This window comes from Podarcis erhardii (genome assembly GCF_964252035.2).
Source record: "Podarcis erhardii genome assembly, chromosome: 5".
Classification (NCBI taxonomy): Eukaryota; Metazoa; Chordata; class Lepidosauria; order Squamata; family Lacertidae; genus Podarcis; species Podarcis erhardii.
Genome location: NC_138509.1, coordinates 48,537,628 through 48,609,716, shown reverse-complemented (window position 1 = coordinate 48,609,716; position 72,089 = coordinate 48,537,628). Strand labels below are relative to the sequence as shown.

General features: G+C 40.4%; 1 protein-coding gene and 1 long non-coding RNA gene across 3 annotated transcripts; one reads left to right on the top strand and one right to left on the bottom strand.

Moving 5' to 3' along the window:
- Positions 1 to 31,792: 31,792 nt before the first annotated feature.
- Positions 31,793 to 55,524, bottom strand: FAM204A (family with sequence similarity 204 member A). 2 transcript variants are annotated; one of them, XM_081863781.1, is made up of 8 exons: positions 55,376 to 55,524; positions 52,161 to 52,426; positions 50,644 to 50,734; positions 47,862 to 47,898; positions 47,373 to 47,472; positions 45,364 to 45,453; positions 32,469 to 32,575; positions 31,793 to 32,142 (listed from the first exon to the last, which is right to left on the bottom strand). In XM_081863781.1, the coding sequence occupies exons 2-8, from the start codon at positions 52,422 to 52,424 to the stop codon at positions 32,091 to 32,093; spliced, it is 741 nt and encodes a 246-aa protein (XP_081719907.1). In that variant the 5' UTR covers positions 52,425 to 52,426; positions 55,376 to 55,524; the 3' UTR covers positions 31,793 to 32,090. The 2 variants fall into 2 exon arrangements, with proteins under 2 accessions (XP_081719907.1, XP_081719906.1); XM_081863780.1 differs by lacking the exon at positions 55,376 to 55,524 and adding an exon at positions 54,971 to 55,106.
- Positions 55,525 to 55,685: 161 nt separating this feature from the next.
- Positions 55,686 to 65,561, top strand: LOC309342869. The gene is made up of 3 exons (XR_014157027.1): positions 55,686 to 56,042; positions 64,168 to 64,220; positions 65,437 to 65,561. It is a non-coding gene; the product is annotated as an uncharacterized lncRNA (long non-coding RNA).
- Positions 65,562 to 72,089: the final 6,528 nt, after the last annotated feature.

The following is a 72,089-nucleotide window of genomic DNA, read 5'->3' as shown; positions in this document are numbered from 1 at the left end:
AAAACAAAGAATTAAAAATGACAATGTTCACATGGTGCGGGCTTGGTGGTGGGAGTCGATCATCCCTGACTGTTGGCCATACTGACTGGGACTGATGGGACTTAAGAGTCCATCACATTGGCTTCCCCAGGAAAGGCTATGCCATCTAGTCTTTTACAGACTTGATGCAGCATCCCCTCAGGCCACAGATTAGGAAAAGAAAACAGGTCAGCTTCATTGTTGAACCATTGTTTACAACTACTGGATCATGGGTGCAATTGGGACAAAAGAGTCAAGTGAGCAATATCGTATCCAAGTTAATAGCAGCACTGAGTTTAGTTTTTCATTCCCTTCCTATATATTTATTTAGACCACTTTTCTACCCCATTCCAAGAGGTTCTTATTGAAAACAAACACAATAAAGCCATTGTTTAACCCTCTGCCCTTTAAAGGAAAATAAGGCAAGTAGCTGAGATCATACAATTTTTGATTTGATTTGTCTGATTTCTACCCAACCCACACCCTCAATTTGGGAGTATCCTCAAGGGAACTTTTATATAATAATAAAATACAATTACATTGAAGCTATTTCTATGCACTCTGACATTTAGCATTGTTCTGCGGGCATTTCTCCTCCATAAACACTCTCCCCCCCCCAATTCATGTTAGAATTTCTATGAAATATGATAAAACTGACCTTTCTTGTTTGATTAGGGAAGGAAGGGAGCACCACTCTAAAATCAAAACATTTTACTTAAACTGGATTCACTTCAAATGGAAGTTTTAAAACTTGAATGTTGCTGTGGAAGGTTTAATGATATTAAATGAAGCAGCAGTATTCATATGTCAAGACTCATAATTGATTACTACCAGTATGCTATTGAAACTATGTATTAATTCAATATAATTAACTATAAGTTCAATATTTTTTTTTGCTGTGGGGTGTGTGGGGTGTTAGGGACAGAGCAGTACCTTTGGGCGGAAGACACATTGTTCTCCTCCTGGGGTTGTTTGTCCACCTTTGGTCCCCACCCTGCACTCAGCTCTCACCTTTGGCTCATAGAAGCTGTAAGCATGTGACAGCAGTCATACCAGGAACAGCTTTGACTGGCTGGCTAAACCTGGTGGCAGTTCCTCCCAAAGGCGGCCAGCTATACTTAGCGGTCTAGCATATTACGTCGGACTCAATATGCTTGGTCCATGTACGGATTGTTAAGTCCATTTTGTGGACTTAATCCAAAATGGCTTGTGCTGACTGCTAGGTGCTCTATGTGATGGTTTGGGTATCTTCACAGAAAGCTGATATATAAACACAGAAATAAATAAGAATAGACAATTGTACTTAGCAGCCACATTGAGCACTTTGAGGAAAGGGCCTTTTGCTCGTTTGTAAAGCAACCGTTCTGCATGCAGAAGGTTCCAGGTTCCATTTTTGGCATCTCCCGCTAGGGCTGGGAAAGACTCCCTGCCTGAAACCTTGGAAAGCCCCTTCCAGTCAAAACTGAGCTGAGTGGACCAATGGTCTGACTCAATATAAGATCTCTTCCTATGTTCCTAGGAGTGATTGAGCCCTTCATGTCAAATACATTGTCTCAACAGTCCTCATATTTGAGATTGGGGGCTCAGGCTGAGAGAATTGTGGCTTGCTTAAAGCCACCTACAGAATTCAAGGCTGGAGGCCATTTTGCACCCAGCACTTGCCAGTTCCTGGCTCATTTTCTTAGGTGCTCCACTCCTTCTCTTTTTAAATAATGACCTTGTGTACCCTCATTTTACAGCTTGTGCAAAATCCTCGCCTTTCGGATCAAATCCATCGTAACAACTCCAGTGGCCTCCCATGCCATGTATATCAATAGGATCACACAAAATGTCAAAAGGAATTACCTCAGCTGAGGTATCACACAAGGGAGAACCTGGGAGACTTACTTGGATTTGATACAGCTATTTGCTTTAGGATGTCATTGTAGCTGCTTGTTCTGTGCTGAATGCGTGTAAAGAAGCCCGTGACAAGCTTTTGAAGTTTACATCTTCTTTTAAAACTCTGGGGAAGAGAGGGGAGGGTGACACATAACCGAAGAAGCACCACAAGCTTAGTCACCAAAATAGGTTTAGACATGGCGTTCTGTATGTCATCCTGACAAGCAGCTGGTTCACAGAGGAAACTCAGAGCAGTGTCTCCAAAGAGGCCTTTAACAAATCAAGGCACTGCATTCCTGGCCCCCAAGTATTTCAGAAAGCCCAGCCTCTGCAAGCAGACAACAGCTGGCAGGGGCAGGAATGGTGGTGGGAGGGTGGGATGCCCGTCTGAGTAAATCAAACTGTCAAACTGCAACAACGGATGTTTCAGCAATCAAGCCCGCCTGTAAGCAAATAATTGTGGGCCAACACCTGGTTTTCCTACTGCCTAAGATGCCTGCCACAGGCACTTTAGACACAGAGCCCCATGTTATAAAGCGAAGCAAATATTTATTTTAAAAATATCACTCACACACACCTCAAAATGAATTTTCTTCTCCCCCTCCCACACCTTGTCTCAAGGGCCGGGGAAGCCTGAATGCAGATATTTATTTTGCCAGCATCAAATACTTTGCCACAGGAGAGAATGAGAAAGAGTCAGGTAGTCCCATAAGACAAGAATCCACAAAGCCTCATTTTGGGTAATTAATTGGAGACTGAGAATATAAAGATGGCTTATAGTCCATCCACAGTATTGGCATGCGGTCTCTCTCTCTCTCTCTCTCTCTCTCTCTCTCTCTCTCTCTCTCTCACACACACACACACACACACAGAGAGAGAGAGAGAGAGAGAGAGAGAGAGAGAGAGGAATACAAGTACCAGCACCCTGTCATCTAGGAAATCTTGTCCCATTTCTATGGAATGAGGAATGATCAACATTCTAATATTTTCTAATTGTTGCAAAAGAGTGTTGCACAAGCAGCTGACAAGGGAAAATTTCAAATGAGCATGCTCAGCCTCCTTTGTAAAAGCCCTTTTCTTTTGTGTTTGTAAATTACTCTTTGGGTTTACTGTGTTGACATTGAAGGCCTTTCCAGATTATCTATGTTGTGCAGGAGGGGTAAGATCCAGATTCGGTTTTCAGTAATAAAATTACTGTGGTGGTGGAAGAAGGACCTGCTGAAGAAAACTTACATATTATTATTTAACACATTTGGGGATGCATGTGTGAAGGTGGGGTTTGTGTGCAGTTAGTGTCTCCCAAATGTGCTGCTGACATAGCTTTCAGGCATTTTTTTAATCTCTGCTCAAAAGTGCTTCTTTGCTGCATGGTACCAGCTGATTCAGAATCATATATCAAACATGATAGCATCATGGTGCCCCACAGCTAGTTGGATTTGATTACATTAGTGATTACATTGCCCTGACTTTGGATGGGGGGGGGCAGGGAGAAAAGGGAATACATCCCTATTGCCCAAACAATTAAAGCAATGTTCACTGGCACTGTTATTTCATTGCCCACCAAAGCCACAACGATCCTTTAAAATTTGCACGTCTCTTAATTTTAAGAGTTCTCTCACAAAAAACTGTGTACACAACTGCATATCTTAGGGGAAAGTGTACATAAACATGCATATTTTGGTGGCGTCACAAAAATAAATTACATTAGTGGGAAATTGCTTGCCAAAATGCCATTAGACAAAATTGCATACGAAGTGTACACATTAGAAAAATGTGCACTAAAGTGCTAATGAATTTTCGTGCAGACTTTAGAATACCGGTAATTATAATTACAAACTCATGCAGAAATGTTGCAAACTGAACTTAAGATTGTCTTTCCGTTTCGTATTTTTCCAAACAGATTGCAAATGATTTTCATAATTGACAGATCTAGCCATCCCTTACCACAGCCCACACTAAGGAAATGCGTGAAACTCATTTGCAATCTGTCTTTTGTATTATTTAAAACTAATTGATGATAACATATCTTCAAAATAGTTAACTTGTGCTCAAGCAATACTAGTTTGACCAGTGGGGAAAAACTTTAATGACCTTCACGTAATATGAGACAATTGGTACAGAAGTTATCAGATTCCATCTGGATATATTTATGTGATCTTTCTTGTTCTTTGTAATACACAGGTAAAAAACAAATCCGTTTGAGACTCCCCACCCCCTGATATATTCTTCTTGGGACTTAGAAGCAGCATTGCTCTAGTTGGGTAAGTTATCTCTGTGATTCTGTTTTGAATGACGTGCATAATTAGACAGGGAAGATGTACGGTTAATCCATTTAAAGGTGTAAAGAAGTCCATTTAATGAACATTATAGTCCTATTAGACTTAGAAACATCGAACTCTTTTATTGAATAAAAAGTTCAATGAGATTAACTTCTCTTAGTTGGTTTTAAAGAATAATCAAACATGTCCTACTCTGATAGTGTACTACTATTTCTTAGTGCATGAATTCTGCATACCAATGTCTTCAATGCAGGAGCGTAAGAATGAAACTGGGTGACATTATATTTCAGTTAAATAATTACAAATTAAAGAGGATCACTTCTACATTCTATACTTACTATAGTATGATAAGACGCTGAACTCCTTGAACTTGTAATTATATAACCGAAATGTTAATCTCCCGGTTTGGTATTCCGTTTGACTGCATTAACTATATTCTTACAATTATCAAGTTTACTCTCTGACACACAGACTCTTCTATGGGGGGACCTATTATTTGATCATATCAGATTCTGACCATAAATACTATAATGGAATTCTGTTGTCCAATCTTGCACTGCCACATAGCATTTAATGGCGTTTGCCTATTATTTGCCATTTGTTAACTGAAGAAGCAGTGTGGGGGACTGGGTGCAAATTACTGATTTTTTTTTCAATTTGAAATGCTAAATAAGCTCTCATTATTTCAGCAGCTTTACCCTGTTTGAAAAAGATGGGGGGAAATTATAGCTGTCAATGTTTAAGTTGAGCATTGTCTAAGTCTCTGGGAATTTAATTTTAAATAGATGTGTTTTAGGCAGTTTTCGTCTGAGTAGAAAGTCATTAGCTCCGACCACAAACTCTTAAGCCTATCTTCTTTTTCCAGAATATTATAATATTAGCTCTTGACTTCAGTAAGTTGGAAATACAATGTATGTGCTTTTCTCTTCTTTAAAACATGAGGCTTTTTATGGTTGGCCTCTACAAGTTCCAATAAATTCAAAGTGTGCATAGGATTGGAGTCCCAGTCTCAGGTTAGATGACTTTTCCCAACAGTCATTCTGATATATACAAAGACATGATCCATTCTGCCAAGACACTACCTGCTTATTGCAAAAAAAGAGGATGTGCCTTAATCTCCAACCCTCTAGCTAGATAGATGGGGATGGGCTTCAACTTGATAAGTAAGAAATAAACAAAGCAAGCATTTGACTTGGATTGTGATCATCTACCTCCAAGGGAAAATGTGTTTTGACACTTTCAGGTAGAGATGCCTTCTTCTTCAGTACTGAAAACCTTCATTCCTGACGGTTAAACTATTTTGCTGTTCAGATTGGGGGGGGGGCTTTACTACTAATTTCTGTGCTCTGTTCAATATGACTTGCTCAACTTAAATACATCAGACTTTGTCATTTTGTGGTTTGTAAAGCAAGCACTAGAAGATAAAGAATCAATGGAATCCTGTCTAAGGTACTGCATTACCCAAAGGGATTTAGAACATAACAAGGCTTTGGGCTCATCCACACTTAACTTTGCTCTGTATTTCTAGGTCTTTGTTGGAGCACTTCCCACCCTTGGCATTTTCTCCATGAAAATCTGCTCTTTACTGCTGAATTGGAGCAAACTGCAAAAAGCTTGAATTGCCATTGGTTCCGATCCAGCATACACACACACACACACACTGTATGTTCTTTCAAAATTTAGCTAGAATCTTTGGATAACTAAGTACTGTCATGTGCAGTAGAGTACATTTTCCTTTGCACTTTTTTCATTTGAGGTTGTGAGGACTAAGTTTGGATAATTTGAATGTTTGAGAACTGGGAAAGTTCTGGTCCTCATTTCAAGTATAGGCTAAAGTGCTTTTTTAAAAAAAAAAAAAAAAAAAGCAAACAGAAAGGACCAGATATTTGTAAATTAAATCAATCCCTTGGAAGGGACAAAAGGCTCCACTGATAATTCTGAGCATTCATAAATGAATGTACCTAGTGAGTCTACTTAAAAACAACATCCTTCTAATCTCGGCTATCTTGTAAAACACACATTCACACACAACCTGCCATCCTCCTTAAATTTGTAGCAGCACTTGAAGATCAATATATCTTGATTCGGTTTATGGAGCCTGCTTAGATACAGTATCATAAGAGAGCAGATTGGGAAAGGCTGCTTCTTAACCATTAGAGATAAAGCTATGGGGGGAACAGGCTTAAACTCTGTCAGTAGAATATACAGCTGTAAGATTAGGGGGAGATAAATTCTTATTGCTTAAGAGCATACACTGCTCTCATGCTCCTGGAGGAGGACGGAAAAGTTATTAGATATGAAATTAATTCCGTAGCACCTGGAATTTCACCAGGCTAAGCTAATCACTTTATCTTCACCCCCTAACACATTTATCCACCTACTAATTCTTTGCCTAATTAAAGAGAAATTTTGGAGCAATGCTGGTCAGGAAGGTAAGGATTAGGGTTAAGAAAACACTTGTATTTGAAACCCACCACCTCCCCTGGTCAGTGTGAAAGATCCTTTAAGAAACTCCCACCCTAGCTAATCCATGACCCACAGCAGGGAGGAGTGTTAACAATTTAGTTTAAAACTCACACTCCCAGACAAATGCATCAAAACCAGCTTTTCTTCTTTGATTTATAGGTATTAGTTGTTTTTCCAAGGCCCATTAAAGACTCTTCATCATGTACTTGCAAGGGGCATTAAGCACAAAAAAGTTGTTCCCAGCTCTATATTATTCAAAGGCAATTTACACTAATTATTGGAATCCATGGTGTTACCCATATTAGCAGAATGAGCCATCCCAGCAGGCTAAGAGTACTTTTAAAATGCTAATTTATTGGGGAGGTACAAAAAAAATGGGCTTGGAAGAAAGTGTGATTTCCCCCCTCCCCCAGTTAAATCCCAAATGTTTGTCACACTGAAATAAAACATGCTTGTTTGAAGAGAGAGTTACATTTCTTGATGACAGAGTGAGCCACCTATAAAAAGAGTTAGCAGAAATATAGCAATGTGACCTTCCTATATTAGAAAAAAAACACTTGTGAAACATGTTTGCAGTAAAATATATACTCTGCATCGCTGACTTATAAGTCTGTAAGCACAAAAACAATAATGGCTCTCTATCCCTTGATTTGCCAAATAGATATATATCTATAAAAATGCGAAGTGGAAGCAATATTGGAGCTATTCTCCAATAGGGAACAAGGTAGAGAACGGCTGCATGGGTCGAGATTGCAATTTTCCCTGCATGGGCAAGTAACACTACTTGACACAGGAGCTTTTACATATGTTATGGTATAACTTGTTAATAGAAATCAGTGTGTATCAACCTTTCCTACACTGGGGGTTGTTCTGTCTTTTTTGCTGACTCTATTCTTTCCAGAAGCAACATTGCTCTCAAATGCAAATTGGATTGTTAAAATTGAATGTTAAGAATTTAAATTAAGAAATAGTTATACATTTTTAATCATTAAAAAAATCTTTAAAAACACAGATGTGAAGTTTTGTAGCTTTGCAAATAACCAGATTTTTTTAAAAAAACAAAAACAAAACAGTTTTGTATAGATTTTAAAAGTAGGTTGATAATTAGTACCTGTGATCATCAGAATATGTAGATAAATCTTATTCATTCTTGACAATCAATTAAGACTTCTGAGGAGGGTGAGTCAGCAATGTTTGAGTCCCATTTTCGAAACATAACTACTGTATATTGTAAGCAATATGAACAAACAACAATTTTCTGATGCAAGATAATTCAAAATATGCAACAATAAAAGTGAAACTCATATTTTACTTGTTTGTTATGGTTAAGATCAGCCTCTTGCTCTCCTTATGCCTGGTAGCATCTGAGAAATCTCAACAGATGGTGTCATTGCAAACAGCAGTCAATGAAGTAGAATGGGAATATTCTCATTGACATGACATCATGCCACACACTGAGATATGCTAGACCTGAATTACGTCACACCGTGAGGAAAGGGCACAGGTGCTGTAGCAAACTGAATCAAATATATAAAAGGATATGGGGTAAAATGGCACCCATTTAGCTAAGAACTAAAAGCCTGAGCCTATGATCCTAGGCAAGGTTTTTTTTTTCAGCTGGAACTCACCAGGACCCAGTTCTGGCATCTCTCAGGTGTGTGCCATCGCCAATACAGTCAAACCTCGTCTCCCAACCACCTCTGTTATCGTATATTTCGGCTCCCAAACACCGAAAGCCCAGAAGTAAATGCTCCAGTTTTCGAACGTTTTTTGGAACCCGAACATCCACTTGAGTGCAAGAAGCTCTTGCAACCAATCAGAAACCACGCCTTGGTTGTCAAACGTTTCAGAAGTAAACGGTCTTCCGGAATGGATTGCGTTTGACAACTGAGGTTTGACTGTGTAAGAGAATGAGGCAGGTGTTCACGGTGAGTTCCGGCACCTCTTTTTCTAGAAAAATAGCACTGATTCTAGGAGGAACCAAGTTTAAACCAATAAATCTCTTTTTGGTTTAGTCTAGGGCCTCTTGCATATTTCAGGTCATCTGACTTTCAGCCCTCATTTTCATCATGTTCATGGTACTCCTGTGTGTGTGTGTGTGTGTGTGTGTGTGTGTGTGTGTGTGGTTCACCTCTGGTAAATCTGGAAGTTTTCCCCATCTCCCAACATCAGATGTCTGAGTGTGGCTTTTGGATTAAAAAAATTATTGCAGTGGCAGTGTTTTAGCTGATGAAGCCAGTGGTGCAGCCCAAGACATTTAGCAGCCTATGATGAACACCAGTGATGGAAAAGCATTCTCCGCAGTTCCATGATTTTCCACGAACCCTTCCAGACATCTTTTTTCTTGAGCAATCATTATGATTTGTGCTATCAGTGTAGGCGCACACAACCCCACTTTCAATACCGTTTGCACCTGCAAACTTTGGGGCCAGTTACACTGTTTCATTTCCAGTCAGTGTATATCCCATAACTTTCTGCTGAAATCTAGTAACTTTTTTTTTTTTATCTTGCAAATGTTCTAGTTTATTTATTTGTCTCACTTTCATTATGCTACAGCCCATCTGGACAGCACTGGGGGAAGCATTGTGGAACAAACTAAAGTGGAATAAATCTGCCACTAATGCACTATTGTTGTGTCAGGTACATGTTGCAGGATGCACACACACAAAGAAACAACAGACTGAAGGGGCCATAAGACCAAGAAGAACAAATCTATAAAGGATGCAAATTTTACTAGGTGTTAGAGGTTAGGAGTTAGTACAGAAAATGCCCAATGGTCTATGAAGAGACATCATTTTTTTACCGCATGTTTCCATGCTAAACCTTAGCATTGCAATAGTTTGTAGTAACGAGTTCAAATTAAGGTTGCAAACCTATGTATCTGGAAGCCCTATTTTACTTCTGAGTAAACATGCATAGGCTTGGGCTGCAAGTCCTATAATGCAGACTTATAGCAATTTCTCTCTTTCTGCATCTGTCTCAGAACCTTCAGTAGAAGAAGGGTGGGGGGATAGAGAAATATATATAGAAATATATAGAGAAATATATAGAGAAATATATAGAGAAATATATAGAGAAATATATATATATCCTTCCTGACCTCTAGGGATGAAGAAACAAATTACTCATGTATTGTGCAAATCAGTTTCTGAATCTATTCATCATTTATTTTTATAAAAACATAAAGGGGAAAAAAGAATGAGCACTGCTGGATTTATCAATGAAAGCTTATGGACCACTATGTGCTACAGCAACATCAAGCCAATCTTTGTATTTGAGCAGAGAGATGGGGGACTTCAGAATATTGTTTTGCTGCCATTGGGATCACACAGCAGCTGTGCATTATGTATGCGATGCTATTGGCACCAGGCTGCTCTCGTTCTAATTAATACAAGTCAGGCTTAATCAGTGGGAGGAGGAAAAAACAGGAAAACACACACACACACACACACACACAATCCCCACCCACCCAATCCTGAATGAGAAAAATCCAGATCTTCTCACAATTGCCTATTGCAATGCACAGTGCCAGCTCATCTGCATAATATTAGAGGTACCAAATATGCAAACAGATGTTTCTCTCATTAAATGGTATATGCAAATAATATGGGTAGGAGTGGTAATGTTGTTTTAGGGTTGAGAGGTCACCGGGGGTAATTAAAGGTTAATCCAGTTTTCAGTTCACAGAATGTAAGACATGAGTGGCTGTGAAGAGAAATTGTCACTTAACCTTCAATTCATTACCAACAGGCACATGGATCTTCGACTGAAATAACATAAACATATATGCATTTATCCATTATCCACTGTCTAGGCAGGGTGCATCTCGCCGGCGATAGCTCAAAATGATTTGTTGTTATGAATCTAGTTAAGTAGGTGCTGGAATGCATTAATTAGGCAAACTGGAATTTGATCAGAAATTCTCAGACCCCAATCTAATGTTGTAATCTCATTAAACATATTTCAATTGCTTTGAGATCTTGTCAAACGTTAATAGAAAACCGTCTGAAGTGGTTGCAGAACCATCCCCTTCCCTAAGATGATTAAAATTCTACCATTTCAGGTGCCGGGCTGTGGCAACTGCCTGAAAGTTGGAGGCAAACGGGAGCCAGCAGGCTGCCAATCAGCACTTCTCCTCTGAGTGCCCTGCCAGGCAGATTGAAAGCAGTAAACATTTTAGCACTTAGAACGAGGTTCAGCTCGCCAGATGAAGTTTTTCCCACTTCTTCCTCCTAGGAGAAAATAAAGTGATAAGTGTTTTGCACGGCAGTCGGCTCCACTTCTGCCTCAGTGCGGGCAGCGAGGGGGAAAAGGTGGGATCAAGAGCACTGTAAACACCATCAGATACAGGTGGGAAGAGTTTCTGCAACACACAGGGGGAAAGGTTGATGGCTTTCCTGGAAAACATATCTATATGTTCCTGTCAGACACCTCCTTAGCACCGTTTGGTCAGAGTCATTTTCTTTGAATCTCAGGTAAGAAGCCAAAAACAGATCCATTCGCCAACACACCATGCACAACATCTATTTATTCTGTGGCCTATGTGCCAAAATTTAAACCAGCCTTCACCAAACTGCTGCTCTCCACAAGTTTTAGGCTACAACCCATGACAGCCCCAGCTAGAGTCTTGCTGGAGTTGTCTTCCCAAACATCTGGAGGGCATCCAAGCTCTAAAAAGCACATGAGATAAAATCTGGAATGGTTAACATGCCTTAGGCAGGGAAGCCATGATGATTATGCTTTGTCCCCCATGGTTAGAGGCAAGAATGCTTCTGTATACCAGTTGATGGAAGCTGCAGGAGAGAGGAGGGCTTTTGTTCTCTTGTCCTGCTTGCTGGTTTCCCACATGTATTTGGTTGGCCACTGTCAATACAGAATGCTGGACTACATGGGCCATTGGCTTGATCCAGTAAGCTCTTCTCACATTCTTATGAAGGAATGGACTGCAAATGGTAGGGGTATCTTAATTATTCTTGTTTTTAGTATTTGGCCAAAATCTCAACCAAATTGCACCCCTGTATCATGATACCTCTAGTCCTGTATTCTTTGTTGTATGGTGAAGAATGTACTGTGCAGTCAGTGGAACATTGTTATCTTACCATCTGGGGAGGGGCTTCTGTCATTACACACACACACACACACACACACGTATATTTCTATGTATCAACATGGGACATCACCCCTGATGAGTGCAGGTTGCATCGGCCATTCCTGGTATATTCTGGAACATCTTGTAGGGAAAATGGCTGGCGAGAAGACACACAAAGTGTATCGCAGTGGCTACTTCTTTTAGCTTTTGAGTCTTTCTTATTTACAACTTGATTTTTTCAGGTATGGGGATAGGTCTCGCTCCTAAGGGAACAATTGTGAGCTAATATATATAATTCAGGTGCAATTTTTTTAAAAGTCATCTTTAATCTTCAGGCTACCTTGAAGATCTTTGGCTTTCAAATTAACAGTGTTCATGCTACTACATCTAAGGAGAGTGGAACAGGTATAAAAATAATAAGACCTGGAGTTTTGCACATCTAATTGCTGCAATTTATTAGGGAAACAAAACAGAGAAGAGATCTTCCCTGGCTTCAGCCATATCCGAGGGGATTAATTTGTCACTCTTCAAAAACAACTCATTGGAGGAATACCCTCTTTGATTCTTTATTCTCACATTAATTAGGAGTAATAAGAACACTAGATACACTTGGTGCTTAAAAATTAGGAGCAATAAATCTGCCATACATCTCAAGAGGGGGAAAAACAACAAAGATATGAGAGAGAGAGAGAGAGAGAGAGAGAGAGAGAGAGAGAGAGAGAGAGAGAGAGAAATGAACCTGGCAATCTCAAATGTACATGGTTGTTTTAAAAAGTTATAGCATTTATAAATAGACAGGATGGTTTCAAAATGAATCTGGTGCCCTTAAATTAATAATATTGCCTTAAAACGATCTAGTGTCAGGAACAAAGAAAGTTGGAGGCGGAGCAACTGAGGTTTTAATAGAATGGAAGAGGCAGAAATCTCATATTCCTGGTGCACACGTACAAACATTATGGTACTGACTGTGGAGTGCTACCTTGCAGGAACAGTTTTCATTGGCATTCACATGAAAACTATAACCTATGACTGTGGAAATACACTGAATCATTGTGTATGAGCCCAAGGAAGCCAATAGTAGCATCAGGGCTTTGAATTATTATTGTGGTGTCTTAGGCGGCAAGGTCCACAGTGCAGTGGAAGGGCATCTCTTTGGCATGCACAAAGGTACCAGGCTCAGTCTCCAGCATCTCCAGGTAGGGCTCAGAGAGATCCGCCTGAAATCCTGAAGAGCTACTGCAATACTGAACAAAATGAATTAGTTGTCTGACTCAGTTGCTGTTTTGAAGGGGAGGGTAAACATAATCAGTTCACTTCGTTCGTGTGACATCCATTCGCTCCATTCCCACAGGTCACTGGGTCTCTGTGATTATGAGGCTCGTTGTTGATTCAAAGCACTGAGTTATGCAACTCAATGGATGGTATGAATCTAATAAGGCAACCCATGGTCAAGATCCTCCATACCTGCCCATTGACCATGATGGCTGAAGCTGATGAAAGTTGGAGTCCAGCAACAACTGAAGGGCCAGAGGCTCCTCATGTACACTGACTGGAAGCAGCTTTGCAGGCTTTCTGGCTTTCCCAGGCATATATGGAGATGCTGGCCCTTGAACTTCATGCAGACCAGGTATGTACTCTATCCTTTCTTGGTTGCCAGTATAAAACTATCAGCAAACATTGGCCAATAGCAGGAATGTCCATCATCTCCTCATACCTCAGGTGTCATGGCCACTGGTAAGCTCCAGTTTGGAGGGTCCGTTTTGGGGGAATATACTCTGTTCCCACTACTTCCATTACTTTTGCCGATTGTAAGACGAAGCTGTGACTTGTCCGTTTCCCTGCTCCAAAGCACAGTTGTGCATCTTCTACACTATTTCACCATCTGAACAAAATCTTATAAGATGTATTTGGAAACTTGTTGGTTATTCTGAATGTGGAAAGATAGTAAACGGTTCACAAGAACAGCATTATGCTGACTTAATGGCAACAGCATGAAAGTGGGCATATAATATTCATTACGCTTTAGACCCCTGCTCCATCCCATCAGCATGCTGCTACACCTGCTAACAGGTACAGACGAGTAGCAAGGCTGAGGCTCTTTACTCTCTGTGCAACTGGGTCAGCTGGTGAGTAGAGGAAGGAGACTTGCTGATCAACAGTGCCACACAGACAGTGGTGGAAAAGGAGATTGCAGCTTGACAGTCAAGCTGAGTCAACTGACTTGCAGAGCCAATAATGGCTCTGCTGGCTTTACATAACATTGCTCCAGGCATAGCTCTGTGGTCAAAGCAGCTCCTCCTGGTGCCTTGCATACTTCCAGAACCAGATCTTTGATGTCTCTTGAATTCCACTACCTGCCGCTGACCCCTTTGTATCCCTTTGAACTGACCCCCGCCTGCCCCGCCCCAGCTGACTGCTTGCAGCTCTGAACCTACCAGGCAGTTCTTCAGCCTGGCTGTGGCCCTGAGCGCTTGTTTTAGAATAAGTTCTTCCCCTCCTTGGGTTATTAGTACCTTCCTACTTCTCAGTTCTTGGGAATCCCAGTATAACCTAGAGGATTCTAGAGGACAGAACCGAGAAAAGTCGTTTGCAGAGCCAGCATCATGCCCATCTTGTGACACTGGTTGGGGAAAGCACTTCCCCACACAGAAGACATTGGCATGGTGAGAGCTCCCCCTTGTGTTTGAAAACAAATTCTTGTCACACTGGAAGCATATTGTTTCGTTCCTGCATGAAGCATAGTGTACCCAGCCTCTCATGGCAAAAGTCTTTGGGCCACACTTCTTGGTGGGGAAACAGGCTTCCTTAAAGAAATGAAAGCAGCTACACATTTCCATGGTAAAAGCATACGCACGGCAAACACAAGGTTCCAGGTTGAATCCCTGGCATCTCCAGGCAGGCATTGGAAACATTTGTCTGGAACCTAGGGAAGCCACTGCCAGCCACATTACTGAGCTAGAGAGACCAATGGCTTTACCTGGGCTGTATTCAGATGTGGGGTTTATTGTGCTAGTTTTACTGGTGATAATGCTAAAGCTTCTGTCTTGATTCCTAACATTCCTTTTACACCGCAGTGCCCTGTTGCATTATGGAACGGTGGCTCTTACTGATATACTAGCATGTTGTGCTAAATTTTAAACAGCAGGAAAGAATTGTGTGCTGTTATACTACCCTGAATTTTGTCAACACAGAACTCCCGTGATTTCTCAGGTTAAGAGGGCTACAAATTGTTGTTGTTGGAAATGGAACCAACCGCCATGTGAATGCAGCTCTGGTATAAGGCAGGGTCATTTCGTTCTATGATAATATATCGCTTGGCTTCACTCAACCTAGAGTTTGTACATTGAGGAGACCAGAATGCAGCACAGCAGCCTAATCCTCTCTCTCCCACATCTTGTAGGAATTTTGTTCCTCTATAGCTGACATTAATAGGGTCTGATGTGCGAGAGACCTTGATACTGGATTGGATCATTTTATTTTATCCATTGCATATCCTCAAACGATACCTATTACATATTTTTTCAAGCTTCTTCATTGCTTGATGCATACTCATTGCTTAATTACTGTAATAGGATTTGATGGTTTGTTTGTGTGAATCAGCAGAAGCACAATCTCCCTTCCCCCCAATCACTTTAAACCACCTCAAATGTTCAGTAAGGTCAGTTTAAATATTCAGTTTCTAGTAAGTTAGCATATAGTAAGCAATAGTAAGCAAATTCATACATAATTGATGTATGAATCAACCTTTGCTATATGCACAACCAGTGCTTTTTTCCTGGGAGTACGCGGGGAGTACATGCCCCTAATATTTTGTGAATCTAAGTTTGGCCTCATTGAGGGGCAGTATTTCAATAGGAGTAGGAAAATGAGAAAACCCCTAAACATTTTTTTAAGGAAAAAAAGTACTGCGCACAACATATTGGAATATGTTGTTTTACCTGTAGCTCACTGTGCCACTTCAGCCAGCATTATTTGGGAATTCAGTTTAATAGTTTTGCTAATGTGATCCAAATTTATGAACATGAGGTGTTTTAAGCAATATAGATTCAGATTTATGACACCTAAATACGAAACTGCTTTTTAGAATGTTGGTAAATATATGACACCTCAGCTGGCACATTTGGCTTTCTGATGACCATATTGCATACATACTGCCTTTTTGCTCCTCATAGAAAAGGAGAGACAGGGCTTAGCTTCTTCCTAATATTTTAAGTTTGTAGTATCACAGTTAGAGGATGGCAGTTAACGAGGCCAAAAGAACCACCTTTGTCATTACATGTGGGAAGGTTAAACCACATATTTTCTGGAGTTAAAAAGCAACAACAATCCATTAAACTGTAGAACCCTAGAGCAAGGCTAAACTCAGACTAGTGGTTTTGGTAGGCTTTCCTTCACAAAAGTGGGCTGCAAAACAGACAGACGGAACAATTGGCACCTCCAAATTATTGGGAATCCTAATAAGGCTGGGATGCCGTGAACACGGAATGTGGGAGCATGGGATGCCAAGGCCTCTTTCCACATTTTGTCAAGCCCTGAAGAAACTACTCTCTTCATGAGGACGTCTCCTTTATGGACTGCTTGCTTTTAAGTTAATTATAAGGTATAGTTCTACCCTGCAGGCTCTTCTGAAGCAGAAAATTTGTCGCCCTTTTACTTCACTGTTATGAAAGGAAAGCAGGCGGAGAATGACACCATGTTGCATGTTACTTTCAAAGGCAGATGGAAGGGTGAAGCATGCGGCAAAATAAACTTAACTTGTCAATCTGGTAAGTGGCTGAAGTGAAGATCCTCCTTTAGAGGGGAGCTCAGCGCTGATGGAAGTGGAGAGACCTCTTTGCCCCTCTGTTGATAAACAGTTCTCTATTTGCATACAGTTGCTCCCTCCTTTTACTTCCCCCTTTCCCAGAATTTTTTTTTAAAAGAAATACTGTTTCATTTCTTCCTGTTATGAGAAGGGGAGGCAGTGGCTGAGAATCTAAAAAGAGATTTAGTCCTAATTAAATCTATGCTGCCTAGAGAGATATGTCAAAATCCATGCCACTGGGTTTCAAAGGGGGATGGAGTTGATCTGATTAACAAACCACTTAACATGTAAACATAGGGCTTTAAGTTCCACAATCAGTAGTTGATACTTCAGAATTGCAGGAAAAGACCTTTTTTTGTTTTTGTCTTGTGATACAAGGGGCAGAAAATTCAAAAAGAGAAAGAGAAGTGCATGTGCAAAAACAACAACCCCAATGTATGTGCATGTTTAAAAAGCAGGGGGGAAACCCCTCAACGTAATAATTTTGTCTTCCCCGCAGAAAGGCCCCTTGTATAAATAATACCAAAATGTCCTATTCAAAAACTACTTAGAAGTTGCTTCGGAATACATTGATGTTCTAACTCTTTCCCTCTTCTCCTAATAAAGGACTGCATCCAATTTGTATGTTATTCTGATGAAATGGTTTAAGCAAGAGAAAATGAGGAGTTTGAAAAATAAAGAAACGTTCCAGAGACGAAATGAAGTGCTATCACTGAAATCTTTATTTATGTGAAAAGAAAGGGCTAAAACATTACCTCAGAATTCAAGATTACAACATCAGTGGGACATAATGTAAATCCATTCTAGTGGCTAAACATCAGAAGCCATAATCCTTTTTCAAAGACCTTTTGTTATTTTAATGTCTGACAAATTATGCTTTTTTAAAAAAATAAAAAGGAGAGAGAGAGAAAGTAGAAAAACACTTACATTTAAGAGGTTTCTTTTACTTCAGCAAAAGTAGTTTCCCTGTTTAAAAAGTTTTAATTTTCCACAACCAATAGTATATCTACCAGGCTGGCTAAGTATTAACACAAGAGCAGCATAGTTATGTAGTTTCAATAGGTTTCAGTACAAAGTTAACCACCAAAGATTTTTTTGCATCAAGTTGTTATGGCAACTCCACTTCTAAAAAGCACTTAAAATTTAGCAAAGCCTTTTGTTTTGCAAATGATAATTTGGTAACTGGTCCTTCATATTTAAATTGCTATTATTAAAATGTATTTACAAGCTTACAATTTCAATATTTACATCTGAGGAAACCAGACATAATGTTAAAAATGACCACAATTGTGCAGTATGAAATAGCAGGTTCCTCCCACACACTGCGAAGTAAGTTCATCTTGACTACTCTCTCATTAAACGTGGAGCAACTGTGGTATGTGCTATTGCGGTTGAAGAGGTCTGCTCAAGCTATCTTTATGGCAAGCAAAATGGAATGAGTGGGATCCATTCACATTTCTAGTCAGCGTTTGCCAGTAATCTATCAGGAAAGTAATACTTTCGCAGACTTCACAACTAGCTGGAGATATTAAGTGCTTCCAACTTCACCAAGAATTACAAAGTCCAGCAGCAACACTAAAAGGTCTTCAACTTCCTTTTGAGAGAGTGCCAGGAATTTACAAGGTCTTTGTAACATCTGTTTATTTGCAAATATTTAAGTAGAGCATAATAGAAGTCCAAAAACCATATAGTATGCTATAGAGATCTATTGGATCTGCATCAGAAGCACAGACAGAAACAGCATGGAAACCTACAGACACAGACTCACACACCAGCTGCTTCCAGGCTAGCTAATTCCAAACAGCAATATGGCGGAAGTCAGGAGTTGGGACCCTTTTCCATTTCTTCCACCACACCTTTTTTGGAGGTGGTCCTTCCTCCTCTTCTCCCCACAGCTTGCAGAAAGGTCTATTCACACCTGTTTTTATAGGGCGGAAGTGCCAACTACTGCACAGCATTCTGGAATGATCCGATCATTATGTAATACAGTACTCTTATTCTGTGCCTCTGCTTATCTGCTCTGTATCTGGTGGCAGTCAACCTAGCCTCCATATCACACAGTATTTTGGGCAGGTCCTCATCCATAGATCTTAACTGTTGCCTCTGTGGGCTTCCAAATCAGCTGACACCAACTTAGCAGAGCAGACAGCAGCTTAAAAACAGTGAGTAAATATACACACCATGGGCAATTATAGCTCTACGACTCCATCTTCCCTTTTTATTACTGTCCGCTTCCAACCTAAGAGCCCCTCCAGACACTCTGCCTTATTGTGCATTCATGATGATTTGTGTTTCTGAGGCTATCAGGATGATCACATGTGATCCCACTTGCGCGTCGAGGTCCCCAAGACACCCCCCCAAGAAAAACACAATTGACACTTAATTTTTGTTTAAGGTTTTTGACATAATTTTGGCCACAACTTTATTCAAATACAGCAATGTGAGTGGTTGCTTAGGCATTGGTAACACTAACTGCCCCCGCACGGGGACAGCTCTGACATTCGCACCCCCCGCGAAGTCAGGAAGGGTAAGTCACCTGGGGAGAGAGACGGGACTGGGAACCATGCCTCACCTCTCCCCAGCATGCTCCCAGGGGCTTGCGTGGCCCTAGCCCCTTGCCAGGGGGTTTCAGACAAAAGCATGGGGGAGCCCCTGGGTTCCTTTAACGGTAAAACCCTTCAGCAGCAGCAGCAGCATTTTGGAGGGGCAGGCACAGCCGAATCCATACCCCTCCACCAGCAGCAGCATTTTGGGGGGCAGGCACAGCCAAATCCATACCCCCCAGCAACCAATTCCAGACCAATGCTTAACCGCAAACCTTACAAGTTGTGGCGATTTGCTACGCGGTAGGCGAAAACCAAGTGGCACACACTAATCAGCCAAATGGCAAAATTCCTACCGGGCCCCTGCCCCAAAGCAGACGACCCCATGACAGGCAATAGCAAGGTCAAGCAGACAGCCTAACATTAGGGAAGGGAGGGCGGGTGATCCGAAGCATGCAGCGAAAGAGGACGTCCGTTGCTGCATGCCTTGTATTTAACAAATAGGGCTGTCAATCACTAATTGGCAACATCTAAATTTCCCCAGTAACAGCCCGCCCCTGCTTACTGGATGGCCAAACCATTTGCCTAGTAACAGTGAGGTGTCTTGTCAGCCCCGCCCGCAACCTGTGCTCTCCATGAGGGAGAACACACTTTTCAGTACTGATCATTTCCAGTCAGTGCATAATCTGTAACTCCCTTCTGAAATCCCTTAACTTCTGATACCACAAATGTTCTGGTTTACTTTTCTTCTTCTACTTTTCTTATGCTATAGCACCTCTGGACAGTAATAGCACCGGGGGAGCATTGCAGAACAAACTAAAGCAGAACCAAACTGCCCCTGTTGTTGTTGTTGTTGTTTCGTCGTTTAGTCGTGTCTGACTCTTCGTGACCCCATGGACCAGAGCACGCCAGGCACTCCTGTCTTCCACTGCTTCCTGCAGTTTGGTCAAACTCATGCTGGTAGCTTCGAGAACACTATCCAACCATCTCGTCCTCTGTCATCCCCTTCTCATTGTGCACTGCCCCTAGTGCACGATTATTGTGTAAAAACTCACTACAAAATACACCTACAATAAAACAACAGTCTGGAGAGACCCTAAACTATCTTGATAGATGTTCTAATTTTTTTTCTAAATGGCCTTGGATAATTTTTGTACAAGTAATCTGTATTGTTGTTGCTGGCATCTGTCTCAGCAAGGCCAAGAGAGGAGTCTTGTCGTCTGGGCCAACCAGGACCTCCATACACACTGCCTAGGCTTGTACCCCGGGGAGCAATCTATATAGATCCTCTTAATTTACATACTCAGAAGACTAGGATAATGGAGTTTGCTTTTTTTGTTTTTTTTGTTTTTTACAATCTACTAGTTAAGGATATCAATGGATTCATGTTAGAGATGAGGATCCTGTGGTCCTCCTTATGTTGTTGGACAGCAGCTCTCTGACCATTGGCCATTCTAGCTGGGGCTAGTAGAGTCCAGCAACAATATTCCTCATCTCTGATCTGTGGGTATCAAAGCATTTTCAATATGTGGATATCCTTCCCAACAGGCTTCGATTTCAGAGTGTTATTGTCAATATTCTTGGGGATGAAGATAATATCCCTTGTATCCAACTTCAACATGCCGACATGGTGAAATAAAATAGGCTCAGCCAATAAGAGCGGTTCTCTTTCTCTCATGTAATTTATTGCCTAACGCTCAGCAGCCAGAGATTTAGAAGACACTCCAGAACTGTCTACATGTTTCCCCTTGTGGCAGATAATAGATAACCGTTAATAGACTTGCTTCTAAAGTTTATTTAAAGGGAGAACTTAACTGCATTATTTTTTTTCATGGAGGTGTGAACATTGCTAAGCTCCTTAAGTCTCTGTGTATAAGTATTATCAGATAGGTTCCTTAGGATGCTAATATGCATTAATATGAAACTAAGAAACTAGCTCGTGCTGGTATTATGTAGATAGGGCTATTCTGTAAATAATGGCCTCTTCAGATATTGGAAGACTTCTGGGATTTTGGAATGTGGTGTTCCTTCCAGCTATAACCAACACTAACACAAAGTACATCCTGGGTATTGTCTTAGCTACTTTTTCATAAAATCAACAACAGATCCATCTCAAACTTTGCTCAGATTACTGCTGAAGAAGGGCTGAAACAAATACACTTTCGTATAAGTATTTCTGAGCTCAATCAATAATTCCCATGGTTTTAACGTAAAATACATAACTTTTGCATCTCAATAATAAGAGTCTTGTCACAACTTAAATTATGATTTGATATGTTTGTTTGTTTGTTTGTTTGTTTGTTTGTTTGTTTGTTTTAGTGGTTGTACATTTGTATTTTTTTAGATTTTATTTATGATTTCAGGTTTATACATTTCACTAATTTTACAATCATTCTAGCATTTCAAAACTCGACTTCCTTCCCCCTCTTCCTTAACTTTATTTTTAATATCTTCTGCATACACAAATTAACTTAATTTTCTCATTTATTCATCTACTTTAAATATATACTCTTATGAAACTGCAGGTCATTATGCTTTGCATAAAAGACGTTAAAACACCACATAAAACTCACTTGCTAAACATTCTCATTCAAGAATGAGATAAAAGTAGAACAAAACACAAGGCCTAAAAACAATATAACCATTTCAACAAATTCTACAAGAACAATGAATCCATTTCTGCAGATGTGCACTTAATACGTCATAAATGGCTTGGACAATCACAGCTGGTAATTCATTCCAGAGGGCTGGAGCTGCAACACTAAAACCTAGCTTCTAGCACAAGCTAGGCACATTTCAAGAGCATATGGCACTCTCAGCAATGCCCTATCTGAGCAGTGTAGTTTCTAGGCCAAGGTAGTCCCTTAGATAAACTGCTCCCAAGTTTCCTGTGTACAATACTTGGAAAAGCAGGAAAGTTCAACGATATCTTACTGAACTTTGGCTGAAAGCTGCCGTGCCACCCTAGTAAATGAGGCTTTGAGCCACCCCGGGGGTTAGGTAGAGTCCTCTGGGAAGAGGGATGGAGTGTTAAATTGTAATTTATTGTTATTATGATTTTTATAACACCCTTTTAGACGCGGGTAGCACTGTGGGTTAAACCACAGAGCCTTGGACTTGCTGATCAGAAGGTCGGTGGTTCAAATCCCTGCAACAGGGTGAGCTCCCATTACTCGGTCCCTGCTCCTGCCAACCTAGCAGTTCGAAAGCACGTCAAAGTGCAAGTAGATAAATAGGTACTGCTGGCCACATGACCCGGAAGCTGTATGCCGGCTCCCTCGGCCAATAAAGCAAGATGAGTGCCGCAACCCCAGAGTCGGCCACAACTGGACCTAATGGTCAGGGGTCCCTTTACCTTTACCTATACCACCCTTTACCCGTAGATCTCAGAGCAGTTCACAACATAAACTTACAATATAAAAAACACAAAATACAGGGGAACAGGGGGCTCCTAACAACACTCTTAACAAACTACAGTTCCCAGGATTTTGGGGGAGCGTGAGTGGAGGAAACTCTGACTGTTTAAAGTGATATGATACTGCTTTAAATGTATAGAGCAAATGGAGCCCGAAAGTGTTGTATTACTGAACTATAGAATCAGAACAGACATCTGGGAATATATTTATATTAACACTTTTTTTAATCCCTTTCTTCTACTGGTTTTATTTATTTTGGGTGACACAGTGGATGTTACTGTTGTTAATACAATCCTCTTGCTTTCCAGATGAATGCCTGTAAGTCCCTCCTTGATCTGACTATCATCAACTGCCTATGAAGCGTGGTCCTTGAGTGACATTTCTGTGCTCTTGCACTCTTCAGTCAGAGATAAATGAACCAAACACAATATGCTGCTTGTTATCTAAAAGGATTCAGGTAAAAGTATCATGCTACAATCACTTGGAGGGAGAAAAAAAAATCTGTTTCTTCATACTAAAAACACTTTACCCAGATTTTTGGATTGTCCACAGAGGAAGTGCAGAGTCTCGGGGGAGGAGGGGGAAAATCTGCAGTCACAGAAATGTTTGAACATTCATACAGGATTAATTACTTTGTTGTGTTTTACTTTAATTCTAAGCGATTGTACTTCTCATGGAAGTGAAGGATGAAAGGCTCTGATACGAAGCCAGTCTTAGCATAAATCGGTGTCAAGCCAGCATCCACCCATTGAGGAATTTCAAAATCAGAGAATCGGGGACAGCCCAAGACATTTTGCTGCCTGAGGCAAAGGACAAGATGGCTTCCCTCCTCCACCTTCCATTCACAGAAGCCAACCGGACTGGCTCAATCTTGCTTCAGTACTGCCAACAGGAGAGCATTCTCCATCATCCCTGAAGCCATTTTTATATCTACCCCTTTGGAATAATCTCCGCATTAAAATCACATTAAAGGAGGGGTGGTTACCATGTGGCCTGCTAAATGCGACTGAACCATCATCTCTGGCCATTGGCCATGCAAGTGGGGACTTCTTGGGGTCATCATTCAACAACATCTGGAGGGTCACCAGTTTGCCGCCCCTGCTTTGAGAGTGTGGCAGTTTGCATCGTAGCTGTCTTTAGGCATGATGAAACTTAGCATGAAAGCGATTCATTGAAATGCTAAGATGGAGGACAGTGTACCTCCAGAACCACTTGCTTCCACACGACTCTACCCAGATTTCGATATCATCTTCAGAGGACTTTACCAGCTTCGGCTTTTTAATCAGTTTTGACATCTGCCATCAGTGCTTATGCTATGTTGTTTTGCGTTTTAATGTGACAATTCTTTAAAAATGGTTGGTTTTATTGTTAGCTGTTCTGGAAAACATTTTAGGGGTTTAAGACCTGTAATAAATAAAAGAATAAAATAAATAAAATAAAATAAAATAAAATAAAGGAAGAATGTTGGCATTAGCTTTTGGAACACAACCCCAGAAATCAGCAGTGAAGGATTCAACCCAGCCCTTGCTGTTATTTCCATCAACTATACATTTGCCAATATCAAGTTCTTTTGCAAAATTGCACTGGAGGACAGGGTAACATTTCAAACTGCAAGTGCAGCTTCATAATTATTCTGCTCCTAATTTACATACATTTGTCTCTATTCAATGGCTTTAACATGTCTTCTTATTAATTGGCCTCAGTGCCAAAAGGTAACTTTAGCCCCCAATGTAAATAATGAGTTGCATATCTGGTGTTTCCAACAAAGGCTCCAGTCCGAGTTTTATAAATACCTAAAGAGTGGCGTGTTTAATGGCTTCTTGCTTACTGTATAAAGCAGAATAGCAATCCATCAAATGACAAATCTACATGTTAAACAGTGTGAGGTCATTGGTCTCATTAACTGTTGACCATTTGAAGTCACTGCACAGCAATTCATCAAGGACAGATCAAAATGTATAGGAAGTTGGCTGAAAGGGCAGAATTATGAGGAATGTGAATAGCAGTGCAGATAAGTACAGACCTAGTGGTTTATCACAAAGTGAAATAACATCACACAGATGCCCTCCATGCTGTCACGCAGGGAACAAACACCATTGCCATCAGGATTCCAATAATTATTGCCACAAAACAACGAGCAGGGCTTTTAAGGAAAGAAATTTAGAGAAAGGTAGAATGACTATCCCGTGAAACCCACAATATATTGCGAACACCCATATTTCTTCCAATTAAAACCTCTTCTTTTCCTAATGTTTACCAGTCCCATTAGAAAAATGAAATAAAGAGAACAACGCAAAGCCTTTTCTTTATCACAATCATGGAAGGTAAATGACAAATACTAAAGAGTTCAGGCAAATTCTCCTTATAATCAAGCAGAAGAACACAAGCAGATTGATTTCATTTGATTGCCACTGCTCCCCATTACTGCCACAACATAAAATTCTACTACAGTCCTACTTTTTATTGCTAGTGCAGGAATACAACCAGCAAACCTTTTTAAAGCCATGGCTGTTGTCCCCATAACATTGGCCGGCACCACCCCTCATAGCCAAGGGATTGCCTTATTCCTTATGTTCCTGCACAGTGACTACAGTCATATGCAAAAGCTTCCTTGTAAACTGCATGCACTAGAAGTTTGTTCTATGGCTCTGTGGACTAGGACCTTTATTATAGAAGCATCAGAGCTGTGGAACACAATACCCATAGAAATTAGACAGTGGCCATAAGCCTTCTTTTAAGCAGTTTTTTAAAAAAAAAACTCAGCGCTCTTTCCCAAAGAGATGAGTCAGAATTTTATGGGAACTACATTGTACGGGTTTCACTGCATTCAAATTTAATCTTGTACACCACTATGGTCATGTTAAATGTTTAACAGTCTATAAACATTTCTGAAAATAAACGAAGGTGAATTGCATGCAATTCTTAGATACCTTAGTGTAGCCTCACTCAACCTTGGGTCCCCAGATGTTGTTGGATTCCCATCATCCCTAGCTAGCAAGACCAACAGTCAAGGATGATCGCAGGTGTAGACCAACAACATCTAGGGTTGAGAAAGGCTGCCCTAATGGGTAAAGTAGATTGCATAGCGCAGCAGCACACATCTGAAGAGGATCAATCACAGGAATCCTTCCCCCTGATTGCTTTCTTGCTCACTTGGTCAATGACCATGGGGAACACCCATGCAACTGGATTGGTACACATGATTCTGGCATTCAGATTCATACCACTGCGTTGGGGAAGCACACCACAGCAAGACAGCACCAGAACCACTAATGATATGTGTAAATGGTCCTCATGTGATAATGATATAGGCAAGTGAGTAGCAAATGTCGATTGATGGCAGACAATGCTTTCACCATCATTTCTTTTTAGGCATCCAAGAAAGGGAATAGTTTGTGACTTGGAGAACAAGATGTTAACAATACATCTGGGTACAGTTTCAGTGATTCGCTTGACAGACCTTGCGACGAGGAGGAATTCTTTCCTGCGACTTGTCTTGCAGTAAGTATTTGTGATTTGCATGCACGGTATAGAAATGAAGAAATACGTTTGATGACTGATATTTAAAAACATTCACTGCAAGCCTCCCTTTAAAGTGCTCTATGCTGTCAAAATATTGATTGATTATAGTTGAAGTCAAGGCTTCAGAAATTACTTCCTATAATCAGCATAAAGTGTTGGGAAAGCATTGCGGAGGAGAGAAAATTGACAATTTAGAATGCTGTTGTGCCTGTTTAACCACAACCGCTACAGAAATAATTGTCAAGAATGTTGGAGGCCTATGAATCACACCAGTCATTTGAGATTTTTCCCCCCTGTGAAAGGTTCAATTACCCATTAAGGAGGAGATAGAGATCAAGTCAAGTCATGTCAGCTTGTATTGTATGGTCAAAGCCATTTTGGTATTACCCATTCAGACCACCATAACCACCACACTCAATCAAGGGCATTTATCAGTAATAAAAATAGTGTGGCCTATACCAGTTCATTGGCAAAGAGCCATAGCTCAGTGGCAGAGCACAGACTGTGCATGTAAGATGTTCCATGCTCAATCCACATCATATCCAGGTAGGGACAGGAATATCCCTTGACTGAAACCCAAGGGATTTCTGACTGGAAAACCACTGCCAGTCTGCGTAGACAATACTGAACTGAATTGATTGATTGGTCTGAATCAGTGCAAGGCAGGTTCCTTTGTTGTTATTATTTATTAAATTTCTACACTGTCCTTCATCCGAGGATCACAAAAAGATCACAAAAACACATACCACAGTAACAAATAAGACCACCCCACATTTGCTGGGATGGCTAACCAAAGGGACCCAAAAACAATGACAACTGCAAGGCAGCTGTAACACAGTGAAGTAATATGGTGTGTCTTCAACAAATCCTATGCTGCATAGGATGATTGGAGCATTGCTTGGCGCAATGCTTGTCCCCACTTGTCTCCATAGATAGGAAGGAAAATGGAACAAGAGCTCTAAAAATAAGCAGAATACAACAAACTGCAGTACAGGGCTCACTAAAACCAGCCGCCTGAGAAGACACATTAGCACAGAAGAGCTGAAAACAGTGAGAATCTCTAAAAAGATGGGGGTCAGTGGCAGGTGAGCCTCTCTGGGGAGGGCTTTCTGCAATAGGGCCAGCACTGGGGGAAAAGACCCTATCTCTGGTTGCCCTATCTCTTTTCTTCTTCCACAAGGCAGTGGAGATTTAGGATCAGAGTTTTGCTTCTCCTAGATGGGCTACCTTCCCAGGTTGATGGGCCTCACCTGCCCCTCACTTGCCTCTACAGCACATGCAGAAACCACCTTCTTGACTTTTGGGCTCACTGTGGATCTCATCTGCTCAATCCATCACAGCCTGCCTTCTCATGCAAGGGAAGTCCCTAACTCACTGAGGGTTTGAGATCCATTGGCTACCCTCAACTAGTTTAGCCGGCCAGTCAAAGCCATTTTCCAGGGTGTGGCTATGCTGACAGCTTCTAAGAGCCACAGATGAGACGGTGGGGACCAAAGGTGGGCAAACTATCCCAGAAGGAGCACAACATGTTTCCCACCAGAGGTACAACCCCTCCCCTAAGACCCTATACATACTGGTCTGGTATGATGAGAACAGCCAGTCCAGGTTTGTAATCTTGCTGCCTTGTTTTGGACCAGCTAAAGCTTCTAGGCCATTTTCAAAGACCCATATATAGTAGTAATTGTAGTAATCTAACCAAAGAATGAATAGCCTGTCCACATAGCCTCACAGTTAGTATATCCGATTAAGCTGATAAAAGGCACCATGTGCCACTGAGACCAGCTGTGTCACCAGCAACAATGGTGGATCTTGCACCCTTCAACTGTGAAGCTGAGCCTTTAGAAAGAATATAATGGACCTAGCTACAACAACTCCCATCATCCTTGACCACTGGTCATGCTGGCTAGGAATGAGAGGAGTTGTAGTGCAACAACATCTGGGGACCCACAGGTTGAGAAACACTGTCCAAGGCCTTTGGCTAATCATCAGTATCACCATCATCAAGGCCGAGTCTCAAGTTGTTGATTTTCATCCAGTCCATTACCATTCTCTGGCACTGATTCAGAACATCCACCACCTACCCAGGTGGAAAATGGTGACATTTCAGGCAGAATCTCTGGATGAACGCTCCCATGTAAATGTTGCACAGCACAAGGGAGAAAATGGATCCCCAAGATGACCCCGCAGTGTAACTGCCAAGGGGCAAAAGAGTAATTGTGGAGCACCACCTTCTGGAATGCAGGATCATGCAGCTGCAGTTCCACTCTAATGCTCTACCTCCAACACCCAACTGAGACCATCTTTCCAGGAGACCATGGTTTGTTGGATCAAAAGCTTCTTGGATCAAAAGGTCCCAGAGATTTGGCAGGGTTGCACTCCCTCCTTCAGGGCAACCAAGACAGCCTAAAGCCCAGTTGAAATGGATCTAGAAAATAGGTTTCATCCAAGAGGGCAACCACTCTCTTGAACACCATGCCTAGGAAGGGCATGTTTGCAATGGGGCTACAGTTGTTCAGGTCTTCAGGAGTGGTCTAATTGATGCCTGTTTTAAAGAGTCTGGGACCATTTCATCACTTGATGTTGGATCCTCTTGTAGTATGTCTAGTTTTAAACAGGACCTTTACTCATAGATGGTCTTGTTCCAAGATGAACTCCCCTGAAAAGCAACATCTGCTTAATTGTTTGTGAATCTGAGCCAACCAAGAATTATTATTCAGAAGGTCATGATAGTTCCTTTAAGTGTAATTTGGAAAGTCTAGAATTGTCTATGAATTGTGACTGCAGCCAATAATTCAACACCGGAAACTTTATTCTAGTTGACATAGAACATGTACCAGCTTTCAAATGAAGCCCAGTTGCAGAAGCATTGGCTGCCCCTAGGTGATCTCTGAAATGTATTTTGAACTGTTCCAATGGCCAACAAATTACATCTACCCCTAATCTGAATACCACATGATAACTGGGTAGTGTTATGTGTTTTTAAAACTTTTACTATAGCATAGGTCAAACTTCTCTCTATTTATAGAAACACAAATAGTTGCTTTAGGCCTGATATCAGTCTTAAGCCAAACATATTTTCCTATGCTTTTCTATTTCTTTTGGGAGAAAAAAAGAAAGACATCATAAGTAGGCAAGTAGGACAATTACAGTGGTATCTCGGGTTACAGACGCTTCAGATTACAGACGCTTCAGGTTACAGACTCTGCTAACCCAGAAATAGTACCTCGGGTTAAGAACTTTGCTTCAGGATGAGAACAGAAATCTCGCGGCAGCGGGAGGCCCCATTAGCTAAAGTGGTGTCTCAGGTTAAGAACAGTTTCAGGTTAAGAATGAACTTCCGGAATGAATTAAGTCCTTAACCCAAGGTACCACTGTATAGCACAGTGACAGTTATGTCACATTATGCCACACATTGGTTTTATTACAAAATCAGGAGCATTATTTCATCAGCACCTTGCGTTCAGTAATTCAAAGGCACTAAAAAGCCAGGCACTAAAACAGGCTTCCTCAACCTTGGCCCTCCAGATGTTTTGAGACTACAATTCCCATCATCCCTGACCACTGGTCCTGCTAGCTAGGGATCATGGGAGTTGTAGGCCAAAAACATCTGGAGGGCCGAGGTTGAGGAAGCCTGCACTAGAGCTCATAAAGCAGAATAAAATGTGCAGATCAGCATTGACATCTACAACTGAGGCTAAATTCAGAGCAGAGAAATGGGTATATAGGAAAACTGTGGAGACTCCAGCAAGGTATGAACAGTGAGCAGTACAAGGTACGCACATGAGTGGGACCTCTTCCTCAATGGATACTGATTGGTGGAGACTCTATGCCCAACTCTTACCAGAGCCAGGAAACTTCTGTTCCTTTAGTTTTTTGGTGATGCATTTGACCACAATCAATATACTGGTTTCAGCATATTGTTTTGACCTTTTGACAACTCTTGCCACTGGTACTGGGGTAAAGTCACTTGATGGGACTTTTGCATGTTTAAAAGCCAGCTACTTTGCAATCTGTGAATAGGGAGCCAAAGTTGGATGGAATGGGGGAGAGAAAGTATTTTGGCTCTGCACTGCGTTATTGCCATTGACCATCCAGCGCCTATCATTTATGTCTTCAGTGTGGAATTCACTTTTCTATGCAGCTTGACGGCCTTTTGAAGTACAATGTGGCACCTTATTTCATTTGGCTAGCAGCTAACCATGGCAAGCTATGCTTTGTTACTGTAGTTTCTTCTTAGTCCGATAAAAAGAATGAATCCCTTTCTCAAATATCATTTTCTGCAAGTTAAATGGCAAAGACATTCAGATAATCTCACACTTGCACCTGTTTCAGATTCCAGAGCGTTTTATCCTATATCATCCATAGTCCTTAACTGTGCATGCTGTCAACAGCACATATCTTCCCAAGTCTAAGAAATTCTTTTTATTTACTTCCCTATTCAGATCTATGCCATCTTTACTATCATCTTTATTACCATCTGTGCCTGATCTCTGTAAAGGCATATTTCTTTCAAAATCTTATCCTCTGTAGCCCATGATAGCTAGAGGTGCTTTAGCATGGGGGCTAGATGCAAACTGTAGTCCTGTAAGTAAATTGATCTCTCATGTCAAATGCAGCATCCATCATATAAACACATGATGTGAGCAAAGCATGGCTGCTGCTGCTCCAGGCTCAGTGCCAGAAGACCTTAGTAGCTCTTGCCAAGTTTTTGGGGAGGGGAGGGAAGGCTGTTGATGCGTGTTAAGGTCTGTCTCTTGACTTTAAGGGATAATTCTAACCTTGCCCACTGCTGCTACTACTAGGTCAACCCACCTATACACACAATTGCCTCTCATAGTCTAGTACTTGACTTCCCTTTTCAGCATCTTTCTCATGCTCCTTAGTCTTATACGCATAAGTCCTTCTCTACATGCATACAGGTATGCAATCTTTGCAGGACTGCACCTTGGAGTACCAGAAGACAAAAAGGATGGCTTGGAAATATTAAAAAGTAAGCCCTCATTCGTTGGCAATATTATTAATAGTGGCTGTGGTATGCCTAAGTATGTGTTGTCTTATTAACATTTATTGGGGCAATTTCAGCCCATACGGGACAGTTAAGAGGTCCACTTTGTTTGATAGCAAAGTTTGTTGAGACTTTAAGAGCCTCGACAATACTTGCTTCCTCTCTTCGCTAAACAAAAACCCCTCCGAAAACAGTCCCTGAGTACAGAATAAAGACTTTGCTGATTTATGGGGCTTTGTGGTACAAACCTGTTGGGCCAGTGATTTACAGGCTTTGCTGCACATTTAACTGTCAATATAACTAATTACAGTTGACTTTAGCTTACTGTACTGAAAACGCTCATTTTGTGAAATATAGTGTTCCATGTGAAAGAGGGAAAATCAAACATCCTCAGGGCTACCAAACAAGAAAGAACTACTCCACATTAGGACCAAAAACTTTGGACTTGTCATAAACCTTCAAATTATTATTTCTTGGCACCATGTTTTAGCTCAAAGTACTCAAATATTATAAATCACCATTAAGTTAATATTTCAATCTCGCTTAATAGTAAATGAAATTTACCAGTTTAACTCTCATATAGGTGACTGACATTTGAAGAAACATGGTGGGGGTGAGAGTTATTGCTAATTTGCTTGCGGTTTTGTTTTGAGGGAATATTATCATTGCCTGGTCTCATTATTATGCAAAAACAAGGCTTTCCAAACATGGTGTTTTATTGTAAATAAAGATTGTTTTTGATGTTAATAAATAACAAAAAAAATTAAGAGACTTTTTTTTCTAGACTGTATTTTAATAGTTACAAGGCAAACGAGAGATTTAAATCTTTAGAATATTTGAAAGGTAATAAATTGGATATATTTCCAGGGCGAAAGAGAGTATATTCGAGACATACCAGAGATACTTAAAAGTATGGAATGCAAGCCTAAATTACTCAACGGTGATTCCCCCAGCTGCACAACTAATGGAAATAAAACCCAATGAAAAACATAATTTATGTATCTTCAATATTAACAAACACTTCCCCTCAGATTTAAATGTTACCCCCACCCCTTCCAAGACACAACTAACTACATGTATCCCATGTTGCTTTTAGTTTCCCATCTTTTCTTGGCTTCAAACCTGAAAAAAAACAAAAACAAAAAAAACAAATGTATGTCAGTATCTACCAAAGTACACTTTAGGGAGTTTTCAATCAAATTTCATTTAGCAGCAATGGCTATATTGGAACTAGATTTTTAATACTCTAGCAATCACAAAAGGGAAAGTATAAACATTTGAATAATGTATCAGCTGTAGTAAAGACTCTACATTAAGCAGATGCACTACTCAAGGAAAAAGCCAAGGTCAAATTAAGCAAACAAGGATTAGTAGAAGCCAATCTGAAGGCAGAAAACATTTTACTCAGAATCTCTATTAGTCTTAAATATAGAAGGCCAATGACCCACCCCCATGCAAGCTTCTTTTTCTTCCGGGCTTCTTGACAAGCTTCTGCATCTTGCTTTGTTTTCACAAAATTTCGACAAGCAACAGCTTTGGAAATTTTCACACCAAGCTAAGGAGAGAAGAACATAAGCAAGTGAGTTCACAGGAGAAATTAAAGAGAGACAAAAAGAACGCCCCTTTAAAGCAGCTTTGTCTGAGACGTTTTTAGCATTTGTACCTGACTCAACTGTCCTGCATCTACTACGGAACATTTCTGGGTACATTATATTCAGCAACAGGTGGAAGGAAGGTGAAGCCTGTTCTGATTTTCAGTGAAAGAAAAGTTCATTATTTGCCTAGCAGCCAACCGCCATGATGTAAATCATGGGAAATCAAATTAGTTTTGGCACAGTTTGAAAAAGAGGTGGGATAATCGTGTAAAAACAACAACATAATAGCTGTTCTATTAGAGTCAAAGTTGCTGTGAAGTTTCATTTCAGCACATGTTCTCTAGAAGTTGAGCAGGAATGGATATACTGTTGTGACTATTCATGCCTTCTTTATACTTTTTAAATTGAGTGCTTAGGGGACACCACTAGGGCTTTCCAGGCTTTGCATAGGCAAAGGAAAAAGGATCCCCTCAATTTTCTTGGGTTTTTAGATGATTCCCCCCACCATTTCAGATATTTGATTTCCACAAAACATTTATACTTTGCTTTTCCACCTTTAGAGGCCACAAAGTAGCTACAACCAAATTATATTTTTGATCAGTCACAATAACAACAAGACATCACCATCAACAAAAAGATATAAAAAAGAAAATCAACTGAAAAAATACTATTTGATGATGATGATTTATTTATACCCCGCCCATCTGGCTGGGTTTCCCCAGCTGCTATGAATAGCAGAAATATTAAATTCAAATAAATTTTATCTCAGTATTCCGATTCTCTCAGTAAAGGTTCAGTGTGACGAGGACAATAGATAACAAATCCATGGCAGGTTGGCTTTTGCTTGTAGTTTTAAGCTGTGAGTTAAACCTACACTAAATAAATCCAAGGACCACTCATTCAGGGTTATCGGAGAACCAGTCTCTGATGGAATACATACAATGGCTGGGATCCAACTGATCCACAAAGAGAGGTTCTATATGTGTTGAGGGACGATGATTCAGCCAAGTTACTAACCAAACTCAGGGGTAACCTACATAATTGCCAGTGATGTACCACAAGAATGTAAGAGTGCTGTTTCCCAGAGTGAGAAGCCCATAAACATGGCATGAAGGCAGCAGCTAGCCCTCTCCAGCACTGCTGTTGTGCCCCTGCAACTGGTATTTCTATGGCATGCTTCTTCTGAACTTGAAAATGCCATTTGACATATGACAGAGGACAGCGGGAGCCAAAGGAAAGAAACAGAGAGAAGTGGGGTGGGGTGGGGGTATACACATATGAATATATGTATATTTATTAATTCCATATATACACATACTAGCAGGGAGTGCCTGGGAACTTTCAGAAGCTAAAAAATATTGTGATTTTAAAATAGATAGTGTAATTTGTGAGTCTGGATTCTTCCCGTCAAAAATCTGGTGAAGTCATATTTTTTTCCCACCATCTTGATTCAAAATGGTCCCAGCTTTCAAATATAAACAAAGATTGCTGCCCCCACTCCAGGAACACCCATGCAGAGTTTGGTGAGATTATCTTGAGAGGTAGACAAAACCTATGCCAAAAATCAGGTGAAGTCACTGACACTATTATAGCAACATCACTGAAAAAAGTAGGACATTTGAAAGATAAATAAAACTGGGCTGAATGAATAAATTAATGGGGATAGAGAAGTAGTTTGCCCAAGTTATGAACTATGTTTTAACTAGAACACAGATAATTAGCATCACAGCTCAGGAATTGTATTCATACAGCAACCTAAGTATCTAGGAATATGCATTAAGATTGGATTACTGCAATGCACTCTATGTGGGGCTTGTGCTTGATCCGAAAGCTGTGGATAGTGTATAATGTTGCAGCACTCTTGCTGACATGACTGAGACCCTGCCAGCATATAACATATAATTATATTTTTGGAAACCGCTTAGGTTTTCTTACAATCAAGCTGTTTAAATAAGTAAATAAAGCACTGCAAAGCCTAAAAAGATACTGTCTTTAAGAAGAGCATTATTTTTTTAACCGCCCCAATACCCCCTTTTATATCCCAGAACACCCATTTATTAATTTCTGCCATTTTAAACAACTATAAAGCTCACTCAAGTACTTAGGATGCCCGCAAGCTTCTAACCCTGATCTGGGCACTGTAACCACAGATGTAGCTTACCCACTATTAGCTAGCTTGCACTTGTTTGCCCAGCTAATAAGGCCTGGCTAAATTCTCTGGATTGCTGCCTCTTTCTTTGGATATCTTTGGAGTAAAGTAACACAGACTTGGCAAAGCATGGTTCTAGAATGGGCTAAAGCAGCCCGTACTATTGCAAAGAACGGGAGAGAGAACCATTTTGCAGACTTAATGTTATTGTGCATTGATGCAACTTCTAAAGGACAAATCTGCAGTGAATAAATCAGACACAGCCATGTCTGATTCAAGTGTAAGCATACTGCCCTCCCATCCACACCCTCACATACAGCCTCACTTCCTTTCCTAACAGAAGCCCCTGAAATCTTGGTCAATGGGTTTTATATTTATTTATTTTTTAAAAAATGTTTCAGGCCATCAGATAATACAGCAAAATACAATGTTGTAAGAAGCAATAAAACATGAATAAAAATACATACAACAATTTCTTGTGTAGTCAAAGTATCAGCATTTTCCATATAGAACATCCAATATTTTGCTGCATTTTAATTAAGGTGTCTAAACATTATCACAAAGAACTGCAAATTGGTCAGAGCACGCAGTAAGGAAAATTAAGCTCTAAAGGCTTTTTATCACCACATTTCAGGAACCAAGGGTGTAAAATGTTCTAATTTGGGATATATTAAAAGCCATAAAAGGTCTTTCAAAAAGATTAATGGTACTTTGCTTGGATTTAAGATAAGGGCTTTAGCTGGTTGGAAAAGCAGGGCCCTGGCTAGACCCTTGAGGCATTCATCTTTACAGCCACTTGGAAGATTTGTAAAAGCGTCTGCATAACCTCAAGCAAACGCACTGCGACATTTTTTTTTAATTTTTTTTTTAAATCCTTTCAATTTTATAGGTTTAAAGTGTGTAAATCATATTGGGAAGTAATGTAGATATTATGGCTCATCCTTGTAATGTAGTACACATTTTTCAGAGACAAACTTTTAAAATCAAGTTAGTTTTCTAGGGGGCAAACTCATTCTAATTTAAGTTCATAGATAATCATTTTAAAAATCTTGCTCTTGCAGCTTAATACAGCATAACGGCAAACTTGCTATCCATTATTTTTCATTAAAAAAAAAACCTGTATAGCCATGAAGAATACCTGGATCCTCATGTCGTGCCAAACCCATATGAAGGCACATATTTTTTAAAAATACCAATTTTCATACTTAAAACTTTTTTGTGGAATAACAGGTTTCTATGAAAAATATTTATGCTATTCGCTTTTGTTCTTTAATTAAATGAAAACAGATGTTTTCTGAAGTAAAGCGGAACCATTACTGAAGTACTTAAAGTGCTAAGGTCTTTAATTTTTATATCAGTTTGGTCTACAATTCCTGATTGTCTTTACTCAAGCTCAACATTAATGTCAAGCAAGTTACCTAGGAGACGAAAGAGATCAAAGAGACAAAACCCCCTCAAATGTCTGATTAATCAAGCCTGCAAACAGCTTATTTCTTTTAGCCTGCATGCAAGTATGAAAATGAGATTCAGGGAGCCGTACATTGTGCAGATTTGTTCATTCTTATCAGAACAAAGCCAGCGGCAGCTTATTTCATGGATCATTGGCACTGTCATCAGTGCTACACAGAACGGGTGACAGCTCCTCATTTTGAGGCTTGAACAAAATTAGCAAAAAGTCGGCACAAATTAGCCTCTCATCTTTTTAGTAATATGACATTATTCATTTACTTTTTATCCAATTTTTAATTTTTTCCTTGTCAGCTATCCCTTTCTAGTGTTTCTTGCACAGCATCATAAAACCCTTTAAAAAAAAGAAGCAGCAGCAGCAAAGGAACGGCTGAAGTTTGAAATAGTAAATAAAGTTGAAGGAGAGAGAGGAAAATAGACGATCTTAAAAGCTGCAAAATGTGTTTACTGTAACTTCAGGAAACATTACAAAAAATAAATAAAGCTTGAGATGCTTGATGAAATGTTTGGAGGGGAACCATCTATGACCCACCATAGCCCTTGAAATCCGCTGAAGATGCTCTCATGGTTCATGCGCCAAGTTAGAACATTGAGGGCAAGGGAGCAAGCTGTCTGCACAGCAACTGCCTGGCCATGGAATTCATTTCCTCTTGGAAGCATCTCTGAGTATGTCTGGCTTCCTTCCGGAAGCAATGCAGAGCTATTTTGCTTAGGCTGGCCTTTAGTGACCAATGACTGATGCCTTTGTTTTGAGCTGTGTATTGCTTTTAAGATTTTGTATTATTATATTTGATGGTTAGGTTTATACATTATTTCACCTTTTGGGTGCCACCTTGAGCCTCTGGGCTGGTGGACTGAAAGTCCACCAAAAGATAAAAGATTTATTTCAAAAACCCCATTATAAAATACATACTCTCTAGGACATTCAAGGCTGGATTCAGAAATGTCATATGTAGGCATGTTCTATAAAAGGCTAAACCCAAAGGGGTTTTAAAAGAACATCTCTATTCTAACAAGTCTTGAAGCATCCTGTGGTCTATCAGAGAAACCAAACAGCCTTTTAATACTATATTACAGTTTCTCATCAAATATGAATCTAGTTATTTCAGGTTCTGCCCGCGGCTATGATTTTCCCCTTTTATGTTGTGGAATGTTATCCATTGCTGATGTATATTAACTATATAAAGCAAACAAGAATATTGAGTGGATTTTCAAGTGAGAATGGTCTTCTGTCAATGATTTGTTCAACTTCTAGTACAAAATACTTTGTAATACCTTTGTTGGGTTTCTATAGAGGAGTATTAAATCATCAAATTACTGTATATGTGGACAACTCTGTCATATAGCATGGACATTAAAAACTGTTCCTATATTTGAGCTTTGTTTTAGATTCAAATATTTATATGCAAGTAACTTCTTCCATTCATAAGAAACAGCATTAAAAATTAACCATAAGCTGTTAGATGTTTTACACAGTCCCCTTGTAAGAAAGGCTGTTTTAAAAAAAAGAACTGTAGTACTGTTTTCAGCAATTTCTTTATCTCTGTTCTTCTAAGTAAGAAAGCTTATTAACAAGCTTTGAACTTAAAATCACATTTACAATAATGTGCCATCAACAGTTTTATAAGCTAATTAGAAAAAAAGATTAATTAATGACTGGCTGCTAATAAAATGGCAATCATGAAGAAAGAAACCAAGGGTGCTAAGCTTCAACTACCACCAATTAAGAGCTAATTACAAACAAATTATATATGTGTTTTGCTGTGGGCTTTAATTTACTAAAATGGTTTTAATTAAAAGAGAAAACATGCTGATTAATTGAACTGCAGAAAAAAAATCTACAGTATAAACTGTGCTTTGTCTCTTTAATTAGACTTGTAACATCTGAAATCTTTTTTAAAGGTTTGTTAAAAAGAAGATATACATAATTAAGAGAGCATATGAATATAATCCTAGGTGATAACCCCTGTCATATACTAAAGGTTAAGAGAAAACAACCTCATTGAAGAGAAACTCAGAAACACCTTCACTAGAAAGGCAGAAGAATTAGCCACAAATATACTGTATTTGTCTTTATTTCCCCCAGCACATTAACATTAAAAGGCATTTCTAAATTGTACATGGTTGTTCTACATTTTTTAATATATATTTTTAATTTCTTTGAGCACGTAAAGTATTACTGAACATTTTGTATGTGATTCTGGAAACTGCCAACTCTATTCGCAATGGCCAACAACACATCCATTCCCTGTACAGTGTATCAACTGTGTCTATGAAAAATAATCATACTAGTTTGGCTATAGTACAGGAATGACTGAACACTTTAAAGTAATATTTATTATCATGAATCATCTGAACAAATTTAAAACAAGAACATACAAATTATTGTTTGTGAAATCTCTTACACTAAAGGGCGCAAACTACTAGGTGAACAAATGGAATGATAGCACAGGAAAAGTCAGAAATGGCAGGGCCTTTTGCTCTTTAAGTTACTGCCCTAATTTTAATGCACTATTACAAAACAGAGCAAAGGAACTAAGTCACAAGGTAACTGAAAAACTTATATTTTGAGGGTGGATCGGGCAGGAGATCTTTCACACATAGTAAACAAGTAACCACTCAAATTTCAATGATAGAAGAATTAAAGTACCACTACTAATAAAAAATATTTTTCTTCAACAGTTCAAATACTGAAGGAAAACTAAGGCTATAGTGATGACACTGAGTTATCAAGCTTGCCATACAAAATTACACAAGTTGTGAATCATGGGTCACTTAGGAGCAGAGCAGCAGAGAAGTTCTCCAACTACAGTGGAACCTTGGTTCTCGAACGGCTTAGTTGATGAACAAATGCCGCAAACCCGGAAGTAAATGTTACGGTTTGCAAATGTTTTTTGGAATCCAAACATTTGACACGGCTTGTGCTTGAGTGCAGGAAGCTCCTGCAGCCAATCAGAAGCCGCGCCTTGGTTTTTGAATGGTTTCGGGAGTCGAACAGACTCCCGGAACTGATTAAGTTCGAGAACCAAGGCTCCACTGTATTGGGAATTGAGCTGCTATGTATGCTCCAATTGGATCCTTGAAAAACCTTGGCTGCTGGAGGCCTTCCTAGAGATTCATCCCCATCAGTCCTTGCCAATCCACACCACCAGGAGCCCCTTTTTCTTGACCTCACTCTGATGAAGGAGATAGCACCAGTGGCAGGTATAATAATGATAATAACGCCACCCATCTGCCTGGGTTTCCCCAGCCACTTCCCAACAGGTAGACTTCGCAACAGCAGAGGCTTCTGGCTGAATGCCTGGGTGATAATCCAGGAAGAATGGAAACTGTAGCTCCATGCTTCCTTGCAGCAATGGACACTGCTGGGCAAAGCAGCTCTACCTTCCCTGCCCAGCCCCAGCATCGGGGAAGAGGGGTTTTGGGAAGACATTAGGAACGTGATAGAGCAGAGGAGATTTGAGGCCAATCCAAACTTATTTGTTTGAGGTGGGCCCTGCTGACCTAAGCTGGAGGGAATTCATCAGTAGCAGATATGTAAGTATACTGCTGTATAAGCTTTTAAAAAATGGTCACAGACTATATTGCTTAAAAGAAAATGTGTTCAAATTATTTAATAGTCAGTCCTGCACAGTACTCAGAAAATATTTAAATACATGAATTGTTAAGCAGCCCAGAGAGTCAGGAGGTTTTCACGGAGATGTAAAAGTGTTCTTTAACAATCTATTTAATTTAAACTAATCAAAGTTACACTGATTAATAACAACTTCTGTAGGTTGCAAAATGGGGTATCTTTTATATGGCCAGTATAATTCAGGAATTCTAAATTTCTTAGCATGTCCAAAAGAATAATTATGTAAATGAATAATTTGTAGTACGATTTTCTGTGACACCCAAGATTAACAAGAAACCTCACATAATTTAGCTATAGCTTAATTATTCTGCATTCTTAACTTTGGCTTGGATCCAAAAGCGAACTTGCACAAGCAGAAGACACTTTCATAGATTTAAGGTGCCTCTAATTCCCACCAATTCCCCTTCCTGCTGCAGTTCCCTACACCTCATCTCATGTCATTCTGGACCCTCAAGAGTAGCTTTTCGGGGTTTGCTTGAGGCTGCAGCACAGATGAAGAGGTTGGGTAAATCATGCTGTGTGAGCACAGTCCAAGCCATTATAAATAAGAACAGCACATGAAATCAAAGCAAAGTTTTAAGCCTACTGGGTTGCATCCAACTAAGTCATACTCCAGATTAGACCCACTGTATTTAATACACCCAAGTCCATTTATTTTTATTACTCTGAATATGACTTTCTGGCTACAACCCACAACTTTCACAAAATATTAACAATTAAAATTACATTGCCAGCTCAGTTCTCTGAACCATGTGCATCTTGACCCTCAAGGGAGAATTCCTGCATATTACATTTGAAGAATATTGTTTTAGGATTTAAGTAAGGGATTTTAAGAAACTGTTTCACAATATATTGATCATGAAGGAAACCTGATAATTTTATGCAGAGAACTTTTTCTGACTCTGTCTCATGTAAACTGGTAGAAAGCATTACTAAAGCTAGAATCTTCAAATATATAGAAGAACAAGTCTTAATGCGAAACAATCAGAATGGATTCTCCAAAGAGTCTTGTTTCACCAACCATTTAGAATTCTTTGAGAGTGTCATCAAACATGAGAACAGGGACGAGCTAGAAGGAATTATATACCAAGATTTTTGAACAGCTGTTGAAGTCCCTCATTAACTGCTACCACAATTTCATTCTATTGATGTTGGAGACATACATGGAAACATCAATGAATCTGACAGTAATCTTGTCCCCTTGCTTTGTGAACATGACTGAAATTTCTACCAGCACAAACAGGTGCAATCAAGTCTCATACAATATAATCCATGTTATAACTAGGCGCTGACTACACAGCAGGTGGCGGCCATTTCACATGGCAGTTCTGTTCCAGGCCCCCACAGGTGACAGCAGAGCACGTACAAGGATGCCCCACACCGTTCTGCCACCTCTCATCTGGGTCCAAAAGGACTCATGCATCAGCGATTGGGCATAAATTTGACATGCCAGATGTGTACCAGATATTCTAACCAAGTCCACTGTGATCCTATAATCTCAGGGAGAAATAGAAATTAACAAGACAATTCAAGATGATACCAGAAGGTCCCGAGAGAAGTTTACAGTTTATAGTTAAGACCTTTCCAAGTGTCTGCAGGCAGATACCCACAGCCCTATGGATATCAAACTATTTCTTGACACACACTATTTCATCAACAGAACACAAAACACCTGAAAAACAATAGAGCAGTACCACAGCATAACTGCCTGCACCCAAATACAACTGCAACAAGTGCCCCATTGCAGAGAGCCAAATAATTGCCCATATCTCAAAAATATATATTGCTCATTCTACACTGCCTGGCTCTAGATTATGTACATTCTTTACACCCCTTTTTTATTTGAGGCAACCCCATTCTATAAAAATTGGTTCTCTCTGTGAGAGAATGATAGACAACTATGTTTTGGCATTCCCTAGCTTTTAAAAGCATGTTTTCATAGCCTCTTCTTAGCCATCTTTTTTATTTTTGGCTCTCCTCCTCCTCCCCAATACTGATGCTGTTCTATCAGTTTCACAGGCTTATAAATGTTATACATCAAAAATTAGTTTCACTTATTAAGGGAGGAAACAGCTTTAAGGACTCTGGGATCTGTGCCTCAAAGCAAAGGCTTTATCAGCAGGTTCCAGTTACTGCTTCTTGAAAAAGAAAATACCACTGATTAAAAACCTATACACCTGATTTCCAAAGAACACTCATCCATTGAACACGTATTCCATCACACTGTTAAACAGCTGTACCCACAAATACAGGTCAGCCCAGGTTTTCATTTAGTGTGAAAATAAAAATGGGTGATATCTTCTAGTTTTAAGTTACCCTTTGTCATTGGCACCTATAGTATTTGTTTCTATGGTGGACTTAGTGTGAAATAAATATAGTCAAATGCCCTCAATTTCACATATTAAGGACATATTAAAGACATATGCATATATTCCTAAAATTTAGGAACTTTGGTGTATGGTAAGGAAAGATGAACTAGCTCAATGCTCAAGCTCAGTGAACCCAGTAGTTCAATGCACAAACTCCAAGAGTCAAGCATTAAATGTGATCCAGCTCTAACTACTGGGGTGAAGTATTATTAGTCTGATGATACCCAGCTCTATTTCTTTCTAACATCTGAATTAGGAAATACCATGTGAGAGCTAGACCAGTGCCTGGACTTAGTGGTGGGTTGGCTGAAAGCTAACCAGCTGACTGAATCCTAGCAGGATGGTGGCACTGTGGGCAAACAGTTCCCAAGCCTGGATAACTGGTCAACCACCTGCTTTGAATGGGGTCATATTCCCCTGAAGGAGCAGATATATGCTGTGATGATGTTCCTGGATCCACCTGTTACTATTCACCCAGGTGACCTCAGTGGTTAGGAGTTCCTTGTGCCAGCTTTGGGTGGTAAAGAAGTCATGGTTGTTTATGGACTGGGATCACATGACCACTGTTTTTCCATGTGCTGGTAACCTTGAAGTTGACCTGCAAGCTACAGCTAGTACAAATACGTATGTGTCTGCTTGGCTGCTCACTGTCCAGAATATCACCATGATAGACAGCTGCTGAAACATTTGCACTGCCTCTCAATTAGCTACCAGGCTAAATTCAAGGTGCTGGTACTAGTGTACAACATCATATACAGCTTAGGTCCAGGATATATGCAACTGGATTCAGGGATGGTGTTCTGTAGAAGACATCCTGCAGATACCATCTCATGAGGTCTGCTCTGCACAATGTCAGAATTGAGGGTTTCACATGATGGTACCTACCCTTTGGAACGCCCTCCCATTACTTATCAGGTGCTGCCTAGTCTTTTTAGAATTGCCTCCAGCCCAGTGCAGGTCCTGTTTGTTTTCCCTAGACATCTGGTTAGTCATTGTGGGAACAGAATGCTGATCTGATTCAACATAACTCTTATGTATTCTCATAACTATAGAATTATTTTTTAAAAATGGAAAGAAAGGCAACCTTCCCTGAGGAAAGGAGCTCATAGCACAAGTTTAATATATAGGGTTGCTGTTTTAAACTAAACCCTCAAACTTTTTTTTATCTCTCTCACACATTGATGTCCAGAAATAGAATCCCAACACATTATTATGGGGAAGCAAGAGCATATGTTACAACACTGGCCATGTTTCTTCTTCACAAAGGGGGCAATTGGAGAGATTGCTTAGGTTCCACTCATTTTAAAGCAGCTTAATTGAGCTTAACCTTTTTGTGAATGGTTGCCATAAGCTTTAAAACATACAATTATTTGCTAAGGTGTAAGATATTAATTGCAATAAAAAATGCAGCAAACTGGGATCAGTTTACAAAATGAATAGCATTAAACAGCAAAGCTATTCCTGGACCACATCACGCCAGGTCACCGATGGGGCCCTAAATGGTCTCCTCTAAAAATGCTCCTTGCACACAGAAAAAATAGCTTGTCAACAGATGAACTGATCTTTCTTTTTCTAAACCTATGAGCATTTTTTGTCCTATGTAAGACCATTATAGAACCCTGCATTTGCACCCTGAATCAATACAGTCCAAAAAAAACCCAAACACTTTGCTTATACCCCGCCCATCTGGACAGGCCTCCCCAGCCACTCTGGGCGGCTTCCAACAGGATATTAAAAACACAATAAAAGATCAAACATTTAAAACAGGGCTGCCTTCAGATGTCTTCTCAAAGTCAGATAGTTGTTTATTTCCTTGACATCTGGTGGGAGGGTGTTCCACAGGACAGGCACCACTACCAAGAAGGTCCTCTGCCTCGTTCCCCGTAAAATTACGTCTCACTGTGAGGGAACTGCCAGAAGGCCCTCAGAGCTGGATCTCAGTGTCTGGGCTGAACGATGGGGGTGGAGACGCTCCTTCAGGTATACTGGGCCGAGGTTGTTTAGGGCTTTAAAGGTCAGCACCAACACTTTGAATTGTGCTCGGAAACGTACTGGGAGCCAATGCAGGTCTTTCAGGACTGGTGCATCAACTGGCCTTTATGTACAGGTCAGTGGTATTGTCCTCCCTACACTTCCTAATGACAGTTCCCATACCACACGTCATACTTTTTAATCGTTCTCTTTGAGTATTAACAGCAATTTATTCAAAGGCATGTGAAATTTTGAACTAGCAGTGTGGAGGCCTGGGTTCAAATCCCCTACTCAGCCATAGAGTTCACTGGGTGACTCAGAGTCATTCACCATCTCTCAAGTATGCACGGTTGCTGTGGGTATAAAATGGTTGGTGGAAGGGAGAGAACCATGTATGCCAGGGGTGTCTAACTCAAATTCATCGGGGGCCGCATCAGCAGTTTGGTGACCCTCAAAGGGCCAGTTGTATCTGTAGGACTTACAGTACAGGAGAGAAGGGTTCAGGCAGCCATTGGATCTGTCACATCACAGGATGGCATGCGCTCAATATAAAAACAAGTGGAGGTTTCCTGAATGCATGTAAAATGGAGGTTTCCTGTATAGAACGGCCGGCGCCGCTAGAGGGCAGACGTTCTCTGGCTTGTAGGCTGCCGCGCATGCGCTGAAGAGGCGGCTTTCTTGTGTCAAAAAAAAAAAAAAAGCAAGAATAAAAAGTGAAGGCTGGCAGCCGGCGGCTACACGGGCCACATGACGAGGTCTGGCGGGCCGGATTCGGCCCGCGGGCCTTGTGTTTGACACCCATGATGTATGCTGTCCTGAGCCCCCGGAGGAGGCGTTTTAAAATGTAATCGCAGCAGCAACAGGCGTGAGGACCTGCTGTCACATAAAAATAACTGTGAAATCCCACAGAGATGGTTACTTTCTGGGTATGTTTCCATGGTTTATTTTACCCCTGAATGACTTCAGGGTGATGTCTGTCCCAAAAACATTCTAACATTCATAACATTTCTCAATGAATCCCCTTCCCCCATATACTATAGCTGAAAAAAGGGCTGCCTAAAAAGAAGTAAAGGATTAGGAAACAGAAACAATCCCATAACCATATTTTAATCCACATTATAAGACTTGTGTGAAGATATTCGAAAAAGCTCAACCTACCTCTCGAGTAGCTAATCTATCACTTAGTTCCTCAGCTTGTGCAATATCTCCTTCAGCCAAAGATCTGTCTATGCTGATTTCGAGGCCAGACTGGAAGAAATATAAAGACAAAAAGGAAAGTTCCCAGTAGAATATCAACTGGACATTGCAAAAACACGTTCAGGAGAAATGTATCACAATATGTACAAAACCATATTCACTTGCAGATCTGTAATTTCTGTGTGTAACAAATCGCATACAGGATGTATTTGGAAAGTAGTTTAAAGTACATAGATATTCACAGAATGGTTGTTTGAGAAGAAATCATTGTATTAGTTCCACCTTATGTGTTGGATAAATACAGCACTTAAAAAAAAATTACATGGGCTAGTTTACGCCTGTCACAATAAAATTTTATCTCAATATCTGACTTATCTGTTCCATCCCTGGAGCTTCCCTGAATATGTGTATGTGTCAAATATATGAAGAATGCCAATTACCACTGCGTCTTCATAATTCTTAGATCTTATCTTTATCCAAAAAACGAATTCTGGCATGCTGTCACTTCACTATTTTACCATATTACTGAATTCAAGCCTGCAAATTGTCAGCTATAAAGGAAGAGAGGACTACATTTTTAATCTCTAAAAACAAGCAATAAGAATGAGCCTTAATAACACAGGCAAATCCTAACTTGTCTTGAGTTAACATTTACAAATGAAGGCCCACTAATGAATGCAATAATAATAATGTAATAGATTTCTGCCCTGAAACTCTAGGTTCATCTTTCTTGAACACTCTATTTGTAATATATCTGAGGGGAGGGGAAGGAAATAGAATGCTGATTACAAGTTGATGTGTCAAGACTTTACTAGAAGAATGTTATCTTCCAATTAAGAAGATATTCACTGCATCTCAGTTTGCTTACATTTATTTTTACATACATTTGCTAGTCACTCCATCTGTTTTGTTATCTATTGCTAGTAGAAAATAAATAATTTGCTACTGATCATTAATAAACATTCTAGGGCTTTTGTAAGATGCAACACAAATAATGTAAGGCTAGCAGAAAATAAAGTGTTATTTATTACCAGAGCAGCTTGACTCAAAGTTTTACACTCCTATTCCAAACACACCAAATGGAACAAAGTTCTTTGGCCATAGATGGGCTGGATTGAGAGGAAGTTAAGCATACTTCAGTCCCATTGATTTCAATATTATATCCATTTCTCTGGGAGCAAGCTCCATTTAACTAAATGGGACTTACTTGTGAGGAGACATTTATAAGATAGCACTGTAAAGGACTATTCTGTAAGAAAAAAATATTGGGTTTTTTGTATGAAGATGGAGAACTTCCTACTTTTCTGTAATTTCAGTCTGAATCTTGGTTGACTCACAAATACTTAAAGCAACACCAACATCTCCTCTACAGTACAACTGAAGCGCATCTATGAAACACTGTTGGCTCAGTCTTTAGATATAGTAACCACAGCGTCTCATGTAATCTAGGATTGGGAAACAAATGTTTCCAGGCCAGAGGGTGCAGTTGCAAGGCAGACATGAACTCCAGCAGCTGGACAAATACCACAATGAGGAACTTTTTTTAAAAAAAAAGTGTTTTGTGATACAGTGGTACCTTGGTTTGCAACCGCTTTGGATTACAACCATTTTGGATTACAACCACGTCAAACCCAGAAGTGTGTGTCCTGTTTTTTGGATTACAATCAATTTTTGGGGGGGAGGCCCCATTGGCAAAAGCGTGCCTTGGGTTACAACCTGTTTTGGTTTACAACCGGACCTCCGGAACGGATTATGGCTGTAAACCAAGGTACCATTGTATTTGCTTGATGTGAACAATTGCTTGGAAAACACAAGTGGCAAATATAACATTCCAGAGAAAGAGAGAAATGCTCTTCAGAAAGTAACTTTGGAAGAAAGCATATCAAAGGTATGAGTAAGTTATGGCTATTTTTTTATTCAGAAAATAACAAAGTATACAGTAAAGTTAGGAGTTTGGTATAGTAAGTCACCTTTGGAGGGGCTTCCTTGCTTGAAATTGATTTAAACCTATCATTGATTCCAAAATACTTAGTAAGCTCTTCCAACTGGCTTTCTTTTATGGATTGTCGGCTACAAAGGGGGAAAAACATTTTCAGGAGATTATTATTTCATTTGAAAAGAAACACGCATTATTGAAACATGTATTAAAACATCCTGTTAAAGAATGTATTTAGAATAAAACGCTGCTTCTACACATTTGATATTTTGAAATTTTTACATAGTTAGATTGTAATCAAGATTTGTTACTTTTGTACTTTTGATATACAAGGGCATCTTAACTAAGGAAGTCTAGCCTGATATCACTAAATATAAATATGTACATATATTTTGATTAGATAGGCCATGATCCCTCATATACTGAAGGCACAAAAGTAAGTAAAATTTACTGCAACTTAACGTTATGTTTATTTCATTATACTTGTAAAATAAATTTAAAATCACAGAAAGTTCTTAAATACCTTTCAGTTGTTTCTTCATTTTTCTTTTTTAATTTACCTGAAGAAAGAAAGTACTTTAGATTATTATATTTGTTATAAATTCCTGTTCACCCTGACTTTTAGTAAATTTAATACATGAAACAACTGTTGTTATCACACATCTCAGATGCAAGTTTTGTGCACAGGTTCTACTAGTGGGTAATGAAGTGACACACAATTAACTCACCTGTGTCACCTCTATAGCACTCTATTACTTTCTTTATAAGGGCAAACAATCCTTTCTGAGTTCTTGCCATGGTTAGTGCTCTATCTGTGGCAAGGCCACTAAGGTTGTTAAACATCAGCTTCCATCTGTTGGACTGCAGACATAAGTTTCTGAAAGGTATCTTCTCCTTTGGCAGCATCATTCATTGCTGCCACAAAGCGAGCAAGTCCTCTCTAGTTTCAAAATCTGATGAGATTTCCATGCACAAAATTGCCACTGGCCAGTGTTGGCTATGTCAGTTGTCTCATCAATTGCTGATGAACAGAAAACAAATTCCAATACAACTATTATCATCTGCCAAATCATTAATTTTCTCACACAGTCTGATGGAATGATCTCATATTTTCACATAAGGAGAGCATCTCTGGAACCAATACTGCAACATTTCTAAACCGGCAATCTTTCACAAATTCTCCCTCTGCTTATTGCTTCAGGCAACCTCTGGCTCTCCCTCTGCAGTTGGCTTTTGGCTGCTCCCATCACAGCTCATATCTGATTGGCTTCCTGTCATTTCATGCTTTGGCTGCTCCAGTCAGAGATCACATCTCTTTGGGAGAAAAGCTACAGGAAGCACCATGGGCAGAGGTTAATAGGCAGAGGTAAGTGTGGTGCAAGTGCACTCAGTAAGGAAGAGGCAGTGCAGCAACTATTCTATGCACTTCTGGTAACACCCACAAAATTCTTTTTACAGTGAACAGTGGTTCTAGCACAGTGGCAAGTAGGAAGAAGGTTCACTAAGGTCAGAAAAAATAGCTGATGCCTTCCCCCCCCCCCCAGGGGGCTGGACGGTCACCCCTGTCACAGAGTACAATATAATCTCATTTCCCCCTTTTCTACGGAGGTGCACATACATCCATAGCAATGTGCTGGAATGTGTCTGATTTCACAGGGTATTGGAGGTCTATACACACCTCCAATACGCATATAACAGTTTGGTCTGAGTAGCTGTACGTGCATGCTGTGGAGGGAGGGGAGGAGAACAGGATTGTCTTATATTCCACTGGAATACATCCGTATATAGTGCTACAACAACATCAGACTGGACTGAGGCGGTACTATTCTCACTGTACAGTGGTACCTTGGTTGTTGAACGGCTTGGCTCCCAAACAAATCGGCTCCCGAATGCCGCAAACCCAGAAGTAAGTGTTCTGATTTGTGAACGTTTTTTGGAAGCCGGACTCCAGACGCGGTTTCCGCGGCTTCCGATTGAGTGTAGGAAGCTCCTGCAGCAATCAGCAGCCACACCTTGGTTTTTGAATGGTTCCAGGAGTCGAACGGACTCCCAGAATGGATTAAGTTCAACAACCAAGGTACCACTGTATCTTAAATAGATATCCACACATACACAACTGAGAATAAGCTCTAGTCAACTGTGGAAATTACATGTATAATTATTGTGGTACAAAATAACTATTTGATGTTATTGTTACTGTGGTACAAAATAGCTATTTGATGTTATTGTTACTGTGGTACAAAATAACTATTTGATGTTATTCTTACGGATCTATACAACCCCTTCATACTCAGATTCAAATTATTTATGTAGAAGTCAGTTCTACTGGCTTCAGTTAAACATGTCTCAGTGTACCAGCCCTAACCCAAAGACATTTCCCTGGTGGTGGTACATAGACTAAGTTTCTTCATTTCCCCAATCAGCGCATCAATTCTGCCATCATGCTGCTGCCTAGTTCCTCCAACAGAGCCCCTTTTAATGCATAGAGGTAGGATTTCAAAGGGGCAAGATGTGAGCATAAACCAGTTTTCCCACAGAGAATAATTATGATGGAGACAACTAAGCTTAGTAGGATGGTTTGGGCACAGAGGTTTGGAGAGCTGAATCACATAGTAATCTACAAAAACCTAAGTGCTAGTTCAAATGCCACCCTGAAAAGGCATTAATAATTAAAATGCTGAATTGCCTAAGAATAAAAATACACATGAGAACCACTGGGGTTTAATTAGGAGTAGTGTACAAGACCCAAACTTGAAATTAAATCCCTGCTCAGTCAACTGGGAGTCTGTGAGTAAGTCACTCTCTCTCGCTTTGGTTCTCCAATAAAACTAGAATGACCTATGTAATGCGGTCGCAGAAAGAATAAATGACAAACACTGTACAGCAGCACTACATAAATGGGCCAAGATTCAAAGAGCTATTTCTGACATGCCCAAAGGCCTTTGGCATTTTCTTTGAAGTATAGTCCCTCCTGCCTTACTACAAACTGCTTTTAAAATTGCTCTCAGATTTAATAATCTGCTTGTGGCATGTGCGCTGCTGTTCTGGAAAGATGTCCTTTGGATACCTGGAACTAGTTGTGTTCTCTGGATCCTGACCATAACAAATAATGTTATTTATGTTTTATACCTCTGAATCACAACCAAATTATAGAAAAACCCTCAAGTTCAATATTCCACAACATATGCGTTGTCACTACCGCCACCTATTCCGTGCTTTAACCATTTTTGGACTCAATTAAGCACAATGTTTTCAGCTAGTAAACAACAACATTTCCCAAGACTTCTGTTAATTAAGCAGAACACCTTTTCTGGAACGCTTTCTCTTTCCCCTCCTGTCACTCTGACTGACTTGGATTTTCATTTCAAAGTTTTTCTTTTGCAGGCTCTGAAATTTCTGTTGAAAGAGAAAAACACATACTGAGAAACACTATGTTCTTTTGTTTGCTTTTACAGTGAAGTCACTGAATGTACAAAATCAACTTATTTCAGAAATCTACTCTATAAAACACTCCCAATAGAAGCAAGCTGCATTCAAAGGTCCAAAATGGCAAGGATCAGAGTCCGCAGACCCTAAAATGGAGCCCACGAAACATGGACTTCCTTGTTCATGGTAGCTGCTGCATGAGTGCAAGGGAAATGTGTATGCTGTTAATGTGTATGCAGTGAAAAGGAAAAACAATACATGCACAGCATCTCTATGCAGTTAACTCAGCTTCAACACATGCAAGAAGCCTCAGGACTACACTGACAGTCTACACAGATCTCTATGTGATTTATTCCACTTCCTGCATTAACTATGCAGGCATATTTTTCGGAGTCAATTTCAACCTTCTGCATAAAGGCCAGGACTCGCCGCCTGAAAAACAGTTTCCACGCTAATGCAATTCTGGTTCTAAACGCAGCATAAGGGGTCTCTGTAGTATAGTGTATTTTAAAATGGGGTTTTAGAGTTTTTTAGGGGTTTTTGAATGTTTTATGTAGTTTTGTGGTAGTTTTATGTAGTTTTATGTAGTTTTTCAATTTCATTGTTCCGCAAGGGACAATGACAATAAAGATATCGTATCGTACCATATCGTATCATATCGTAAAGGCTGGAACCCAAAAAGATCCCTTAGCATACCTAAAGGTTTGGGCATAGTCAAGGAGAGTTACTTTTTTTTCTTTGAAAAACAGACCGCCTCACCATGCCATATCACAAACTGCTTCTGAACCCCTCCCGGTGTGAAAAGTGTTCATTATATGGCATGAGGGGCAGCTGCTTCAAATACCTAATTCCCAAATCCATTTGGACATGCAGAATTGCTTGAGCTGTTTTCTGGACTTGGAGAAGATGTAAAACAAATATGAAATACGTTGAAAAATAAAGTACGAGTACTCAAGGATGGTCAGGTTATAATTGCTAGAAGATATAGCAAAAGAGAAGGCAGAGTGTGCATTTTAGGAAACTTTGATAAAGATTAACAGACAGTAGCCAAACCTGCTTACTAAATCAAGCCTCAAGTTTGATTCCATGATCTCCAGACGCAAAACCAGAACTTGATAAACAATGGTAACACCAGCACACATCTTGAGAAATAATCACACCTCCCTCCATTCCTATTTAAGTGAGCAACCTTTGGGACAATGATATTAAAACAAAACCCAGAAGTTTCTTCTCCATAGGTGAACAGCTTAAGATGGAGACTGTGTTGCATTTAACATAATTTTACTTCTTGTTTCAACCTGTTCTTTCAAAAATGATTACCTACGTAAACATCAGCTACAAGAGCTACTACACCAAACACAGTATCAGTCATGTGCAGAGTTGTACTCATACCTACTTTCCACATATCTAATGAAACTCCAGAAGGACATGTTTGGAATTCCTGTCCTTCATCTGCCACTGCTGTAAAAGGATTGCCTTCAGTGATACTTTCAGGTTCCTGAATCTCAAAGCTAGAAGACAGAATGCCTTTCAAATCCTTTTGTTCTCTTGTCTCTTTTAAGATGGACTCAGGCCCAGGCCCATCCCATGTTCCTTCATCATCAGAACTTGTGTCAACATCACTTTCATTCACACCAGGCGGTAACAGTCCACTCCACATCTCTAGGTACATAATGAAAGATAACATACACATTATCACTGTGGAAAAATCTTTAACAAAATTATTTAAAATGTCTTTAGGGCTTTCGCTGTCTCTTCAGCAGCAATGAAAACAGAGTCAGAACTTCTTGTGCATCTTACTTCTTAACTATTCATTCATCAATGTCAAAGTGAATTCAGATTTTCTAAGATCCAAGGAAACAGAATGTGAAAACAAATCCTTTGGACATAAAAAGAGAATTAGAAAAATACAATATTACAAAAATAATCATTTTTTTATTTGAAGTTTTAAGTGGCTTACACAGGCTTATTAGAATTAATGTCCAACATCTTACTGTTTATCAAACAGGCAGTTTATGCAACTACACTGAGCAGTGGTTTTATATGCATATTATGATGATGTGTTTTGGCAGGGTCTGGCAGCCATAATCCATAATTGTATGATGCTGGGGCAGGGGTGTGTGGCAGTGGCACATGTGTAAGGGCAACATAAAAGACCCATAAGTCAAATATACTTAATAGTAATGACCTGAGACTGCCCACTGGTGCAGCACTGGGGACCCCAGGATTAGATCAGATGCTTTAAACTTTCTTCATTTGGGTATGTTTTTCAAGATTGGGTGAAAAAACAGTATTCCAAATGTGGCCACAAACAGATTTGCAAATAAGCCAGGTTTGGCAGGGTATGCTGCAAACTGTATCCTGCAAACTGTATGTTTGCAAACAGTTGTATGCTGCAAACTGTATCCTGTCCTGCCCAGGGACACTACTCTCTGTCTGCCACTCAATGCTCTCTTTTTTGCCAGTCGGGAACAGGATTATAAAGCCACCCTGATCTTCTTCCTCCTGCTATGGATCTCAGATACCAGGAGAAGGATGAGAGCTGTTTCCTTCTGAGCAGCCACCCACCCCAGCCTTAAAAACAGAGCACGTACAAATGGCCCTCATTTTTCCATTAGATGTCTGGGGGCTCCCCATTCTCAGGTGCCTTTCATAAGTCAGGGCACTGTCTTCACAGCAGCCTTCCCTGGGCTTCTTGGTGGCTTCTCCCTTCGGTTCTATCAAGATGCCAACTCTGTGAAGAATGGCAGGTTGCAGGGGCCACTCTACTTGGCATCAGATGAAGGTCATCTACAGTGGATATGATAAACCAGTTATATTCATTCCATTTCCTAATAATCCCCAGCACAGATTTTGCATTTTCCACTTCTGCTGCATGTAATTTTTCTTGATTTTCTCATTTTATCTTTTTGTAAATGACTTTGAGGGTGCTCACAATCAAGCAGTATATAAATTTTATGAAATAAACAGAATAAACACCATGTTTATATTTTTATTTCCTGTAATATGATGAAGGAAAGGCACTCTGCTGCAAATTCTCAGTCTCTGGTGTCACACACTTATATTCAGGAGTATTCTAATTTCTGTCTGTAAAATGCTGGAAGTATACGTGTATATCTGTGCTGTTTGAAGTTCATCTTACTCTCTACTATGTCTTAATATGTTGGATTCTGTGCAATCATATACTGTACACCATTCCTTAGGAGTAAGGCCTACTGAAGCCAGTGAGGCTCACTTCTCAATAAAAACGCACAGGGCCTGGTTTTCTTGCTGAAGGAGCTGTACTTAAACTAACAGACAAATCATGACCATTTCCTAACTCATAATTCAATGGGACTTACTCCCAGGTAAATGAGGTTAGGACTGTAGCTAAGTTACTGTCCTCTGTACGCTTATTTTCCCTGATTCATGTCAAGCTGTATCTCTCCGAACTTCAGAGTTCCCCAGCTATAAGACAGGATTTTAAGCTTAAGAATGCAGCTGTAACAACTAGCTGTTCTTTAAAACTTGCAAAATAAAATAAAACAAAAACATTTCCTGCCATAGATTCAGCATCTAACCTTGGCCTAATCCGGGGTGGGGGAACCTCTTAACATTCCAGATGTAGCTGGGCTGCAGCTCTCACCATCCTTGAGCCTTGGCCATGCTAGTCCCAACATCCTCCTTTGTGTGCCTCCTCCTCAAGAGGTCCGGAGGGTAGCAACACGAGAACAGGCCTTCTCTGCAATGGCTTCCCATCTGTGGAATGCTCTCCCCAGGGAAGTTCGCCTGGCACCTTCATTATAAACCTTTAGGCGTCCGGCAAAAACATTCCTTTTTAACCAGGCCTTTGGTTGATCTGAGTAACATCCTATGCCCTTTTAAAATGTGGGGGTTTGGGGAGGGCGGGAGATTGGGTTGTTGTTTTTAGTTTTATTAGGTATTTTGTGGTTTTATATCTTGATTTTATTCTGTGAACTGCCCTGAGATCCCCAGGTATAGGGCGGTATATAAATTCAATAAATAAATACTAAACATCTGGAGGACCAGATTCCCCATCTCCTATGTAACAGGCACAGCTCAGGGTTGTATCTTCTATGCAGCACCTCTCTCTGCAGTGCTGTGAAATACGTTATTCTTCTAGGAGCCCGGTTAAGACTGTGGCGATCGATTCACGAGAGTTTCCACGCCCTTTGTACAGGGCTGGAAGTAAAACCACAAAGCTACCTTCGAGAAGGGCAGGTGCGGTTATGGGGCTCCTCCTGACAGGCGCGATCTTCGGTGCTGGCGATTTGCACTGCCTTGTCATTAAAGTGCAACGGAAAGCGGGCAGAAAAGGGGTTGGCATGGGAGGAAAAAAGCACCCGTTTTATTGGCAGCATACTACTCGTGAGCAAGGCAAGCTTCACAATCGCCCACCTCCCTTACCTGGGAGCAAACCCTACTGAACTCTATGGGACTTCCTACAAAGCGCCTAAACCTGCGACTGGAGAGAGGAAGAGCTCACAGCCTCCCTCGGCCAACCTGAGGAGGAAAGCTCCCCCGGCCTCCCTTCAAAAACTCTGCCCCAATAACGTCCTACAGGCCTGAGAAGAACCGCCGCCGCCGCCTCACTCTTCTCGCCTCACTTACCCCCCGCACTTGTTTACATCGCGGCCATCTTGAAACTCCTCGCACAGCCCGCCCTCGAAAGCACTGACTCCGCCCCTCAGCCAATCCGCGCTCCTCGGCTCGGCGGTCCCCATAGCAACCATTCGCCGAAGCCGGGTGGGGTGGGGTTTGTCGATCCAAAGCCTGCAGTCCTAATAGCTTTCTCACAAAACTTCCGGGTTTCGTTTCTATAGCTTTTCAGGCGTGAGGTGGAAGTGATAGAGGAGCTGGTGTAAACCATTCAGATAAAGAAAGCAGCTTCTTTTGGATGCGTTTCACCCCGAAATTCAAAAATGGGGACCGGTGTTGTTGTTTTTAAGGGTGAAATTCAGGAGGTGCGATGATGATGAAGCAGAGAAGAAAAGAAATAAAAAATCAACTGGTGAAGACAGCCGAGAGAGGTTTAAGAACTTTTACAGGCTGCCTTTTGCATTGGTGATATTCAAAACATCATTGCCATCACCACCAGGGGCGGCCAGTTAGCTAACGGGTCCAAATAATTGGTTTCCTTCAAGAGTTCCTAAAGTTGGGCCACCACTACCCTCTCAAGCATTTTCTTCCAAAAGAGAGTAAATAGGAGGCAATTGTCAAATGCTTCTGTATCCAGGGTATTCTTTTCAGAAACAGTTGCACAACCTCCTCTTTAAAGGTAAAAGTAAAGGGACCCCTGACCATTAGGTCCAGTCGTGGCCGACTCTGGGGTTGCGGCGCTCATCTCGCTTTATTGGCCAAGAGAGCCGGCGTACAGCTTCCGGGTCATGTGGCCAGCAGGACTAAGCCGCTTCTGGCAAACCAGAGCAACGCACAGAAACGCTGTTTACCTTTCCACTGTTTACCTATTTATCTACTTGCACTTTGACGTGCTTTTGAACTGCTAGGTGGGCAGGAGCAGGGACCGAGCAACGGGAGCTCACCCCGTCACGGGGATTCAAACCACCAACCTTCTGATCGGCAAGTCCTAGGCTCTGTGGTTTAACCCACAGCACCACCCACATCCCTTCTTTAAAGGTAGCAGGCACTTAATGACATTCGCCACACTCTGGACCCACCAGTTCAACACATGCACAGAAACATACATCTGTTAGCTCAAATTAGCCACAACAGTAGTCCCTGTATCTCAAATGCTTGACATCTGATTTATTTATTGAAGTCAGTAGAGCTTACATCCTTTCTCATTTAAAATTCTGGTCTTGGTATTCATCCAAACAATAATTTATATGAGTGAAAGAGTCATGTGCCATGAATTCTTCTAAACATAAAACAACCAAAAAGCACCGTAATTAAAGCACAGACTGTGGAGTTATTAAGGCTACTACTGGAAATTCTAATGCCACAAATTATAAAAAGGCAGGGTGTTGTGTAAATCATACATCTGTGCTAGTATTCACTTTAAATCACCCACCTGCGCTGTAGCAGAGTGTGTGATACACAAAAGAACATTAGCAAACCAGACCACATTTTTCAACAAGGGGAAAATAGGAGAGTTGATCATGCCTATGGTGGTGCTGTTGCTACTGGTCAACGTGCTTATTTAGCACTCACTGCAGTCCATATAGGAAAATGAAAACTCTGATCCTAAACCTCCACTGCCTTGTGGCATCTTCAGAAGATGAAAAAGCTAAGGAGTAAACCCTACACAAATCTGGAGTAGAGTCCTTAAGATGGCTGGATGGTACACCTCCTTCTGGCAACTATAGCCAAGCTAGTGCCAAACGTATTGCTCTGCTTTTCTTTGGAACACATCAGTGGGGCTGAGAGGGGAACTTATTGTCTGGGCAGCCCAGAACCTCCATATACACTGCCCAGGCTTGTGCTCCAGAGAGGTCACTTCGGTGCTGATAACACAGTTTGTCTTCTGTCTTCACCCCTGGAGGTGCACTCCATTGTCTTTCAAGACAGACTGATGCTGTCGCCGCCGCCGCCACCAACATATCGTGTCTATTTGCCTTGCTTGGCAAAAACAAAACAAATAAAACAAAGGGAAAACTGAGTGGGGGAACAAATCCAGATGCCACAACTAAGGAAATGGTTCTACAAAATAAAAGGCAGTCATGCAGACAATGGTGTTAAACTGGAACTAGAATTGCTTCATTTGCAGCTGTGTCATATTGGTGCTTTATGGACAGGTTGTTGCTCAATGGCACAATACATATTCATGCAAAGAGTTCTAGGTTCAACCTCCTCCTCCACTTAGGAAAGATACCTGTTGGGAACCACTGCCAGTCAATATAGACAATGCTGATGTAGATGGACTAGTTGCATAAGATAGTTTCCTAACATCTTCTGAGAAATCGAAAAATAATAATGATTGGCTAGTAAGTGTATCAGAGCAGAGGAATGCTACCAGACTGACAGGGAGAGATTCAAAGGTGGACGAAGCAGGTGGGTGAAGCAGGGCCCCCCACCCCCACTTCTCCCCACTCCCTGCACTTCTGTAGTGAGCACCTTCCTCCGTCACATGCAACTGAGGGCAGGTCTCCCTTCCCCCCTGCCCCCTGCCCCCCACCCGCTCACCTCTTACCCCCTGCCTGTGTGCAATAAGTTTCTGCCTGTTCACTCGCTTCTCCTCCTTAACCCACCTGCCAACCACTTGCCTCTCCTACTGTTCAGACTAGCTGCCTGCCTGCCTGCCTTTTCCCACCTGGCTTGGCTTAGAAACACTTGAAAATGGTACCAAACCTAGGAGGAAATCTGGGAAAAGAGGGTGGTGCCCGGCTGGGGGAGGTGGCTGCCCAAGGAAGGGAGGAGAGGGGGAGGTGCCAACTTGTAGAAAATATTGAGGGGTCCAGCCCCCTTCAATATTTTATTGGAGAGGGCAAAGGGACCAAGGCGCCATAGAATTGGTGCCTATGTAAAAAAAAATGTGAATCTATTTAAGGATAATTATGAAAAATGTTGGATTGAAGTGAAAAAGGATTTAGAAATATGGACAAATTTGAAGTTATCATTGTTAGGCCGAATTGCTGTGATAAAAATGAATGTGCTGCCAAGGATGTTGTTTTTGTTTCAAACATTGCAAATTTTGGATAAGATGGATTGTTTCAAGAAGTGGCAGAAAGATATTTCCAGATTTGTTTGGCAGGGCAAGAAGCCTCGAATAAAATTTAAGATATTAACTGATGCTAAAGAAAGAGGTGCATTTGCCCTGCCAGACCTTAAACTGTATTGTGAATCAGCTGCTTTTTGCTGGCTGAGAGAATGGCTGCTTCTTGAAAACACTGACGTGTTAGATCTAGAAGGTTTCAATAATGCTTTTGGCTGGCATGCTTATTTGTGGTATGATAAGGTAAAAGTACACAAAGCTTTTAAAAATCATATTGTTAGAAAAGCGCTGTTTAATGTTTGGATAAGATATAAGGATTTGTTAGAAAAGAAAACCCCAAGATGGTTGTCACCAATGGAAGCGAAGGCACAGAAAAAACTCAATATGGAGGCCAAATGGCCGAAATATTGAGAAATTTTGGAACAAGATGGAGACAGAATAAAATTGCAGAGTTTTGAGAAATTGAAAGATAAAGTGCGAGATTGGCTCCATTATTGTCAAATAATGGAGGCATACAATTTGGACAAAAAGTTGGCTTCCAGGTGGAAAAATCAAAATTGGAAACAGAATTGTTAGATACAAAAATTAAGAATTTGTCAAGAATGTATAACTTGCTGTTGAAATGGAACACTCAAGATGAAATGGTGAAAGCTGATATGATTAAATGGGCACAAGATGTTGGACATAACATAATGATGGCTGACTGGGAACAGTTATGGACCACAGGTATGAAATTTACGGCATGTAATGCCCTAAGAGAAAACTTAATGAAAATGATTTATAGATGTTACATGACACCAGTCAAGCTTGCAAAAATTTACCATTTGCCCGATAATAAATGTTGGAAATGTAATGAGATTGAAGGTACATTCTTTCACCTTTGGTGGACATGCCCAAGGATTAAGACATTCTGGGAGATGATTTATAACGTAATGAAAAAGGTATTCAAATATACCTTCCTGAAGAAACCAGAGGCCTTTCTCCTGGGCATGGTTGGCCAATTGCTGCCAAAGAAGGATAGAACATTTTTTATGTATGCAACAACAGCGGCAAGAATACTCATTGCGAAGTATTGGAAGACACAAGATTTACCCACCCGGGAAGAATGGCAGATGAAGTTGATGGACTATATGGAACTGGCGGAAATGACTGGCAGAATCCGAGACCAGGGAGAAGAGTCGGTGGAAGAAGATTGGAAAAAGCTTAAAGATTATTTACGGAAATATTGTAAAATTAATGAATGTTAGAAAAATGTTGGAATGAAGTTATATGGCTTTAGTAGAAATGTTATAAGGAATTAAGTATAAATAGATTAATAGATTAATAGAGTATTAAAAGAAAAAATAAGGTTAGAATGTGTTAAGATAATTATAGGATAGAAAACAGAGGAAGATGGAAAGGAATTGCTGAAACAATTAACAGAAGTGGAATACAAAAAGGGAGGTGTGAGGAGGTCGCGGAAATAAGTGAATGAAAGATAAGATACTGAAATTATTTGAAGTGTGTCAGGGAACTGCCATCGGAGCCAGAGGCGGAGGGAAGGCTCCAGAGGGATGCCGGAGAGGGTCCCAGCAGGGAGAGAGGCAGCCCATCTGGTGGGGAAGGGAATCAGCGTAGCACCAGTGGAGAAGGGGGGGCAGATGGGGGAATCGGAGAGAAGGCTCCTGGACTCCTCACTGGAGACCAGCGGGGAGAGCACGGGTCCTCCGCTGCCCACACCCTCCCTGCGCAGAAGACTTCTGCGCAGGGAGAGTAGGAGGCGACTGCGCGTCAAAGAACTTCTATGCTGGAAGAAGTTCAAGAAACGCCCACTGACGGATTCTGCCAGCGATTGAGACAGCCACGGATGGGTGGCTGTCCGGACAGAAAGGGTTCACCCAGGTGACTCAGCCAGGTGTGGTGACGACTTACGCACGAGCAACCCCCTAGAACCATTACAATGTGTTTTTAAACTGTTTTTGTTTTGTTCTGTTAGTTTAATGTGTTAGTGTTATGTAGTGTTTTTGTTTTTGTATTGTATTGTATTGTTCTTCTTTTTGTAGTGTTTAAATTGTTGGAAAATTAATAAATATTATTATAGAATTGGTGCCTATGGTCCAGATAGGGTGGAGCTGGGCCATCAGTCAAAACTGATGGAAGGCACTCCACACCACTGAGGCTATCTGAGCCTCAAGTGACAGCAAAGGATTCTGGAGTACCCCAAGCTACGTACCTCAACAAGCCACCTCCCATCCATCCAGTCTAGGGAACCACCCACTAACAATGCCTGGAGGTAGCCTTAATAGTCTGGAGGTAACCTTCGTTGTTCTTGTAAAACTTCTGATTCTTTCTGTCTCATTCACAGTAGTTATCCAACCCACAAGCCTGGTAAGCAGAGTGCTTCTGAAGCATGGCTGCTCAGTCTCCTCTCTCCACCATTATATGTTCCTCTGAAATCGTATGAGAATTTTGACCATTCTGACCCATCCATCTTTCCCCTTTCTTTCTTTCTTTCTTTCTTTCTTTCTTGGGGAAACCTTTTAATGATAAGAGCTGTTGGGCAGTGGAACAGATTCCCTCGGAAGGTGGTGGAATTCTCCTTCTTTTTTTTCTTTTTAAAAAATAATATTTATTACTTTTAGAACTTACAAAAAGGAAAAAGAAGAAAAAAGACAAAAAGAAAAAAACAACAAAAAAGGAAAAAACAATACAATACAATATATAATATAAACAATACAAAGCACAACATTAACCTAAACACAACAAAACAAAAACAATTTAAAAACATACATTGTACCATTTCAGTAGTCTATCTTTCATACCCTTGTTTCATCGACCTCCTCTCACCTCCCTTTTTGTATTCCACTTCTATTAATTGTTTCAGCAATTCCTTTCCATCTTTCTCTATTTTCTGTCATATAAATATCTTAACTTATTTTTACCCTTATTTTCCATTAATACTATAATGCTTATTTATGCTTAACTCCTTATAACATTTCAACTAAAGCCATAAGATTTCATTCCAACATTTTTCTAACACTCAGTAATTTTACAATATTTCTATTTCTGGAAAAAAAAACTTTAAAACTTTTTCCAATCTTCTTCCACCATCTCTTCTCCCTGGTCTCGGATACTGCCAGTCATTCGAATTCCATAGTCCATCAACCTGGTGATCTTCTGTCTGAGGCTCTTCACTCTTTTCCAAGTCCCTTCTGTAGGTCTTCTTCATACTTATACATGCACTTTACTTTGTCTTCTACTGATCTTGTTCTTATTTTCCTTCCTTTGATACTGAAGAGCAGATCTCGGGGAAGCTCCAACCTAGCAATGCTTTTATTCCTTCTCGACAGGTCAACCAAATCTCCATGGTTAAATCTAAAATCCATAAGGTATTTCAGGACATGTTTCAAAATTCCTCCAAATCCAAAGGCCCCCACAGCTCCAATCTCCTCATGACCCAAGTCCAAATCCCAAAAGTCAGTAAATCCCTGCATGAAGGGATCTGTCCAACTTTCCTTCTCCAATCCAGGCAGGGCTCCGATCCTCAAAATCTGACTTTTTCTAAAATCAATCATAAAAGGCCTCAACTTATAGTCCTCAATGTGCCTCTGTAAGGCTGGGACTCCCACTTGTATTACTTTAGGCTCAACAACAGCAACTTTCTCCTTCGCCTTCTCAACAATTTGCCCTGTCAAAGTAGATTCCTGTATCAGATCCTGAATAATTTCTGTATTGATAACCACTTTTTGTCCCAAGTTAGTCACTTTTTGTCCCAAGTTATCAATTTTAGTAGTCATGACATCTGTCTTCTTGTGGAGTTGTTCCAACAAGTGACTTATCTTGCATAATGCAATCACTAAAGCTTCTTCTGTCGACATTCTCAAATAGTCCAAGGTCAATCCCTGATTCTCACAGTCTCTTATCTTGCAGCTGGTTCCCCCAGCTCAGCTCTTATAACAGTTTCAAAAGCTCCCTCTAGAGGGAAACAGTTTCTATTTGTGTCAATCCTTTTAAGCACAGTTCAAACAGTAAATATAGTTTCAATTTTCAGTTACTTTTCCTCCTTTTTAAACGCAGAAGAGGACAATGGAAACAATATATTTCTCTTATTTAGCTAACTGTCAAGATACGTTCTATTCACAGCCAATGAACTTCAAAACGTCAATCTTACTGGCAGAACCCTTTCCAGGTTGAGAGCAGTGGTGATTTAATTTTCAACACTCTCTCCTGCAGGCTTGCGCGATCCAAAATTTCCCCCCTCTCCTGCTTCCAAGGGGGGTTTAATAGTTTTAATCGATGGAAGTTTAATCCTTTGCAGAAAACTTTCCAAGACCTTAGCTTGCAGCGTCTTTGCTTCAATCTATTTACAAAAGGGGAAGACGGACTTCCTGTTTAAAACCTTCCCATTTCAGTGCCAAATTAAGACATTTATAGATCCAATTTTCCGTTCTACTCACGGGTAGTTGTTTAAAATTGAATTGTCCACAGGAAAAAGTCAGCGCTCTCCAGCAACAGCAATGCGGCTTCACTCCGTGAAAGAAGCAATCAATTCAAAGCACCACGCCACTCACCCCACATCGCTCCGGATCCCCGAAACCGGGTCTCCCCGCGAGTAGGGGAGGCGCAAAAGGTGCCAGCCGAATCCCAGGTTCACAGGCTTCTCCTGCCTGTGATTTTTAGTGGGTCCCCGCCTTCGCCGTGGCGGCCAGACCCTATTTCCACGGAGTAAATGCCTCCCGATCAGAGGAATTCCACCATTGCCAGAGGCGCTAACCCGGAAGTCCTTTCCCCTCTGTTTCTTGTTCCACAAAGAAATGTTGATAATCTGAGAGAAAAAAAAAAGTTTTGATATCAAAAGGAAACACAGTTGAGTTCATTTTACTTGTTATATTATTAGAAACTTGACAAAATCAGGTAATTTGGTCAGATATATTCTGGATTTCTTTAAAACTTCACACTAAACAATTTCTCTCTTGTCAGCGGGTTGACTGGAACAGTGCTTGGTGACTTCACAGTTAGATAGAAATAAATGTTATTTGGAATTTACATATGCACTTATTTGCATAAAGGCGACAAATTATATAATCCTGATGTTAAAATGTATATTTAAGATTAATTAACTAAATAATCACTCATCACTAGATGCTCTTGACAGTAGGTGGCAAGGAATGAATCCAAAGTTCCTTTCACTCAAAAATCTGGGGGGGAAATATTAATTTTCTTCATTTTAGATAGTGTTTTGGAAATAAGTTGAAATAATCAAGGACAGAGTTCTTGTTTAAACATAGTTTGAAGAACTTATTGTATTAGTAGATTACAGTCATTGTGTTAGTATAGTATCTACCCTGTATTCATTTTTGTGAACATAATGGGAAATTGTCTAGCGTGATGGTGTGCGTGTTAAAAAAAAAACCCTGCTGAAAACGAATACTAATGATTTTAGAAAGAGATGCAAAGACAATAAAATGACCTTTAAAATGTTACTGCCCTTTTACTATGTCACTTACTTTTTAGACATTTGTATTAATCCTTTGAAACAATAACTTTCAAATCAACATTTAATAGATAGATAAAGAGGCTTTATGCTTTTGGGGAAAGTGAAGTTTCTGCAATGTAATGGGATTCTAAAATCATTTAGGTCATAGGGAGTACTGTTAAATGCAAAAATTGCACAACACAAAACACAGTATAATTATAGCCATATGCCAAGACTGGTTACGCTGGTAATAAGATCCATTCCTTGGTTTGTCAGTGCTATTCCACAAATTGCAGTGCAGACCTTGAGGAAGATCAGACGATGACCAAGTAAGTAGCCACCATTTTCATCACTGTACTGTCGGGGATCTTCATATTTCATTCCCTGTGTTGCTAGCAATGAAAGCTTTTCCATTCATTTAGCAACTTTTCTCTCCCTCTGCCAAAACACACCCCATATTGGCAGCAGGAACAGATCACAGCCAAAATGCCTGCACAGTAGTGGGATATCAGCAAAGGCTTGCCACTAGTACATATGCAGCAGCCCAGATGTTTTGGGGGACCACAGGATTTAAGCATATACTGTGGAGGCTGTCTATTAGTGTAAATGGGGCAGTGCCCCACCAGCCTCAGCCTCATACCTCATACCATGTGATGAAATCTGGGTGGGTATTTCAGCAAACAATTCTTTGATGCTGTTTTCGTGGGTGAATTATGGACGAACAAGAGGGGGTTACATTTTTGCTTTGCTTTTCCTACCAAAAAGGCATTGGTAGAGCCCTTCTTACTATGGTATACCCAGAACTCTTTTTTAATTTCTGCATTATACATATATAACAGTCATTGAACCCTTCCCACTTTGTTTAGCTCTCTGTGTCTTGATTTGGAATAGGATTAGCTAATGCAAGTTATCCCAACCCAACCCCAAACTAGAAAATAACTTTTTTTCCTGAGCTCAATCTGAAATTTATCATGCCCTCAATCATATTCACATAATAGACTGTGCACTTTTAGGGTAATAAAGTGCATTTCTCATTTTGAAATCTGCTATTTCCATTCAGTTTCACCTTCACTAAAGCCCCCTAACCAATGGTCCTGGGGTCTAAGGCTATCTAAGAAAATAATTTGTCAAATCAAATCCAAACACTTCACAATACAATCCTGACCAACTAGGATGTGGATCAGGTATTAAAGAAGGGACTGAGTTCTTTGATTTGATCTGGCAACCTCAACTCTTGGGTCTTTAAAACATGCAACATGGCTGTGCCATTGATAAAGTAAACTTTGCAAAACAATTAAGATAAAAGTGGTCCATCTGAACAGTTAGGAAGGTGAGCTGATGTCTTTCAAACAGACCTCAAAGGAGAAGCCAACATTGGAATATGCAGAATAGGACAAAAAAAAAAAAAAAGGCAGCTGTTAAACACTGATTCCGACTATTCTGCTTCCAAGCATGTCAGTGGGCAGCATCTTGACGTTGTTGCTTCTGCCATGCTTTTAGGATGTTATCCTCATTAATGCAAAAATGGCTGTCCTTTCATCGCAGGTCAAGTAGTAAAGGCAGGGGAAGGGGAATCCAAGGTCAAGGGGAGGAGTCGAAATTTCCATTTGGATTTCCACAAGTTGGCAAGTGTGTCTCCCGAGCTCAGAGCAACGTTTTCCCATGCTATGAAGCCAGAGGTCACGTGATTTTGGAATGTGTATCCAAAGATAATGCTACCTTCAGAAGACTCTACTTACAGGTAAGTAACTCTCCTTTAAAGGAGGTATCTTTGTGTGGCAGACTGTTTATGGGAGCAATTTGAATTGAACTTTAAATGAAAAAGGCATATCTCTGTAAGTGGTAATAATTTTAGTCATCTCGCTGTGGCTAGGGGTTGTGGAATTCATTAGCACAGATTAACATATAAAGTGGGTGAGATATCTAATAGCAAACGTAGAGGTTTAGGGACCTTAATTCATCACTGAATGAACAGCGTGTACAGTATTAGGGACTATGAAATTTTTAATTTACACAAAGTGTCCAAGAATATAGGGAATAAATTTAAACCCAAAACAGATAATGGAGCTGTGCCCTGCCTCGCTGGCAAGTTGAATTGTTTTTACACTGAGTGAAGAAAGCTAATTATCCCAAGCACAAGGAGACTGCTAAAAATAATAAGATTATAAAGAATAATTTGCTGATATAATTACAACAAAATTGGGTACACACAATCGTCAGATACATGTATTGCTTGACCTGGGCGAGAAAGTGAAATAAATCCTTCCTCTATAGCCTTCGTAAATTTGTTTTTATCATCTCAAAGTGGTGTTTGCATAGGCAACACAATTTGCATGTGTAATGTGGCTGTACAAATTGACAACAAGTAAATTATTCAAGGAAATAGGCTGGTCGCGGGTCTGAACTATCTCCACAAAGCCTATTCATTTTGAAGAATCACTGAGACGTGAAGCTCATACATCAACCATTTTCTGACAATCCTCAGACTTATTGTCTCCTAAAATGTCATTATGGCTATTATTTATGAAGCTAATTCATTTATTAATATATATTTAACTCTGACTTGTCATGCACCTTAGCAGGCTTTCTGTGCACTGCATATTTTTGAATAGATGAAAGAGTTTTGCATGCTTTAATGATTACTCTAAGCTGCTATAGATTTATAGAATGCAGCTTTATTATCTACTTGCATTAATACCTTTTCATAACTTTCCCCCCTTAAGGCCATCAAATATAAATGGCAAATGACATATCCAAAAGATTGTGTAAAAAGAGATTTTCTTGGAGTTTGCTAGATGTTAGAACAAAATGGGTTAGACGACTGTTTAAAGCTGAGCTCATTTTTATGAGTATATAACAATTATATTAGATCTCTCCCCACTGCAACATATTTCCCCTAAAAGAAAACTCAGACAAATAGAGGTATTTGCATTATTTTAAATTCCTTTCATCTAGAAAAAAAATCTGTAGCTTATCCCAACAGGAACAGCACCATGTAGAGGTGAATGTGAGGCTGAGCATACACCTTTCCTGAGGAACAAGTCCAATATATTTCACAAAAGTACATTGGCCATGGCTGAGGATGGGCAAATATGCAAATTTCAGTTTTTCAGGGTTTCTACTTTTTTTTCAATCTTAGGTTTAGTTCTCCACATTTCCACATCAGTTTGCAAATATGTATTTCTGAAGTCTTCATGAAAGCACACAGGTATCCTAGTGTGAATTTCTCCTTAAATGCACATTTGTATGCAATTTTGCCTAATATACACATTTCTAGAAAGCAATTGGCCCTTAATGCAATGCATTTTTGTATGCTGATGTCACTAATATGTGACTTTCTCTGCACAAATTTCACTGGTACATGCATTTTTGTACACACATTACTTGGCTGGAGCACTGCATTGCAAAAATTGGAGAAGTGCGAATTTTGAAAGATGGTTGTGTTTCAAGTTTTGCATGGTTTCTGAAAGTGCAAATTAGGTAAGTTTGAATGAAAAATGAATCTTAAATCCCAACCTTCTCTTTAGATACCTAACTCTAAATTGTTTAAGGAGCTTGGCAGTACTAAATGTAAGTAAACATATATACAGTGGTGCCTCGCAAGACGAAATTAATCCGTTCCGCGAGTCTCTTCGTCTTGCGGTTTTTTCGTCTTGCAAAGCACCCCTATTAGCGGCTTAGCGGATTGGCGCTATTAGCGGCTTAGCGGCTATTAGCGGCTTAGCGGCTTAGAAAAAGGGGGGGAGGGAAAAACTCGCAAGACTCGCAAGATGTTTTCGTCTTGCGAAGCAAGCCCATAGGGAAATTCGTCTTGCGAAGCGCCTCGAAAAACGGAAAACCCTTTCGTCTAGCGAGTTTTTCGTCTTGCGAGGCATTCGTCTTGCGGGGCACCACTGTATATATATATATATATATATATATATATATATATATATATATATGCATACATACATAAATACATACATACATACATACATACATACATACATACATATATATTTGCAGTGATAGTTGGTTAACGTATCTAAACTCTGATTTTTGTCACCATATTCAACTATGGTGTCCCCCATTCAGTTTCATAGGCTAACTCTCTCCTCTGAAGTGAATGGGGAACCATAGAGTTAACATTTATTTTGACTTGATGGATTAATTTGCTAACTGCATGAATAAATCGTCCAGTATGAGGACAATGTTGTCATTTATCTGAGTTCAGAATCAAAACTACCAACTCTCAAATCCTCACACAATATTATCTACACTCTTTTTTTGTTATTCCGCCCCATATGCCAGCAGGAAACCTTGGATATGAATCTATTTATTGTATTTATTTGATTTCTTAACCTTCACTGTTACCCTTCACTGTTAAAGTCTTGGGGCAGGTTACAACAATATAAAAATGCAATACTGAAAGAAGTTAAAATAATTTAAAATCAGAAAAAGAGGCTGTCGAAGGTCATACTGAAAAGGTTTGCCTTCAGCATAAGACAAAAACTATACAGTGAAGATGCCAGATGTGGGGAAGTAATTCCATGGTTTATGGACTGCCACAGAAAATGCTCTCTCCTGAGTCATCACTCCCCAAACATGTGAGGGTGGTTAAACTAGCAAGAAGGTCCCCTCTGCTGATCTTAACACCCAAAAGAATCAGTAGGGGTGGAGGCGGTCTTCCATATTTTTGGTGCCTAATACAGTGGTACCTCGGGTTAAGTACTTAATTTGTTCCAGAGGTCCGTACTTAACCTGAAACTGTTCTTAACCTGAAGCACCACTTTAGCCAATGGGGCCTTCTGCTGCTGCTGCGCTGCTGGAGCACAATTTCTGTTCTGGGTTAGTGGAGTCTGTAACCTGAAGCATATGTAACCTGAAGCATATGCAACCCGAGGTACCACTGTACTTCAAACACTGCTTTGAACTAATATAGCCCTCATTTATCCATTACCTATCTGTACTTCCATGACACAGCTCATGGTGGCAAACCCTAAGTTTCTAGATACTCATCTAGGCTTTAACCAGAAAAAAACTTGCTAAGTTTCAGCAAGATCGCTGCATCATGTGTTATTATTATTATTATTAATTGAATTTATATACCACCCTATACCTGAAGGTACCTTCAGACCATGTCTTGGGCCCACTCAAACATCCTTGTTGATCCAAACCTCTCTGCTTAGAAATTTATTCATTTCATATCTATACTGCCCTGCATCCAAGAACCACAGGGCAGTCCAAATGTACAAACACAAAAATACATAACATAGTAGCATACGTAAACAATAACTCCCTATAAGCAGTGTGAGGGACCCTAGCTTTCTTCTTGATTGGCTAGTTTATGTTGCACATAGATTGTTGTTTTTAATGAGGAACATTCAGACATGGAAGGTCCCAACCGCATTCTGGCAGGGTACAGTGCTGGAATGCTGTTAAGAAGAACCCTGCCAGATCTAATTTTCATAGCGGCAAACCAGATACCCTTGGAAAGTTCAAAAGCAGCACATGAGGGTAGTAGTCCACTCTTGCTTCTGTGGACTAGCAACTGATATCCATAGGCATGCTTCCTCTGATCCTAGACATAGTGTATCATCACCCTGACAAGCAGCCATCAAAAGCCTTCTCCTCCATAAATTCATTGATTCCTCTTTTGAAGCTCCTAAGGGTTTGTCCACACTGGGCTATACTGTTTGAGTTTGAGGATGTTTGAGTTCAAGATCTCTAGGCATCGTTCACATGATGTTACCCTCAAGCAGAACCCATCCTCCATTTGGTAGCATGGATTCAGATTTCTTCGGTCTTGGGAAAATCTGAGAAGCAAAGCAAAATGCAAAGCCAATCAGCTTCTGCCTGGTTGTTGGGCTTGCTGCTACTGTTTGTATCCTCTTCAGTTAAGGTGGCACCAGAAGGATCTGTGTGATCTCCTTCCTTGGAGGTTTTCAAGCAGAGGTTGGATGGCCATCTGTCATGGATGCTTTAGCTGAGATTCCTAAATTGCAGGGGGTTGGACTAGGTGACTCTTGGGTCCTTTCCAACTCTATGTTTCTATGATTCTATGGTCTGTGGGAGTATGTGTGTGTGTGTGTTTGCAGAGTGGAAGGAAAAGGAGAACCTTTTTCTGTTTTCCCACTAGCAGTCACTCACTGAAGACTAGAGAAGGAACACACCTAAGAATATTACGGGTGTGAGGGACATGGCTTTGTTTTTGATGGAGGATGGATTGTGGGGGCCACCTTAAACTTTACCAGCATGTTAGACCTCCAAATGCCTACATGAAAGTGTTGGGCAACATTTGCTTGACTAGACTGGATAATCTCCCCTCAAACAAATTGGGATGAATGCTCAGTAAACAGTTCATCAAGAAGTGAGGTGGGAATGCAGTGGGATTGACTTAACTTGAGTAGTTGAACTTTAAAATGTTTGCCTCGATAATTTCTTATAGTAGCATGAGGAGAGCATATGTGGCGTTCAGTTGCAGATTGGACAGAATGCAGTCATAAAAGAAACATGTTTTTTAACATGCAAGACTATTTAAAATCACTCCAGTTTCTCAGCAACGGGGAAAGCTCCTTTTCTTTTCATAAGAATACATTTGGATTATTTCACTCCTCCCCTTTGAATATGTGCATTCCAAGGGAGATAGTGATTATCAAGAATTGGTGAACATAATTAAACCTTGGTCTATATCATCTAAAGGAAAAAGAAGGAATGTAACTCCTTGATCCTTTGAAAGAAACTATGCATTAATAATTACTTAGTAAAAGAGAAAGTATTGCACATTTCTTATGATGCTGTACAAATGCTTTCTAAGTGTCAGAGGAGCTCATTATGAATGAGACTTTCCAGGTAATCACACACTTGGCCATAAATGTTCAAAGGCCAACACCGTGAACTCTTCCTGGTATTTTTATAGTGTATTGGGAGCACAAAAGATAGCTGTATGCTTTGCAGATTAATTGTGCTTTAAATGTTAAACACAAATGGGAAAGGAACAAAAACATAGGCTGTTGCAGACCATGAGATTGTTGGGTGTCATCCTGTTATGCTTTTGCATTCATGAAAGTGCTTTTGATTCAGCAGAGGCATCTGCTAAAGGAAGAGGATGGGAGGCATTTTTTGCCACTATTCCCTCCTCACGGCATCACCCAGCATCTTCTGCAAAAACAGCTTGAGAGAGTTGAGGGACCCCCCCAGAACAGGCCCAAAGAGTACCACTTTCCTCACCAGTGGGTGGCTTGGCAGGACGGAGCCAGCCGGCCACCACAGCAGCCACAACAGCCAGGAATTCCGGCCAGAGGGAGACCTTGTAGTTCTCTCTCTCTGGATGAATAATTTGAATTAGTCTGCCTGCAAGATTAGCCAATGGAAGTGGGCTCAGAGGCAAGGCTGTTAGATAAGGCTGCAATTCTTTATGCCCTTACTTGGAAGTAAGTCCTCTTGAACTTGGTGTGGTTTCTTTCTAAGTAGGCATGCACTGGACTGCACCACCAATGTTTCAGCCCTAATAACAACACTCAGTGGTGTTAAAGAGAGAGAGAGAGAGAGAGAGAGAGAGAGAGAGAGAGAGAGAGAGGACATTTTGCATGTAATAATCTTCCTGTCACTTGAACATATAGAGAAGATTTAGGAGCAAAACCATATTGTAGGGACACAGATGGGAAACATTTCAAAGGGAGTTTTCTAAACAATTCTGCTGCACTCTTTTTTCTTCTTCTTCTTCTTCCCAGGCTGCACTAAAAGGAAAAGTGCCCCATCAGAAGCTGCCTCCGCAGCTCTTTCAGCAGCTCCTGATGACACTAATCTCACATCCCACTTCTAAGTTGGCTGCTTCTCAGGGAAATGCTGCCACTTCAACATCTTTCACTGCTGATCCTGCTTTACATTTTTGGAACAATCCAGTCTCTCCCTCCCTCCCTCCCTCCCTCCCTCTCTCTTTCTCCCATAACCCACCAAAATGAATAGTTTCTTCTATCACAGGAAAATTAAAAAATACAGTAGGTAGTGAAATAATGGCCCTGCAAGTTCTAGCTACCACAATGTCATAATAAACCCTGTGCCTTGTCAATGTCAGGTTTGAATTTTGCCCTTGTGGTGGGGACATGGGTATAATAAAGACAGGAGGAGAAGGAAGGTTGACATTTTCACTTCCAGGAAATCAGGAAGCTTCATGGAACAGTGATACTGCTTTGTTAAGATTAATCTATGAATGGGCA

Excerpts from the sequence above, each read along its gene's own strand:
- FAM204A (XM_081863780.1), bottom strand. The coding sequence starts at position 55,091 with ATGCCAACCCCTTTTCTGCCCGCTTTCCGTTGCACTTTAATGACAAGG. Across the intron at positions 52,427-54,970 it reads CGCACCTGCCCTTCTCGAAG|AGATGTGGAGTGGACTGTTA; the intron begins GTAGCTTTGTGG and ends TTATGTACCTAG. Across the intron at positions 50,735-52,160 it reads TTTCATTAGATATGTGGAAA|AAATTTCAGAGCCTGCAAAA; the intron begins GTAGGTATGAGT and ends CTCTTTCAACAG.